Source organism: Clavelina lepadiformis, chromosome 1 (genome assembly GCF_947623445.1).
Source record: "Clavelina lepadiformis chromosome 1, kaClaLepa1.1, whole genome shotgun sequence".
NCBI lineage: Eukaryota > Metazoa > Chordata > Ascidiacea > Aplousobranchia > Clavelinidae > Clavelina > Clavelina lepadiformis.
Window position 1 is genome coordinate 17339163 of NC_135240.1, and position 55023 is coordinate 17394185.

At 35.1% G+C, this 55023-nt stretch overlaps 3 protein-coding genes across 9 annotated transcripts in view; 1 reads left to right on the forward strand and 2 right to left on the reverse strand.

The window, feature by feature from the left end:
* The window catches only part of LOC143452549 (alpha-tectorin-like), an 8393-nt gene extending 2975 nt beyond the window's left edge, over positions 1-5418 (reverse strand). The window contains exons 1-8 of the mRNA XM_076953570.1: positions 4849-5418; positions 3568-3637; positions 3308-3476; positions 2979-3139; positions 1300-1474; positions 902-972; positions 622-808; positions 277-420 (exon numbers count right to left, since the gene is read on the reverse strand). Of these exons, the coding sequence (XP_076809685.1) occupies positions 277-420; positions 622-808; positions 902-972; positions 1300-1474; positions 2979-3139; positions 3308-3476; positions 3568-3637; positions 4849-4900 (1029 nt within the window). The 5' untranslated portion in view covers positions 4901-5418. The remainder of the gene's footprint in view (positions 1-276; positions 421-621; positions 809-901; positions 973-1299; positions 1475-2978; positions 3140-3307; positions 3477-3567; positions 3638-4848) is intronic.
* A 14347-nt stretch (positions 5419-19765) lies between these two features.
* LOC143466871 (uncharacterized) lies at positions 19766-37067 on the reverse strand. Of its 3 annotated transcripts, none has more exons than XM_076965007.1 (21): positions 36606-37067; positions 34222-34562; positions 32685-32804; positions 32433-32509; positions 28314-28466; positions 27780-27875; positions 27208-27313; positions 27053-27123; positions 26836-26961; positions 26535-26761; positions 26313-26357; positions 25243-25310; positions 25022-25170; positions 22904-22979; positions 22640-22806; positions 22186-22486; positions 22014-22089; positions 21770-21870; positions 21514-21675; positions 21234-21371; positions 19766-21087 (listed from the first exon to the last, which is right to left on the reverse strand). In XM_076965007.1, the coding sequence occupies exons 1-21, from the start codon at positions 36805-36807 to the stop codon at positions 20980-20982; spliced, it is 2910 nt and encodes a 969-aa protein (XP_076821122.1). In that variant the 5' UTR covers positions 36808-37067; the 3' UTR covers positions 19766-20979. The 3 variants fall into 3 exon arrangements, with proteins under 3 accessions (XP_076821122.1, XP_076821113.1, XP_076821131.1); XM_076964998.1 differs by having other exon boundaries at positions 32415-32509; positions 36606-37066; XM_076965016.1 differs by lacking the exon at positions 26313-26357 and having other exon boundaries at positions 32415-32509; positions 36606-37066.
* Positions 37068-38071: 1004 nt separating this feature from the next.
* On the forward strand, positions 38072-50185 carry LOC143450656 (multifunctional protein ADE2-like). 5 transcript variants are annotated; one of them, XM_076951307.1, is made up of 7 exons: positions 38072-38626; positions 38810-38876; positions 39322-39929; positions 43599-43787; positions 47718-47837; positions 47940-48077; positions 48888-50185. In XM_076951307.1, the coding sequence occupies exons 3-7, from the start codon at positions 39552-39554 to the stop codon at positions 49485-49487; spliced, it is 1425 nt and encodes a 474-aa protein (XP_076807422.1). In that variant the 5' UTR covers positions 38072-38626; positions 38810-38876; positions 39322-39551; the 3' UTR covers positions 49488-50185. The 5 variants fall into 5 exon arrangements, with proteins under 5 accessions (XP_076807422.1, XP_076807439.1, XP_076807409.1 ...); XM_076951324.1 differs by having other exon boundaries at positions 38072-38287; XM_076951294.1 differs by having other exon boundaries at positions 38810-39929.
* Positions 50186-55023: the final 4838 nt, after the last annotated feature.

Below are 55023 nucleotides of genomic sequence, written 5' to 3' on the forward strand. Positions count from 1 at the left end.
AGTGTACTTTAACTTTATGTGTACATTTCAGTTAGCACACAGGTTAGACTTGACCGTCCTTTCACTAAGGCTGTTACTATCTTTGTTTCTAAATGGCGCACCAAGTTGTATCGAAATGCCTGATATGGAAAGCTCTACCCTAAATATTAGACAAAAATATGGACGCAAGTGAAAATGAGGACATTTCCTATAAATAATGGAGGTAAAGCAACTCTGGTTATAGTTATAGCACGATCAACTAACGCAGTTAACCATTAGTCAGTTCGTAAAGAATACCTTGCTGCACATTTCATTGTTAGTTTCATCTTTTTCTTTCAGATCATTATTTTCCAGAAATATAGGTCCCCAAGAAATAGTTTCCATCTGATCCCTTGAAGCACTTGATAGAATGTTGCGACGTTTGCGCTTGCCACAGGAGTACTGCAGTTTAGTCATATCAAACGCTTATTAGAGCAGTATAAATGTATGGATTAATTGTCAAAGATGTTAATTTATATACCTGTGCAGTATAGGTTATCACAATAACTTATTATTACAGACGTAAGACACACTTTTCTACTGCATTCTGTGAAAAGTTACATACTACTTTTTTAGTTTTTAATTTTCCAGTTTTTAACTTACATGATTGCAAACGTTCGCTGCCTCGCTTTGGTCGCACACATTAACTGTGCAGTGAATATACATCTGTTGATTTGCCAGGGGAAGGCCGGTCCAGTGAAACACAGTAAATGAAAACAATACCCAAGTATCATTAAAATTTTTGTATACTTCATTGGCGTTCTCTATGAAAGGATCGTTTTCTGCACAGCTAAAGACACAGTTGCATATATAACCTATAAAGGCACCATAAAAAACCTGATGTCATGTGCTTAACAATGTAATATCAATACAACATTCTTACCCGTTGCTTATAATGGAATAACGTATTGGGTTGTTTATATTAGAGTCCGGAGTTGCCCAACATTGTTGACCCTACATTTATTGTAAAAGAAGCTTTATGTACAGCGCCTGTAGTAAACAACCTCATGCCAGCATGCCAGACAAACGTAAACAAATTCATGAACAAAATCAAATGTTACATGGACGACTGAGTTTTGGTCAGTTTTCTGGAAGTTGCAATAGCATTTTTGAGTGGTGCAACTTTTGAAAAGTTTGAATGCTTTTTTGAATATAAGTAATCGCAAATATGGAATGCATTGCGTATGTGGCACTTAAGAGTAGGCCTACAGCTTGGCATACCTAATATATAACATTATCACCCATACTTGTAACAATGCTGTCCATACATTTAGCACATACTTGCAAAATCAGGTTAAAACGGTCGTCAGCATTCAGGGAAAGACCGATGTACACAAGATCGTTATCAAAAGCGTTCCAAACACTACTGCGACTCGAAAAAGACCCGTTTGTGTAACGAGCCATTTGCAACTGCACGTCACCACCCAATTCTGGTTGCACATGTAATCTTCTTTGCCTATACCAAATAAAGACAGCTTAGTATTTACTGCTGCAAGGCTTTCGATCTTTTTAGATTACTGTTCTTCTGAGGTAGTAGAAATCATAACTTGAATCGCAGACAATCGCAGAATCGCAGACAAGTTTCGACTTGTTGGCTTTCGTGCACCAAGTATTAATTTTTGGATACTGAATATTAAACGGTATTTACATAACGCCAGACCAATCGCATTTGACATTTTAACAAAATGTACTTATACGTCGTACAATCATCAAAAAATGCATAGCTTGGAAACAATGAAGAAATTTGGCGATGAACTTCGGAAAATCGGGAAAAATGCTGTTTTGGCCTTTAGATATATACTTTACATGTGCAATGTTAACTGCTGTAGGAGTTTTACACAATAGCAGATTAATCGCGTGTGATGTTTAATATGCGCTCCTATACCGCGTTAATGAGTGTCCTCATATCAACACAGAAATGTTTGCTGATTTTAGTTTGCCAGAAAGTTTCTGTTTACTTGATAATCATCAAGCTAGTAGACATTGTTTTCCAGAAAGTTAATGCTACCTTGAATCACGTGAAATTAAAATTTATTATAGGCCTAGGCTAATTATACTGATAGGGACTTGAACTATTTCATTATTTGGAAAGAAAATATTATTTTTGCAATAATGACATGTGGTTTTTTTATGCAAAAGTCAGTAACTGTACCACAAAGAAGCTTTCCGATAAAGAATATTTGTCAGAAATTACAGAATCGATAAAACGTAAAATGCTAAAAAATTTAACTATTAGCTAAAAGAAAAGTTTTGGAACGCAGGAAATTGGGCTGCATGTCATGTATAACAAGTGGTCTAACACTTTAATAATTGATGTTTAGTGTTCAATTAAAATACTTAGATGCCTTGACCAATTTCAAAAGATTATTGTGCTGCATCTATGCTTTTGCGTTATGCAATCAATGACAACCGAGCAACTTTTAAAAATACGATTTAATAATAAGTAAGCTATACAGAAGAAATAGAGTCAAACAAAGTTCAAGAAATATTTTTATGTTTCGGAAACTTTTATGGAGCCTAAACCTTACAACTATTTTACAACATCTAAAAACTTCCAGTTCATAGACTTTTTTGACCAAACAGTTCAAATTTCAAACTTTTCATCCAAAACTTTGATTTAAATCCAAATTTACAAAATGATATTAGTTTGTCCAAAGTCACTGGCAAAGGACAGTAGTTTCAAATGACATTATACCAGATAATATTTGGTCTCCAGATTTAGCATGTATCCGATAAAAAGAAACAAACTTTTAAAAAAAATTTAAATTTTACAAATTTATAAGTGCGTGCCAGGGAAATAAAGAAGCAAGTTCCTAGGTCTAAAAGTAATAAAAAAATAAGAATTTCTATATAGGTCCAAATGAGTACTTGTTTTAAAAACCATACGTTATCCATGTAATACTGATAAGCGATCTCTTTCATTTCTAAAAAATATAATTCCATAATTGTCTTCAACTTACGTAACTTGTGGGTTGACAACTTCATCAGCAGATGAATTTACTTGTCGGCGGAAATGACAAAATAGGTTAAAATATACTGAAGCATCCCTTGAAGTGGTTTGTCCAGAAAAATTTGGCATTACACGGACAGTATAGGAAGCATACAAATTATCATCATCCGTCTGATAAAAGCGGAACAAATGGTTTAGTTTTTCTAAACAATTAGAAATTACGCATAACATATAGTTTTTGATAAAGATCCGTTATAGCATATATTTTTAACATTTTCTGAATCATTGACAAGCAATAACATATTTTAGTAAACTAAAGTGGGTATAAGCGAAATTTACGGTAATACTAGAGGCGCATTGTAGCAAAAGCAAATCAAACTGATAGTATCCCCCTGAAAATGTGTTTTGTGTACACTGGGCATTGTCAAAGGAAGTTTTATTGGCATTCACCAGCATCAACGAATCCACCTCAGATACTGACAGATTTTTCAAATATGAAGTAGATACTCTAAATAAGACGTTCTTTAAGAGGTCAATTCTTCTGAATGCAGCTAACACTTTGTTACTAACATCATGTTTCATATTATATTGTGTTATACCTTATTGTGACTCTTTCGGTTGTGCAGTTCAGTGCCAGTTGACCTTCTTGCATTACGTTTTGTGCATAGACTATAAAAATAGAAAAATAAGACATTTTTAGTTGGTTGAATAATTTAAACGTCCAAACATTTCAATATTAAGCTGCATTTGAAACGAAGCTGTTCGGAGTAAGTCTAATAATATTCTAGTATAGATTTGGAAGCAGGATACCCCTGTTATTGGTGCATATGCATTACATATATACCTGTTGCCTATAAATGCCGGTTACGTTTATGCATTTATAATTAAAATTTTGCAATATAAATTAGAGAAAAGCGTCATACAAGCTGTTTCGATACATGATTATCAATTATGCTGTTTGTCTATTAATCGATTTCTTTAGTATGATCGAAAATTTAATTTGTTCAGTTTTGCGCACGATAGCGCCATATATAATTGCATGCATACTAGGCTATTGCGCCAACAAACAACTACGCCCCAGGGAGCTGCATATGCGGTCTGCCCTTGCTATCGAACCCGCAAACTCGTAATTTGTTGAGACTTCCTTTGCTGAAATGTAAATAAAAAATCACATGTTCTAGGATAAATTACAATTTTAAGTAAACACTTTCAGAAACCTATGTTCCGCTGCTTTTCATGTGAAAAAAACACTTTATTGAAATTGGCTCTATCATCCGAAATAGCAAATACATAACGATGAAATCAAGTTGCGACAGTTTGATAATAATTAATTTTAATAAAGGAAACTAATGCTGTTTCCATATCTCCAAGAACATTCCAATCACATAACATATTTTGTTAAACCGGATCGTTTATATAATATTAAAATGTTTGTGGTATTTACAAAATTGTTCTCAATTTCTATAATGTTATCACTTTAGCGTTTGCATTTGTGCTGGCGCAAATACGTAACCCGATAATGTTGGGGTCATCAGTGCATTTGGTATCAGTTCGATAGCGAAGCGGTTAGAGCGCAGAGCTTAGTGAAGCAAACCCGGGTTCCATACTCAGAACGCTACCATTGTAATTCTCTTGGGGAATGGATTAAAGATGTTCAGTGGTTTTGGTGAATAGTTCTGAATACGGGCAAGGTCAGGTCACGTCATAAAAACAAAAATGCACTCAGACAAGCTTAGTAACCGGCGGTGAGGAATCAATGACAAGTTCAAGTCGGGCAAAGACTTTTCTTAGTCCGCCGATGAAAATTTCATATCAATGTTTCTCCTTTTTTCTACGTGTTACGAAAGTAAAAGAATACTGTACACTAGGCCTATTCCTACCTTCCGATAAGCCCAGTAAAACAACTGTGAAGAAAACAACAAGAAACCCCATCCCAAATTCAGTAGGTTTTCAGGTTTGATTCTTTTCAGTAGTGGTAAATGTAGGTGAACAATGCTTGAAACAATTAAATGACACAAAAATGCTTGACATTTAAATGGTTTAAAGTAAACAAATAAATGACACGTTTACAGATTAAAAAACTTATTTCAAACATTGTGTAAGAGGAAATGGAAGGTTGCTTTAATTCATATAAAGTCCTTTTTGATAATGGTATACAATACACTCTTCTGAAATAAGCTTTTACAGTTCCGTAATGTCGTGCTTTCACGAGTGTAACAGACGTTGACCCGGGCTCACCGCTCATGGCAAACTTAGTAAATGAACAGAAGAAATACTTTTCTTCAATGTTGCTTATTTAAGTACTACATTAAATAAATAACGCTCTGATACATTTCCTTATACAGTTAAACTTATTCTACCACATGTAATACATGGAATGTAATAAACTCATAGTTTTCTTTGATCTAACGAAGGCTGTAAAGAGAATTGCGTTTTAGCGTGTACGCATACGCTTTAGCAAACAAAATCCTTATACAGCTCTAACCATTCTAAACCACACACAATAGAAGATGTTACCAAGATGTATAATGCGTTGTGCGAAGCGGAACTAACATATTGGTGATTTCATTGTATGCAATTTCCTTGCGTACAAAATACTCATTGTTTCCAAAGTTCCGGCAGTTCGATTAACAAAATGACTATTGAGAAAATGGTGTAGTGGCGTCGAAGAGATCCCAGTCATATTATAAAGAAACGTTTGCAAATGTTTCTAGCGGGCAATAAACAATCATCTCAATAACAAACAAATACACGTCTTTGCTAAAACATGCTTAACATCACTAGTTTTTTAAGTTGCCTTTTGATATGTGACACAGCATCTATCAGTAAATGTTTTTATAAGCGTCCCAATCATTGGTTGTCTTCAAACAAGGAGGCATGAAGGAACGCTTGAACCTGCGGGTTACAAATCGAAACAACAAAAGACCTTTCATCAGGCCGAGAGTGTAGTAAGAGGGGCATTTCATTTGATTTTCCCCACTTCGTATAGGCCTATAACAGGTACAATACAGTTTTGCCCGCTTTAGCCTATGCAGTGCATACATTTCGTTTACTAATATGGGTACATGTTTATATTTACAGTGACATATTAGCGTTTGAAAAGCGGGGACTTACATTAAATTGAACATCACAATGAACATTGAGTAAAGTATTAAACACTATAGTGGGCCAGGCAACCTATGGATAGCAAATCTTTAAATCTCTGCAAAAAACATTCTGGTCGTATTTCTAAATTACCTTATCTAAATTCGTGTAACTTTACCTACTTTCTTTGGTTCAGCCGTATATAATCCCTTCACATACAGTATTTTATATTTTCACTAGTTTTGATGCAAAACGTGTTTGGTACGTTTCGTTGATTATAGTATAATATCGTTATTACGTTGCTGTATAAAGACATTGTCTCCGTTAACAAAAAAACAAAACATTTTCTTGCATATAAAAAATGCTAACACTCCATTTTCATAAAGTTGTATGCTATTTGTTCATTTCTTTGTTTGTTCAAAAATAATTTTTTCATGCAAAACGGTGACCAATAATACACATTCTAACTCCAGTTATTACAATAAACTCTTTGGTAGGGCAATCATTCGTCTCCCTTTTCGAGAATTCGTCCTCCTTTTTCATAATGATTGAAATGTCTTCCGAAGACACGCTAAAATCAAAAAATGTCCTTCTTTTTGGCAATAATAGTTTTATACTGGTATTTTTAACTCGGTTTGGCAGCATCTGGCCAACAAATTTATGTCTACATGCATGTTGTGTTTTTTACTATTTAAGATATATTACAGTGTTCTTATGTCGAACTACAAAAGAATTCAGACAGTGGAAACCTCTATTGGTGCCAAGCCTTTACAGTGCTTTGTCCCAGATGGTATGATCGTAAACGCGGCATTGCGTTGTTTCAAATGACTGTTCGAAGGACTGACGATGTTTGCTTTTTATACACTAGTTTTGAAAGATAGAGCAGAACAAACGTCTTTATTTTTCAATTACCGCTGTGGTTATCAGAAACACAAGTTGATAAATAAAAAATTGAAGATTTTGCTGTGTTTGAAGTTATACCCATCGCGAGTCACCTAAATTGTTTTCAGAAATGTGAAAACGGTTGTTTATCTGTATGTGCTTTTCCAGGTTTTTCTTGTTTAGTTGAAGAATAAAAGAGTTGGCTCCGATACCTGGAAGGTAATCTGTTCCTAAATTTAATCAAAAGTTTCTTGTGCAGTGTTATTGTGGGGATATTCCAAATTTTATCAAAATATACTTTTTGTATATGAATATATACTTTGACTATATGATTTCATTGTAACACGCCATAGTAATTGTACATAAACCTAATTGAAACGTGTTATGATATGTAAGAAATGTGCTTGAGCTATTTCTTTGTATATACAGTACCTTGACGCAAATGACACACATTTTTTTAAACTTCCCAATACATTATTGTAAATATAGGCAGCTATGCGTTCACTATCAGCGTAACGCGGCTTAATTATGAACCCAAAGTGAATGATTAAACTCAACAATCGTTTCCTACCTTTTGTTACATTTGTTTTTGCCCTGCATTTATTGCGTTTCTCCCTTGCGGCCGATTGCGCTTTTTCGTGCATATTTAACTGTCCGACAAGTAGTTGCACTGACAGTTTTGTATTGGAGCTCCTGAAATGAGCTGGATCAATGGAACTTAACTAAACTGTTTTAAAATAAAGATATGCCTGTAAATCTAAGAGTGTGGACAACAAAACGTAACACTTTCATCGCCGAGATAGCGTGCACTGCTTCCTTGTCGTATGGAACGCTATAAATGTTCCATTTCTTGCCTTGTGGATATAAGCTATAAAACTATACGCAAGAAGCATACAGCAGTTTTCAAAATAAACTGTTTTCTGTGTTATAATTGTTTTAACCGATCGATTAAACCTTTCTTATGAAGTTGTAGAAAGTTAAACAACTTACGGACTACAGTACTTTATTGCTGCACACGCGTTTTCTTGTTCTGATAGGGTTGCCTTTACAGTACCTAATGTTTCTCCGTTATTGCAATAAGACATCCAGAGGTGGACAGCCGGTATTTTAAAAATATTGTCGGTAACGGTACCGCGAGGACCGGCCATTGGCCAATGTAGGCGATGTGACTACGTAGGGCCCCACGCTTTTATGGGCCCCGCATTTCTAAGCACCAAAACAAAAATAACAATTTAGCTTTCATTTTGCGCAAATCACAGTATTATTTCTCATCTTGTGAGATACTTGAAGCAAATAAAGTCCAGAAGGTAAAAAGGCCCAACCCTTGTATTCTTTTTTACTCTCATTGATTGGTATATAGATTTTAATTGCGGTTTATATTTGAAGCCACGGTAAATTTAAAGTGATCGGTGCGGTTTCAGCTGTTTTGGTTCAGTTATTTTGAAGAGAAAAAGCTAGAAAGTTTCATTACAATATAATGGCACCATTTTATTAATATTCAAATCGTTTGGTTTGAGAATTTTGTTAATTAGGGTTTTCAACTACTTTTTTAGGGTTTTCAACTCCTTTGTAACAACGTTTTAGAATTAGATGCAAATGATAATTTTGGGAAAATGTTTTATTATAATTTCATTAGAATTTTTCATGTAAGTAATGAAAGCGTGTAGCAATACGGGTTAGGAAAAATGCCACCTGGAATAAGCGCGAGCTCAAAAAGCCATTTAAGTGGTCATAAAAGTGGATTGTAGTACTGTACATGAGCGCTATCATGCGATAGAATGAAAAATGGTTGAGAGATTGTTTACGGCAAAGGTTAATTGAAGGAACAAAACTTACGCAATCTTCGTGTTAATTATTATGCAATCAGAGCGGTGAGTGTATATTTGGGCAGGCCGAAACTTGTCCAGTATGATTCTTTTTTTTATTTCGAAGAGTATATAACATGGGTGGGCAAACTTGTTCCATGAAAGAGTAACTTGCGGAAAACTACAAACACCAGCGAGCCGCAAAATCAGTAATGATTGTCAATTTGGTTATTATATTATTAGTAGTCATTTTGGGATATTACTTTTCAGCTAGAAGACCCATAAAAAAACATTTCGGCGAGGCACACTTTGACCACCTTTGCCATGGCATAGACTAACCATATAACCGGTCACAGTTGCGAGAAGGAATCATCATCTTTAAAATTTACCATTTAATGGTAATCTCCAGATTATAATCTGGAAAAAGACACCGGCTAGCAAACTGTCGATGTTATTTTCAGCAGAAGCAGCCTTGTATGAAAATTGAAGAAATTCGCTTTCTGAATTTTCTTCATAACGCAAGAAATTGGCCTATAAAGTTAATACGAGCTACGACGAAATTGCTGAAGTAGGGTGGTGTTGAATAGAGATCGTGTAACGTGTTGGTATACTGTAGCGGAGCGGTTACCAAACTTTTCTAAAAATTTTGCCTGGTGGACCCTTTGCAATTATTTTGATATTTCGCAGCCCTATAAAAATCAAAGAATGTTATAGGAAAAATGCAAAAACCACACCAATGAAAGAAAAAGAAAAAACTATCAAATACGGTAAACGTTTAATGGGATGGGTGCACTTGTTTTGCTGCAATTAACTCATCGATGTTTGGTTTGGTTTTGGATAGCGCAACTCTCATGTCGTTTACCCTCTGAAACAGCTTTAAAGACTAATTCTCATTGCGGACCCTCTGAAACTGCTTTACGGACCCCAGTTGGTCCGCGGACTCCAGTTTGGTAACTGCTACTGTAGCGGAACTTTGCAAGGCGTACACGAATTAAAACAAAAGATTCACACATATAATAATAACAAAGTAGTAATAACAAAATAATGCTATCACTACAGTTACTTATTCGAACTTCCATTAAAAATGTGATTTTGCTTAGTGTAACACCTCGTTGATAATTAACACAATGATGTGGCGAAACGTTGATGACCGCTGTTGCCACTAAATGCGAGTTTTGAATATTGGATTTCGCTTAACTGTAATAACTAATAAGGTAATACGTTTGTTCACTATTGCTGCTCTCCTAACACGTTAATGGCAGTTAGCGTAAATCAAAGTTATGGATGTAGTTGTAGACTTCTTTTGCTTAGCGGAATATTAGCTGTAAATGGAACTGTCAATCAAGCGCGTATATAATTTCCAGGATTGTTACGTTTAAATTAACAGGCTGTATTACAAATAGCAAAACAAACAAAACATGTTACATCAGAAAACTGGGTATAATATTATGCATTGAGCTGTCGCAACAGTATTTGGATTAGATATAGATTGTGTTGAGAAGCGAGAACGTTTATACCAGCGTGTAATTAAATAGGGCGCAGTTTTTTTTAATTATTATCGACAGAAAAACAAGAAAAGGTAGATAAACAGTGGTATAACATAAATGGCAAAACACAATTTAAAAAAACAATTGGAATCAAAAGCATGGCAGACAAGATCCCCGTTTACTATAATGAAATCTTAATTTGTTTTTTTTTTCTTTTTGCGGAACATCTCTCGGATTTTTCAGTATCTTTCACCAAATCTTCACAGAGCTCCATCGATAGTTTACAGTTGTTAAACTTGGCGTGATAAATAATAAAACACGCTACTAGCATAAATCAATTAACAAGTCCTAAAGATAATGTCAGTTCAGGAATACCGAACATTAAGTTGTTATACTGAAGGTTATGATATGGATTGCCATTATCGCAAAGAATCGCTCGTTCACTGTAATTTTTAAAACATCACTTGGTTTAAAGCGTTTTTATTGAATAACCCTTTAATTGAATCGTTATTCAAGTATTTAATTAAATATGAGAAAGGATTGGTGTTTTTAATTTTAGTTATAATGAATATTTCATCTGTCCGATTTGGTGTGTATCAAATGTTTTCTGCTTGTATTGTGAAATTCGAACTGTATCACCAACCTTAAATTTCATTCGCGCTTTATCTACTGCTTTGATATCACCATACAAATTAAAATAAACAATTTCCTCTTTCTGTTTTTTTTGCTGGCTTCTATAGGACACATTTTAATAGACCTGTTATAACTATTATTATAATCATTCACAATTTCAGATAATATTTTTAAATTTTGTGTTAAATTATTTTCTGTGAATCGCTTCCATATTTTAGTCTTAATTGTTCGATACCACAGTTCAACCACAGAACTTTTTTCTTTATTTTCAGCTGAATATAATTTAATATTACGATGTTTTAAAAGTTCATTCATGTTCTTGTTATAAAATTCCTTTTCCTTATATGTCCCTTATAATAACTAGGAATTCTTTCAACAAGTATTTCTTAAAAGCATTAGCAACTGTTTTACCATTTTTATTTTTTAAATTTTAATGGACTATCCAACCGTATTTACTAAACATATCAGTTACCTTGAGTAAAAATCTATAACCTTTAGTCCATTTGTTACTTTGTTGCATTTCTACCAAATAAGCCGCCCAAATTTCATCAATAAATTTAATAACAACTCAGCGCCGTGGAAAGTTCTTTTTAATTGGCTTATGTAACTCATTAGGTAGTTTCTCACGACGCCTTCTCACGTTTTTTGTCTCAAATCCTAATTTATCTTTAGTTCCAATTGCAGCTTGAACAAGCTTATTTGCAATCTTGCCTATTTTCATGGTCACGGTAGCAAATATCATATCATATTGCAATAGCATCAATTTGATTATAAGGTTCCTGTCCAGGTAAAGGATTACCATTCGCATCAGGTTGTTTATGAAGGGGATTAGAAGGTCCAGTACATAATTATGACTAGGTAGAGTGAATCCACCTTTTGGTCGAGATATTTTTCCGATTGGATCATGAACATCTATACAATGAAGCTCCTTGTTTCCTGGTAGAAAGAAAATTATGCTTTAGGCTATTATACCACAACTTTTGCATCTAAATTTTAATACCTGTCTATTTCCTTATAATTCCCTATTTCCTTATAATTAGTGAAAAATGTCATAAACATTTCATTAAAGATTGTAGGTTCTTTATGAAATTCTGATAAAACTTCATTTGCTTTCCTTCTTTTATTTTGTTCAAAAATATTATAAATACAGTAATATCCTCAAAGACGTTGATTAATATTTTAAATTTGTGAATAATTATAAATAATACTGTTGTTTGTGTTCCTCATATGGTTTATAATTTCATTAGGAGGAACAAGTTCAAAACTATCAAAATATTCATTTTTATAACAACAAGCCCAATGAATTCCATTTCCTTTAAAATAATCCTGTATATTGATAATAACTTATTTATTTTTATTCCTTCTTTCGGGGAACCAGTCTTTACTAAACGTTCCTCGGAAACGCGCAGCGCCCGGTAATTTAAACTTTTTTTCATAATTTCCTCAATATCTAAGTTTGATAGAAGTTTCATTTATTGTACGACTTTATTAACACTTCCTTAAATAGCACCAGAAGCTGCTGCTAATCCGAGAGTTAGTATAACGTTTTTAGCTAGTAACGGTAAAACCATTTTTCCTACATTAAGTAAAGCAATTAAGAAACCTCCTTGTTTTTGTAATTATGTTTTACTGAACTTTATTTCAACTCCATGTCCGGCTGCTTTTGTTTTTTTAATTTTATTAATTTGTTGATTTGTTAAATTCAGCACAGGAGTATCCTTAGGTAAGCACAGAATTTCCTTTGGATACCTGAAAGCAGTTTCGCGTTAGTCGAAGGCGCTGTGTGTCAATCTTATTAACAATCTTTTTTCTTTTGATTTTCTGTTAAATTAAGAGAGTATTCGTAATACATTTTATACTAAGCATTATAATTCTATAAAATTATACCTAAAATTGGATTGTTTTTAAAGAGTGAATTTTTACCAAGTAATTGACCTTTTAATTCCAATCATATATGGTTTAGTAAAGTATTGAATCTTTTTACTTCAACCTGGCAGAACTAATCCTTTCCCGGAGACGCTTGGCGGTCCCCTTGTCCCAGGTAATGTAAATCCTTTCTCAGTCAATCCATTTATTGAATTGGGTAAAATGCTACTTGCAAGACCAGCTAAAAGAGTTCCAAATACCTAATACCCACCTTGTTTTGAAATTTGTAATTTTGATAATTTTAGAGTTATCCCAGAACCTTCTTTTTCATTTCGGCAGCTTTTACTTGTTTAACTTGAGCGTTTGTTTAAACCAGGAAAATCTGGTTCATGCCCCAAAGGCGCTGCGCGTAATTGATTATAATCAAAGTGTTGAAAACATAAATCTCTGTTTACCGCAAGCTTTGACAATTCTTAACTTGTTTAGATTAGCGATGATTATTCTCGTTCAACCGAGTCAAGTATGCTATGGTTTAAAAATATTAGAATTGCAGGAATTAATATCAAACAAAATTTTGCTAATGTAGGAAATGCAGGTGCTGTTAGAACTAGTCTCAGAGCTCTTATTGAAATATACAACAACAATCAACAAGCAAATTTAGGTTTTTCAGCAAGACAAAACGTAACTACCGGAAATAAACAAATTTAATTGCTGTTTCCTCTTTCTCAAATTTTTCGATTTTGTCGTGATGTTGATAAGGTTTTTAGACGTGTAAAACATACATTAATTATTGGTAGGGAAAATCCTGAAAACTACGTCATGCTTGCTTATGGTGTTGCTGCTGGAAAGTTTAACATTAATCATATAGCTATGTGGATGCCGAAAGTAAAACCAAGTTTAAAAGTTGAATCTAAAATCGAATCTATGTTGGTGAAAAGTCATATAAAACAGCTATATTTCAAACAAATGTATACAAATACAGAACAATGTATCAATCAACAGAACTTAGTATGTAAACTATGTATTTATACTAGTATTCAATTCTTCATTTTGATGTTGTAGCAGACCCAATGATAGACTCAAAAATAGTTCAGCTGATATTGAAATAAGATTTAGTCTTGGTGGTAATTTTAGAAATATAGCAAACAATAGAAATCAAACATTTTATGTTTATGCTATTCTACTTTCTGACCCATATATTCAGTTAGAAGGACTCTCAGGAAAAATGAATATTATTATCTAACATATTAAAACGATGTACGAACAAATTTTGCCCAACGGGTATATCAAACCGAGTGTAACTTTATGTGATAATCACAAAGAAAAAATTAAAAATTCTTTTCAAAAGAAAACTGGACTAACACTTAAATTTAATAATACTTATTATTCAATTGATATTCAGCAGTTTGAAACAAAGGCCAACCATTCTTTATTAATGAAATTACATCACCAGGATTGTAATTAGCATTTGAATTCGTTTAAAGTTTTAATCTGATTTCTGAGTATGCTTTATGAGGTAAAATAAAACCATATTTAGTTTCAATTATATATTTTCCATCTTTGTTTATATTATTAGAATCTCTTGGTAAATACTCAACATACTTAAACTCTGTTAATGAATTATAAATTAAATTCCTTTTTTTACTTTTCAAATATTGACTTGATATTTCATCCATTTTTTGGTATTAGTAAATATAATTTTAAAAACCAAAATCAGATATAAAATTACTTGAGAATGCTCTTAACCTATCATTGATTGGACCGCGCCCGACCTCTCACGGTTACAAATACATTTTTACATACAGGCATACTGTATATTGACCGCTATACCCGTTTCTATCAAGCCATACCACTAGCTGATGCCGCTACAGAAACCGTTGCTGTATATTTTGTCAATCACTGGTGTTCCAGTCATTCTCACAAGTGATCGTGGACTGTGTTTCACAAATTATGCTTGAAGGGAAATCATGCGCTCTCTTGGAATTTAGCACCATGTCGCTACAGCTTTTCACCAAATTTCCAGTGAAATTACGGATCGCGTTAATGCAGAAATTAAGCGCGCCATGAAGTGTTCATATGAACCTGAGCGATGGTTTCACAAATTGGGTTGTATTATCTTGGCTTACGCACGCTGGCTGAGTGACTTTTTGGCCACACTTACCATCTCCCAGGGGGTTTCGTTTCTGACTCCAAGCTTGCTTTTGCTCTTCCTTCATCTAACTACCTCGGTGCCTACCGAGACTTCATCAAGAATCTTCAGTTTACTCCAACGAACACTCATACGAAATTCATTCAGTCCTACGTTCATCCAGATTTGAAACGTTGTGACAGTGTTTATGACCGATGTGATCATGTCAAACGAACGTTGGTCGAACGCCCTTATGTTGATCCATGTCCGGTCTTGGAACGATACGATAAGTATTTGGTTATATCCCGTGACGGGAAACCGGACCGCGTCTTCCTTGACCGTCTCAAACCTAGCTATACTATCGATATCGATGCTCTTTTACTGTCGTCCTCCTCGCATGAACGAGATTTTTCCTTGCAGGCTAAAAGTCTTTCTCCATAGTCATTGCCCTCTACTTCAACGCCACAAACAATTTCACCTGCATTAACCGTTTCAGATTCTAAAAGCTCTCCTGTGGTTATAAAACTTCTCGAACTTGTCGCAATCTCATTCCACCGAAACGGTTCTCTGATTAAAATCACCATTTTCTATTGTTTGCTGCTTATTTGTTTCTTTTTGTTTGCATCAGTCGCTCAGATAAATCGTCACCTGGACTTACAACAGTTTCTATTATGTCAACGTTCGCATTTACTTGGATAATATAGGCTACCTTTTATGACGACATCCACTGCCAAAAGCAAACACCCTTCTCCATACACAACTGCACTGCTACCATGTTTGCTCCAGATCTTCATCTCCAGAAGATTCCTGTAATAGTTGGTACTTGACAGATCACGTCCTGGAAAACTATTTACTTCTTTTTTGGGAGTTATCACAAATCGGCCAATACCTTGAACGCACACCCAACTTACAAACAAAAATGTTCATCTTGGAATGAAACCAAAGTTTCATCTGATGGCCCACACATGTCTAACCCTGCTGCGCACTCCTCTTGCAATGCTGTCAATTATAAGTTCGTCTGGCCGACTTCAGCTTCTAGGAAACTAACCAACGACTTTCTGTTTCACTCTACCATATACTATAATTACGCTACAGACACAATGACGTCTTCTCTTGGATCTCTTGAATCGTGCTCAATCAAGCGTGGATACTGCTTAACGGGCAATCATTTGATTATATGGCGAGGACCTTCGCATATCAACTGCCCTCCAACCTAACCTTTTGGGTTGCATACGATGCTACTCCATTACAACTCCACGTCTTTATATAGAGTTTCCTTTCCTGACTTCGGGATCTCGGTGCATAATTAAAGGAAACGCTCAACACGTATGAAAAACTGCTAAGGCAATGATATTTACTGCGACAACGGCAACTTTATTATTCGCTACCACCAATGTTCAGAGCTCGACAAACTTGTTTTTATTTTCGTTCCAACCGGCCAAAGCGTGTATCTTCTCAAATGCCACTATCTCAATTCTCGCGACTTCTTGCAACCTTTAACACACAACAGGACGATCTTATTTCCGAAGTTCTCACCACTTTATAAGAAGACAACAAGTTTTTAGATTGCCAGTTCACGAAGCTGATCGGCACACTCTAGAAAGCAGTTGGGAAGACCTTCCTTTTGATATACTTACCACCACTCTTGGACATCAAACCATGGGTTCCAGCCTTGGAGATTTTATGTCCAGAACTGCATGCCATTCTATCAACGGTACCGTCTTACCGTCACTTGCGTACAAAAACCCATTTAGCCAACGTCCTCTAATGAATTATCGTGATAAATAGCCACAATCAACAAGGACAACTAATTTCAGATAACATTGTCTGACCTGGAGTACATCTGCTGAAATCGTATCGACCAGCAAAAATTTTTTTTTCCAAGTTCTAGGATACACCGTCCTTTATCACAACTATACTTTATCGCACGAGCATGTGCAGGTGCATCAACTCAACTTACCTCTGTCGCCTATACACATCAACTACAATGCACATGACTACGAGAAAGTCCTCAACGAGCACACCGACTCTGTCTCTTTTACTAATCTTCAATCGATGCTCAGCTCTATGACTAAATCCACCTTGTACTAAATGATGCCGTATGCTTAGCTTTATTTGACGTAAAATCATTCATCTGAAATAATAGAATATTAGTAAAGCAATAATAATAAAAAAGCAACACAACCTCACAGCTCAAAAGATGTTCTTTTATCACAATACAAACTGTGAAGTAGTCGTAGTCTACGACTAAGAAATGCCCGAAGCAGAAGAAGTAATTAAGATAAAACGAGGAGAGTTAACAAAGGAATTTTCATTACACACCTTCTTAAGGAGCAAATGCAACATGTCTTCACAAGGCTTACTACGACCGATGAAACTATATGGTCAACGGCTCCTACGTCGCAGACACATTTGCGCACGTCGCGAAACAAACCTTGTTCCTGGTATTGTCGCAGACTACAAAACCATTTCTTTCAGCTCTTATATTCATCCTGCAACTCCCTGAAATGACGTGGGCTCTCTGTACACCATCGGGTATATCCGATCATCACCGCACCGTTTGCAGTATGCCAGATCATTTGTTTCCCGTATTCGCGCTTTGTGACACCAACATCGAGCACCAACTCCACAGCACAGCAAACTCCACCGTCGCATTTGTCTCGAAGTTCTCGTGATCAACCATCTTCTTCTGAACTTTACCATGACGTGCCAACCGCTTCCCCTTCTCGTGATGATTTCGCAAAAACCCACGCATTAACTTTCATTATTTTATCACCTTATTTTTATGTACCTTTAATTTCATGTGCCTATACCACTTCTTGCTGTTTTGCTCTGTAATTCGTCATCTCTGGTGAATTCTTTTTTCTCTCCTGCTTGTATAATTGCATGCTAATTTCCTTTCTCTTGCTGTATGGTTTCGTCTTTTAGCTTAATTGGTTTTTAATTATCCCACTTTATTACTTGCTCATTATATTACTGGGGAGCAATTTTTAAACAAACATTTGTTGACTTTGATTTTGCACTTGATTTAGGCTAATTCCGGTGAGCTGATTTCAAAAATGACGCAAGTTTTCTTCTATCACGTCAAGTTTTCGCTCTACAGCATACATCCAAAATATGCAACTTTTCACGACTTTTCCGTATTGCTTTACGAAACGTAATAGGAATGTACAAGCTAATTATTTAGTAAGTTATATACAAGAAGGGTCAACTGAATTATTAAGCAACAAAGGTACAGGCATCGATTTAGGTCGATGCTTTTTCTCCCATTTTTGGTTGGAGGATGCAATCATCCAACGAAACTAGATAAGAATGGTAAAATTGAAGTTAGTTGCTTTCCACTTTCAACCATGTATGTACTCGTACTTTCCAGGAAAAACAGACAAGCAATAAAATAATATCTGTTCCTATCCTTGCAGAGTGATGAGTGGTCGTTCCAGGTTCATGAAATTTCACACTATTGTGCAATTTTGCATCAGTAACTGTCAAATGCCTTGTAAAGATGACTACTCTGTTACACCACACGTTTAAAAAGCTTGTCAACTGCACTGACTCAAAACACGTGTTGCCTCGCTTTGATATTGTAGTTTCATAAAAGCGTGGAATTTAATTGCTTGATTCAAGAAATATGTCAATATGGAATCGACAACAGAAAGCAGAAAAACCTTAGCAAATATCAACAATAAAATCGAAGCCAATGAGCTAAATAACTTAGCTTTCCTTAACACTGATATTATGCACTTGTTCATTGTTTGTATTGTTACAGGCAAGTGTTATTAAGTTAACGTACTTATTTTGTGGCTGTATTAATTCTATTATAGAATGAGGACTACAAGTTTGTTTGTTATAATACTATCATGTCTGTGACTGCGTCAGCTGTTTCTCGTCGTCAGTGTCGAAATAACCCGGATTCCTTTTGCTATATTTGCGGCAGTTTTACTATTCCTAGCCAAAGAAAATATGTCAGTGCATTTGTCAAACAAGCCTAGTTTGCATATTTTAAAATAAAACTTGGTGATTAAGATAAGTCTTGGGCACCCCACAAGGTATGCAAGCAATGTATCAAGAATTTGCGGATGTAGACCAAGGGAACACGTGACAAATTAGCATTCGGTATACCCATGGTTTGGCGAAAGTCTAAAGATCATTACACAGACTGTTACTTTTGCTTGGTGCAAACTTGTCAAAAAAAACCTAGTCAAGGAATTTCTTGGGAATACACGGGTGGATAATTATATCGAAATTGTTCAGAAGCTATTGGAAAGCTACAAAGAACTCCGCTGCAACATGAGTATCAAGATTCATTTTTGCATAGCCATCTTGCTAAATTCCCGGAAAACCTTGTTGCGGTCAGCGATGAGAAAGATTCCACCAAGATCTGAAAGTGATGGAGGAAAGATATCTGGGAAGATGGGACTTACATATGCTGGCTGACTATTGCTAGAGTATCAAGCGAGATTGCCCACAGCTTGAACATGCCAGGAAAAGCTACAAGCGTAAATTTTTGCCCTAATACTCGCACTTTATTTGTCCTGTAGAAGCAATATCCGTTTTAAGGAACAGAATAGAGCTGTACAAATGTTTATTTGAAAACTATTCAGTTACTTTCGGTTGCTCGTAGTTCTTAAAACGTTTTATACACTAAAAATGTCTGATGTCTAAAATGTGATGTCTTAAATGTTGTACTTTTTTGGGTTATGAGACAAAGTGGTGGGTGCCTAGCTCAAAAACTTGACGTGATAGAGAAAAACTGATGTCCTTTTTGGATTCAGCGCCCGAAAGTTAGTCAAAAACAATTGTTAGATCGAAGTTAACAAAAATTGTGTTCCCTTGTGAATTATTAACACTTATTAAAACGTTTTTGCTAAGGTTAGATTTACTTTAGGCCGGTTGTGATTTGTGAACATGTATAAAACTGAAAGGAACAAACTTTATTTTTGTACAAATTTTTCGTTTAGCTAAGCCTACCAAAAAAATGAAACCATTTTGTAAGTATAACACACAAAAACTAAATAAGTGTTAAAACTATTTAGGAATTATAATTAATTTCTAATATAATAGTTTTCAGTAAAAAATATTTGAGGCTGCTAATAAAGTGTAGTAGCAATGAGAATGTTTTCAGAATAAAACGAACGTTTGTTACAACAATTTTCACGCATTTTTTGACGATTTTATCTCCAATTTACCGGTCAAATTTCTATGAAACTATTTCACTAATACGCAGTCGGGTCAAGAAATAGTACAATACTGAAAAAGTCACATGCAGTGTAACACATTATTTGCAGACATATAATTTTTAATATTAAACACAATGAAAAGGGCACACAGTGCATCACCGTTGCGAGGATTGACACGAAACAAGCAACCAACAACTAATATAAAAAACGTGCATAAAAACAACAAATGTCACAGATAGTTTTATTGAAGAAGCTTTAATGTATTTGAGCGAATTTGGCACCGAAAAGCTATCTAAAGTTTTTGTTGCTTCACGCATCTAAATTGGCAAGTACCAACGTACTGTAAACCTAAGATCTGAATAACACAAAGGAAACTAAAATCGGAGTACCTAAATTTTGTTCTATAAAAATGAGACAAAATATAGTGAGTTGGGAGTCGTGTAGTCAATGAAATGGGGTTGCGTAACATTTTGTAATAAAAGAGACAAAAAAGCAGCGTCACGGCATTTAATTTAGAAGTGAACACTTGTCAATCAAAAACAGATATTTTCTTTCGTATGAAGTCAGTTTGTATAAAGCGGCTGATAGAAAAAAAACGCACAAAGTAAAAAGTAGGAATGCACGGACAGCCTATCAATCTTGAAGAAATAATTTTAGCAAATAGAAAAGCAACAAATTTCAGTACAGCAAGAAAGTAAACTTGCCTCGGCGACAATCACGAGGGTGAAAAAAAAAACAAAAACGAGCAAATAATGGAGAAAACTGAAACAAGTAATAACAGTGCTGTTGTATAGTGAAAAGCATCAAATACTTCAGCTTAAACAATTGCACATTATAGCGTTAACGCAGCTAAGTCAAAATCCAACCTCAGCAGGGGCTAAACGATCAAAACGTGATGGATCAGTTTAACATTTTTTATACGATCTTTCCGGGTATTGCATCTTACATATCAGTCTACTTCTTCGTAAGTATTGCCCAAACGCCTGGGCGTTTCCGTGGGCGAATCCGCATCTGATAGTTCAGCTTCCGTGTCTTGCAATTGCTCCAGCACTGTACCCTACCAAAGAAGCAATACAAAATACGATGCAATTTTACAACGTTGCATCGAAAAGAAAAAGGAACTTGTAAATGTACATTAACAAAGTTCAACAGTGACACAACCACATATATTCAACAGTATTTATCAATAAATCGGAGGCTAACCCAGGTGTTTCCAGTATTTTGCACAAGTCGGGTAACAAACTGCGTAGAATACTGAAGAATATGGTCAACCGCTTGTCGAGTGGATTCAGAGCTCACGAGATCCACCATTATTCTTGTCATGTTAAACACCATAACCACCTAAATACACAGAGTTAATATAACATATTAACATAGGCTCATATTGTTAATATAACATATTGCATTTAAAAAGTACAGATTTTAAATTAATGAGCTTTTGGATTGGTTGCAATAATTAAATTTTTCCAGGAAAATTACTCACGGGGAATATGTCAGGGTGCCGAGGCGGGGACGTTTCCACAAGTTGCCTGACATTATTACAAAAACGAGTCGCAAAATGTTCAAAACGGTCGTAAGAAGCTCTGCTCATATATCTGACGACGTTCATTCTGAACGCTGGCTCAAGTGGTACACCATTGGGCATCTACAACGAAAAACGAATAAATTTTCTTCAACTACCCTTGGAATTGCTTCAAACGTAAATTCGTCGAGCGGTGAAAATATTAACTTTAACTCACATCTATTGATCGTGTGTACTCGTCACCTCTTTGACAAATCGCTTGCACCAGCAGGTCAACCAATTTATCCTCATCTATTTCGCTTGATGGGGACGTGTCATCTAAAAATCACGATTTCTGAACAACCACTTATAATGATTGAGTGCAAAAAAAAACTTTAATAAATTTATTTGACACTTTACTAGAAATTGGGGCTGACAAAAAATTAAAAAAAACACACAGGCTACAAATACCACCAAAATACCTTCAAATGACGACCTATTCGCAAAACTCGTACATGGCGTCCCTTCCATTAGTAATCCATCATTAGATGTGTTTTTCTGGTTGAATGAAACACCATAATATACAACCATGTACATAGCCTAAAGATGTATATTATATAATCGTTTTAAATTTTTAAAAACTCGGAAACTTACTGCTCTAATATTTTGTGGAAAATCCACATCGGATTGAAGCCCGTTTGGCGAGATGAGTAGTGGAAGAGTGTTAGTTTCAGCTCTCGCATCTCCCACACTACTGCTTTGTATACGCAAGTGTGCAATGCCTAGTGATTCTTTATCCGCATCTCCAGAAGGTAACCCATCTACTACATCACCCTTCCTAACTGCTTCAGGCGAAACTTCTGATTGATCTTCTGAAGTCGTTTGTGCATTTCTATACGGTGAGTCTAGCGAACCGGTTGGCGCATGGTGGGTATGCCTTCGGAAGGGAAAGCTTCTGTAATTGAACAAGGCTAACTTGAATACTTGATAGCAAGCTTGGATAAAGTACCGTGATGTTACGCTGATAACACAATATTGATTACCAGTATATATCCAAAACTAATCGTGCAAATAATTGCAACACGATCATCGTAATTAGTTTGGTCACCTTGGCATTTTTGATGCCATTTTATGTGTATTATTAGATCGCAAATCTCTTTGATTTGCAATATTCATATAGGCAGTAAGGGCTGGTTGGCTCTCGTCTCTATATTTGCGAAACGATTTCCCGGACTGATGAACTGTTTGTCGGCCTGGAGGTCCTGATCTGGAACCCTGCAATTTGCAGTGTACTTGATTATAAGTAATCTAAACCTTGCCAAGTAGCATAGCCTAGGAGTTTAAGCCAATCACTTCTGCAAACGCTTTTTACTTTTGCATATTGTCTGTATTCTTGAGTGGAAAACGACGACTCGGGCGTGGTCAATCTGCTTCCTGGAGTTGATGACCTAAACAAAATACGTTTTCTTTCACATTGAACTCAACATTTCAATTACCTCTAGGCTACCACAGATTACTGTACACACTTATTACACTTAGTACAAAGTTTCAATTCAAGGCTAAAAATTGAAAACATCACCGAAGGCAGCGTAATACATACCATAACTTCAAAGTAACTCTTAACTTGCGTACGCATTTACGCAGTCCCATATTAACTTTTAACTTTGCTTGTATTGTCGTTTCAAAAACTCGCTCCGTTTTGATTCAGATTTCACAGTGACACTGAAAGCAGAGTAAGCTGCAGCCATGTATATATAAGCAAAACAATCTTCTGCGTTCGACAGAACAGACATTGTTTGTCAACAAGCACAACGCATCTATTTACAGCAAGTGTGTGCTTTTTTGTATATGACGTAGTGTTATAAACGCAAAAATCAATAGCTTTCCCTATAGACGTAAAAACAAGGAAACAAACAACTACTCTAATATTGGATTCGTTGCAAGATTATGCTGCTGATTTAGTTTTACACAGATTATCTGCTTAGCATAACAGTTCATGGGAACATCACGTGTTCTGCTGCAAACAACGTCTCAACAAACACTACACTTGGAAAACTGGTTCCTGGTTCCAAAACTGAACCAGAACATGGTATAATAATAAAAATAACAATAACCTAAACAATAAAAACATGCAGTTGTGTGTCCGTAGAAGTAGATGAAAAATTTAAACAAAAAACTTGCCTGGTGAAACTTCTAAGCAGTTAAATCAGGTTGATTTTAGTTATTTAAGGTTTTATTAGAGTTATATTTAGGTTGCTATGTTATAAGGTTTAAGTTAAACAAGAAATTGTGAAAAATAGCTTGGAACGCAGGATTTTTTCCGGTGAAATAGTGGCAGCCTTTTAACATACGACAAGAGAAGTTTGATGCAGGCCGAAACCTCAACAATAACACATTCATGCACAAACAAGCAACTCGCGATTAACCTATTACAATCGTGTTTACCTCATGACAACGTATACAAGAAACACTGAACACAACATTGAGTTTCTTTTTACCTTGATTTCCAGTGCACGGTCAAGTTTTGATTCCTAGTAGGATTACACAAAGATTACTCTCACGATTACAAGAAAATCTGAAAGCTTACGAAGAGCAAGACCATTCACCCAAACTATAATTGCATACATGGTTTAACATGGGTTGAAGTAATAATCACAACATATGACATATACGTAAGTGATGTTTCTACTTGAAAACGTTCGAAACCGTTCTCATCAAGCGGCCTTTTCAAGCTACTGTTATACACTGGTCTTCGACTTTATTATTTGTACCACAGATTAATTGTAGTGCCATTTTCCATGTATTCACACCATTATTTAACACCTTTTCGACAATATAATTTTTCCACAATGTCGCAGAGTAAACATTTTACTTTTTTCAAGTTTACATAAAATACACTTGGAACTACTTCAAAAACCATAAATAGCCTTAGCGCATCAAAAGATCATTACACTGCATTAAAACTGCATATCAAAAGATCATTACTTTCTACTACGGATGGGCCGATACGAATTCAAACCTGAATAGATTCGCCGAATATCGCCTTTATGGAAGATTCGGGCGAACACGAATACCAACAATGGCAAACCCGAATACAATATTACTTATAAATTTACTGACTTTCGTAAAAAATTATAATCTAGTTTCCCGACAAAGCTAAACTAGAGTCAGCAGTACTTACAACGAAGGTTGTTTTCCTAAAGATTTTGCTTTTTCGACCGTTTTTTAAACGCTATTTTTCGAAAGGAAGCGACTTGTTTATCGATTGCGTCACGACTTGACTACTTTTGAATTAAATTCTATTGTTTGGTTCTAATACGAATAGATTCGGGATTCGTTCGGGTCGACCTTTATGATATTCGGGTTTGCACAAACCCGAATAATCTTCCTCGCGGCACATCCCTACTTTCTACTGTCTCGATATCCAAAACAACACAGTGGAACAAAATTCTATATATATTAATAACATTAGGGTGAAGAAAAAACTCACCGGCTTTGTATATGACGATTGAATTTAACCGAGATTCTGCTCAACGTTTCAGCAATCTCGTCATATATTTTCTGCTTTTCATGAATGCTAATCCCGTCCAAATCTCCGGATGAAAAAGAAAGAGATCCACGGTGGTGGTAAGGTTTATGCTGCATAGTTATAAAGGCGATAAACGACTGACAAAAAGTCTTAAAAAGACTTTATACGTGTAAGCTACGTACTTTTGTATCTGATGATTGCAAAACATTTCCGTCCATATAGTCTCTCCCACGCAATTCGTCATCATCAACTGTTTTAAACAAGCCTGTATTAAAGAGAAAAGCAAGCACAAAAACGAGCTGGCTCTATATCAATGAATAGTTGCCATAACTTATACTGGAGTTAAGCAGTTACTACCAAAAATGTAATGCAACATTGGCCACAAATTATGAAATCTCAATCTGAAAACAATATGCGTGAGGTCTGGGTTTGTATTAAGTTCAGTATGTGGTAGGCTAGCTAATCGATGGTATACGTATCCGTTGGTAAGTGATTAGTAGCAGGTAGTATTCATTTTCAGCACAGATGACAGTATTATGAAATGGTAAAGCATTTTTGGTTTTACGGCAGTCGGTAGTCACCGATACCGTACTAGGCTAGCGCCAGCATGCAAGGTTGATTTTATATCGTGATGTAATAATGACCGCCATCTCCGTGACAATTAATTGATGATTTTATGTTTATGCCACTTATAAGTGGCAAAAAATATTATATTATATTTATTTATATGTAAGTATAAATGCCATAAATGGCAGTAACTGCTAAACTACAACATATTAGTAAAAATTCTTTTTCCGCTTTACTTACTAAAAAATACTCTGATTTAAGACCGACTTGTTTTTGTCTTGCCGATCATTACAAGCCAGTGGTCCTTAAAAATATTTTCACTTAATACCCCTCATCCCACACCGCTTGACTATTTATTGGTGAAACTGAACTGAAAACTACGTTTCATTTATAGCTATTGTTATTAAGTAATGATCAAACGCTGCAAGGCTAATTCCTGATTGCCAATAACTGTTAAATACTATTAATCAAAACTGATATCATATGTAAAATGATCTAAAAATGAAAGCTTTCTGCGAACCATCAAGAAGCACTTCTGGGTTGAAAACTACAGCTAGAATGTGCAGCTCAAATTTGAGCATCAGTTACGCTACTAAGCTACTTCAGGTCGATTGCTATTTACGTTACGCATTACAGTTACTGTGTAACGTAAATACACCTTTTTTGAAAGGAAAATATTCAATACCTTTTCTGAAATGTATTCCTAATGTATTTTGAAAATAGTCCTTTTCTGAAAAGAAAATATTCAATACCTCCATAATCTCATTTCGGTATTACCAGAGGATATTGAGGCGAACTTTTAAAACTCAAGCTTTAAGCAGTGTTAGAATCAAGTACGTACAGTACTTGTAATTGTTTAGTGTTTATTGTCTGTTTTTATGCAAACGTCAATTTGTTCAAACAATACCGTTAAATTCGCTTTCTTGACCAATGGGTGCCTGCAAGGAGGGCAAGGATTGTGATAAAGACGACGTGGAAGAAGATTCTGATGAATGACGTTTCTTCCAGAAGCGAAAGAGACGTCTAAAACGACCACTCTTTCCTTTTTTGTGACTTAAATCAAGATGATGGGGTCGAGCAGGCGAGTGATCAGAAGCTGTGTGATGCTTCGATAGTGAATTTTTCGAACAAACCCTGTTGAAATAAAAAGAAATTAAAGAGTCTGTATCGTTACGAACTAACTGAAGAAATACGCCGATCTTGCTTACTTGTATGGCGCAGCGCAATCTTCTGAGTATCGCCTGGATTTAGGTGCATTAAAGGAATAGTCCGGAGAAACACCAATACGCAATGACAATGGCAGACTGCCCGATTTATTACGTTCAAGTTGACCTCTTCAAAAACGTTGTTTAATAAGTATTTTATCATAAAATGAGCTTCAGTTACCTACCTACATACCAGTTTGTCTAATTCTACAGTACTTACGCAATTTGGTTGGTGGTGGTGTAGGTTAAGCTACTTGAGGAGCTTGAATGATGAATATGGCGAACTGGAATCTGAAAACATTCAAAAAAGTTGAGTAGAAAACATTCAAAACACTTGGGTTATCGCAATCTTCTAAAAGCAAATGAAATAATTACTTGGGGCGAGATATTTCTTGACTGTGGTGGGGATACTTGCATTTTCACTGGCGAAGCACTCCTGTCATGTTCACTTTGTCCAGACTTTTGTGGAAACGAAGCAGCTCTATACAAACAAAATTGGCAGAGAATAAATTATCTGGAAGTGAAGCTGCAAAATGCAGTATATGTGACTAAAATAGTTCAGTGATTTCCTCGGCATCCTTGTATTGTCTACCAAAAAGCTATAATGACGAAGAAACTGGACCTAGCTCCATTATGCTCACCAAATATGATTTACAAAGAATAAATATCAACTAGGGCTCAAAAATGAGCCTAGTTGAACGTCTAAGGCAGCGGTTCTTAAACTTTTTTGAGCGCGACCCAAATCTGAGTTTCATGATCACCTCACGACCCAAACCTATTTCGCGACCCATTTTAATGTCCTATAGACCTATATTATATTATATTAACCTATGTCGCGACCCACCTATGTCACTATGTCGCGACCCATTTTCTGACCCTCCGCGACCCATGTTTGGGTCGCGACCCATACTTTAAGAACCCCTGGTCTAAGGTAAACACGGACTTACTTCGACGTAGACCAAAACGATTCGGTAGAAACTTCCCGATGTTCTTCCTCAGATACTCTTTGTTGATCACACCTCTTTCTTTGCTTCGATTTTTTTCTGTTAAAATTAAGAAGTGACAGAAAAATAATTTGTAAGTTAAACTGCTGAAATTTTTTGTACAAAACCAGTCAACGTTTTCGACAGTTGTTATTCATCCAGAAAATAATCAGATTTATTCCGAACTGGGTATTCCCCAAGCACTGAAAATCGCAACAACAGCACTGCTATCGAACGCTTGCAAACAATCAAAATTACGTCACAAGTTACGATGCATTGGATCATTATTTTAAATACAGTTTGCAACAGCAAAGAGACGCAACAATAGCAGAAGGGGCGCTGGATACCTAAATAACTATTTAGGTTGACAACAATGGAATGTCATCCAAATTTTATATTGTGATTAATGCCAGATTGCCAGGGCAGAAATCGGAAAATATTTAATGTTCTGTAAAAAATGTCGAATAAAGAGCGAATTCTCTATCTGCAAAATCTTACCTGCTTAACGCGCCAGGCATTATTTTTTTCCATTTCTCTCGCATGCTTGACTTCTTCTCCAGGGTATGTTGATTCGCAGTATCGTCTTTTGTTTCTGATTGCGAGTGCACAGCTGTTATTGCTTCAGCCACAGCAGATTTTGTTCGATGAACGCTACAAGATATTTTCGTGGTATGACATAATATTTAATCCAAAATAATTCAAAAACGCTTGAATTCGTGTGAACTGTAAATAGACAATAAACAAAACTAAACTTTCCTAAACTTACTAAAGACGCTATTTTTGGCAACAATCTGACCTAAACCATATTTGATGTGCTAAAGTCACATGTGTCGCATGAGCAGTAAACAATCGCATTTCAAGCAAATGCAGCATCACAAACAAACAGAAACAGGTATAATCGATTAGTTGGCAGAAAGTCAAGCACACTAATTAACTTGCCCGCGCAATGCAACCAACTCAGCTACTTTTGCGCATTGCGTTAGCAACTCTGATAGCAATTGCAGCACACGTGCCACACGTCAGCTAATAAAAATACCCGTCTAAGTCTCTCAGAACCCCGAGTACGATACGTTATTGCTTTAACATTCGTAGATGTGCACATAATAATTCGCCTCTTTCTCTCTAGGCAAATACAATAACAATCGTTCAGCAACGCGGCCTTCCTATCGTTTTGCACTGCAAAACGTATATAAGTATGTTTCTGCCTTTTTGTTGGAAATGTATACCATGCGCTAAAACACATCAGGTATTGTATTGTTTACTTTTATTTATCGGCATTTTACAATTTCATCGGATGGTTTGTTTTCAGGCTTTGAGGTTTTACAGAACTACCAGACACAAGATGCAACTACCGTAAGTCTAAGCAGCTGAAAGAAGAATATCGTACGCAAAATTACAATTAAATGTACTATCATAAAATCTACACGATGTAAAAGAAATGTATGTTGTTTAATGTGTATAGACCTACTACCTTTTCGTTGATATTAGAATGTAATGATTTCAGCTTCATGTAGGCTACATTACGTTTTACAATAACTTGTGGTTAAAACACTTTTATGTCATCAAGTAATACATCCCATAATATGTACAATGATCGTCGCGCAAGTGTTCCGTTTCCAAAACAATAGAATTACGACAAGCAGAACCTGAGGCAAGTCCAAACTCGTACAAATAGCTATTTTTAGCTGCGTTAGGATTGCGTCATCGTCGCAGCTCGACCCCAACTCCTATTGCGCCACAATGATATCATCAAAGAAATCACATTGAAAATAAACTGTGTTACAGAGGCGGAGATTGCCATAAAGACCTTAAGTCTGTGCATATGACGTTCACTCTAAATTTGCTTCCATTAAAAATGTATAGTAGCTGTTCTGACCAGATAAATGCTTAGACATGGAGTCGCCAATTTTTACATTGCCTGGCTTTGTACGAAGTACTTAATATGTCTCTGGGAACTTGATACCTCAAAAAAATAGAAAACATATGAAACTTCAAACCGAATTGTTAGTTATTTAAAATCTTGGTTGATACTCAATTATGAGCCTATAACTGTAACCACAAAAGTAGGTTATCCAACAAGCGTGCTTCAGGAGTAAACAGTGAACAGCTTAGTGAACTCACGCACTAAATAACTACAAAAGCAAAACAACCAAATTGCTTAAAAAATAATATTCAGAAAAGCATAATTGTAGTAAACACAACTAATGTCAGTGTTCAATCGGCATTAACGAAACACTGTGACACCATCTGCAAATAATAAAGGAGCGTGACTATTTCACCAAAACGTTGTTAAACGTAGGCGGTTCAAAGGTTAGGGGAAACGGTAAGCAAAAAGTTGATTTTAGCTATACAGTATAAAGATTTAGACTAGAAAGTAGATTTAGGTTGCTATGTTATAACAATTGCGTTCTAAGGTTTAAAACAAGGAACTGTGAAAAACAACATTTTGCAGATGTTTTTTTCGGGGAGAACTAAATACCGTTAGAGAACTAAGCAAGCAGTATTTAGCAACCATACACATCTTAAGTTTCCTTAATTCTCTTAGTTTTATTAATTACCTTAGCTTTCTTAGTCCTCTAGCGGTATTTACAGATTTTCGTAAAATAGTAGCAACCATAATAAAGTTGTCGGTGGAAAACGCAATAACATCGTGCCGAAGTGATTGCATAGTAAAACTGGACTAATTGCAACATGCTGCATTGGTCTTTGCAAGTTGCAGCGGCAAAACGGGCAGGCGACAGCTATTCAAAAGACAAAAAACAACCAAGCGTAACATAACGTGCATACGAAAATAACAAAATCAAGCTACGAATAGGATTTGAGAAAGTGTCGCAATCTTGAATATTCACATTTTGGTGTGACGTAAATGATGCCCTTTCTCACCATACATCTATTAGTTACGATAAAAAATAGGACGTCAAATCATCTTTGTGGCGATTCACAAATTAGAACAGACAATTACCACGACCATCATTTAAGTGTTTTATTGCTAACCACTTTTATCTATGTACTCTATGAAACACATATCCTCTTCACAAATATATCGGACTTCCCCTTTGTTACGTACTAAATATTAAAATAACTGGCAACTTCAACAATGTACACCGATTCCTTTGAGTTAATAAAGAGTCTTTGCTTTCCTTAACGAGTTCATAAGTGCAAAGAATCGCATATTAAAACACCAACCATATAAACAAGTTAGTGAACATTGTAGAATGTCTTTTTTATCCATTTTCTATAAACGGTAGGTCGCAACTGCCCAGTAGACAAGTATGATTAAACATTAAGCAACGGGCATAGGAACTGGTGAAGTAAAGATATCAACAACAAATACAAGTCAACCATTACCGATTCGTTTGAGACACCTATATTAATTCCATGAAACAAACAAAGCCTTTACTGAAATAAAATAACATTTACTGAAAACAATACATCACAGAATAAAACAAAATCAAGGTCTTAGGTTAACGACAGAAAAGGCAGGTAAAATTCTTCCCTTGATGGAATTGTTTAGGCCAGTTTGAATTTATTCAATTTGATTAAAAAACGAATCCAAATAAGTAACCATAAAACAGTTAAAGTACTTTTGTAATGAAAATAGCTAAATTACTTTCTTACAGTATAGCTGAATTAGCAAACTGTATGAGACTAGGGAATGAAACGTCAGCAGACAATAAAGTTCTGTTTTTCACCAGTTGTGCCTTATATTTGATGATTATTATGCCTGGTGGCAACCATAGTATATCTAGGGGACTAGGTTAAGAATGGAGCAAAAAGTTGTGTTCATTCCCAGTGTACATAAGTTCTAAAATAAACATAAAATTTTAAAATGATTCTAACCATACATACAGACGTCAACATATAGTCACATAGCTCACAATAATTGTAAATAAAATTTTTAAACTTCGCTTAAACTATGCTATACAGCAGACTCCGCTTACTCTGACCACCCTGGTACAAGATCATTTTCATCATTACAGTATATTCAAATGGTCACAATAACCTATCGTTTGGCCACACCAGGGTCGGTACAGTTGAGTTGAGAGATACCCATTGAAAATAAATGTGGTAAAATTATCACTGTCATGTTGCACACAAAAAAAATGAGAGAAAAATTTGAAATAAAATGGAAAAAGTGGTCATAATGTCGGAAGACTGGTCATAGTAAATAGAGAATTTCATAGGGAAAAATTCAGGAGAGCACCAAACTGGTCATATGTAGCAGGTTCTACTCCAATACCAATACAATATATACACTACAGCCTACCAGTATGTTACTATCATCTCATTTATATGTTGCTGCGTGGAATATTGTCACATAGAGTTCAGCAGTTCAAACAAGTTGACAATCTTTTTCATTAAACATCTATGCTATCACATATCACTATCAGTTTATATATTTTTACCTTGTGCTTTCATTTCAGATAGTATCATAACTCACATTCAAACATTTAAATCATATTGTTGTATACAATACATTTATGTATGTACTATGTAGGTAAGTAGTGGTAATTCTGCCATGGCAAAGCATTGTCCAATCATACTAGCTCATCAAAAAAATAATATAGCATCAATCAAACAAAAAATATTGTTACTAACTCATTGTTCTTTGCATACATAATTTCTGAGGTCCTAACAGATCCATGGCCTTTTCTGTTGCGTTCTTTGTATATTTCATTATCAGCACCATAGAGCTAGATTGTAACCAAAATAAAACAAAGTAAATATGACATGATCTAAATTTAAACACATGCAAATGATAAGGTACTATTTATTTTTAATTAAGAATTTCATTACCACACGAAGCATTTCAAGCAAAAATGTTAGGTGAGCTTGTCAGTATTGTAACTACACATTCTAGAAAACAACCTCATCTTGCTTTTCTTTGCTTTCAAGGTAACTGATAACAGACCTTCTACTGATGGCTTTAGTAAAACTGCTACTACGAAGATGTTTTGTACCTTCGTCACCAGTGCTAGGGAGAGAATCCTGTGCAAACAAGGTTTCCATTAGCTTTTATGTTATATTGTGCCGGATGATTGACAGATGACACAGTTAGTGAGTATTCGCAGGACTTTTTAAGAGGATAATTTAAAAAGCACGAGTGTTTAAATGTAAACAAAATACATCATAATAAACAACATTTTTTAAGTTTCACTGAGGATTAAGTACATTGTAAGACAGAGAAGTGGTAGGTGTTTGGCTATTTTTTGGTCCAAATAAGTCATTTTTTTCTGAACTGAAGGTATGAATAAAAGTTCATAAAACTTTCGCTCAATGCAAAAAACAGCACATGCTTAATAATCCCTTTGTGTATGATTATGCTATGACTGGTGCACTGCTGTTTCAAATTAGTAAACTTCAGGATATTTTTAAAGAGAACGTCTGGATCAGCTCATTACTGAAATGCCACTTAAATTTTACTTAGTTTAAATCTTAAGCATGTGGGAAGGTGGAAAACAAAAAGTTTATTTATAATCAGAGCTGAGTTGTTGGTACGTCAAAAGTACCGTCGCTAACGATACCAGTGTTTGGCAAGATAGTACTGACCGTACCGATATTCTATATTGCTCGGAACTTTGACAGTACTCTATACTGGTAAAACAGCAATCATCAAAGTTGGCATGAAGGTTGAATTAAAATAAATTTTTGATACACATGCTTCCTCAAAAACTTAACATAAATGCTTGAGAATTACCAAGCACAAAGGAACGACTGGAATTTCTTAAAAAAAATTATTCGATGCAGGGATTCAGTACTTTTCTTCATAAGTAACATCGGTACCAGTATCAGTACTGAAAAAGTACCACGCTAGTGAAGACACTGCCACTTCCGTGTATAATGATCGTGTAGCACACTACATATAAAATATATATAGTGTTCTCATTACTACAAAACCTCTTCTAGTTAAGTACGTTGTTGTTCTTTTTCAACTCATTTTTTGAGGTTTTAATGCAGTTTTGTGAAATGAAAAAATACAGCCAATACGTTTAGGGCATGATTTAGGGCATGACAACCTATGGCTGGTGACGTTTGCTGGGCGTTTTCCGCTAGGTCACTGAAAATTTTTTGTGGACGATTTCTGGGTCAACAAGGTGTGAAAAATAGCGTTCAACGTATGACTTTTTCTAGTAAAATAGCGAAAGTGTAACATTTATGCCTATTGGATTGCAGATAGATGCAACTTCTCCAAGACAAATTTGTAACAAACGAATGCGAAAGATTTTTAAAAATCTGCCAGAGTGAAAATATATGTTTGATTTGTTTTTAAAGAGCGAGATTGGGTGCAAAACGAGCGTTTTTTTATAGAAGAGCGAAAGTATGAGCAACGCACTTATTTTCAGCGAGGAGCGTCCACTCTCTTAATTGCCCAGATTTGATCTTAGAGGTAGGATAGCATACTTACAGATGAATGAAAACACAAGTCTTCTGAATTGCTATCTATGAGCTTATAAATCATAGTATTGTCAGAAATATCCACAGGATCTGAGCATCTTCTTGGATTTGATAAGTCATTATCTGAATAAAACTTTGCATGTTCTTTCCGTAAGTCAGAATTTGCACTGGTGACAATAGTTGTTTCGTTTAGTGACAAGTGAGACGGTAAAGTGGGAGTTAGTTTGAATTCCTTAATTTTATTGGAAGGACTAGCATCAGCAGGAGTTCTTGTTAATTTTCCTCGCTCCGGTTTGCTTTGTTGGCGTTGGTAGAACAGTAACTTTCCTTCTTGCTTCAATTTGTGATACCCTGTTGGAAATACACAACTTGTATTAGCATTTTAGTAAAGGTTTATAAAATAACAACAATAAAAATGTCACATTAAAATACAAGTAGTGATTAATTGTTAAAATAACTGATTCTTAAATACCATGCGTTTTCAACATTTATAAATATGCCCAAACTGCAACTTTTCAAGTTTGTTAATTGGTTAGAGACCATGAAGACATGTATCTTTTAGTCTTGGTCTTTTACCACTGTATTTGTCAACTGGTATGGTATGGTTTTTAGGGTGCAAATAAGGGTTACGTTGATCGGCATTCAACGTCATTTCAGGATCTGCCACCATAAGTAGAAGCATGGGTCTAGTGTTGAAAGTTATTTGAAATTTAATTACGTACGTCAGTAATTCCGTATTTTTTCTATACTGCTTTGTGCGTTGTTTTTTAGTAATATTGTGGTATCAATCATTTTGGCAAAATTTGCCTTTCTTTTCAATAATTTCAACAATTCCATAAAATCCTTGAAGTATTTTTCCTTTTACAGTTTTCAAAGGAAGGTTATTAATGTATGTCATATTACAAAAGTTGTTTTGTGCTATTGCCCATTTTCTGAAAACGGTGTGAGCCAAAAGCGGAGGGCAGATATTGCACAAGGTACAGTTTCCTTTATCTAATGAGTAAAAATGCTAATTGGCAATGCTTCGCGTGCATAAAATACACCCAGAAAAGAAACTAAATATTTATATCAAACATTCGTAACTGCAGCTCCGTTATGTATTCACGTAACTTTTGCACTTATTGTTGTGCATGCGTCATATACTTATGTATGTAAGTCACAGCATCAGTCTAAACATCATAAAATCAAACTACAGTCAGATAATTCTTGCCCTCTTCTTCACCTGTCATCTGTTCCCAAGGACAAAACACAATTTTTTAAACAAATTTGATGTAAGACTATGTACACCATTCTGCCCATACACAGAACATTCACGAATATCTTTTAATTATCTCAACCTATTTTTACTCGAGAAGGTAAAAATTTGGGTTTTTGGTGAGGAATTCGTTGCAATAATTTTCAAGGCGAAAAGAATGTAAAGTATATATTGACAAAAAATCCAAAATTCTATTTTCGGAAGTTAATTTCTCAAAAGGAATTTTTGCTGTTTTAATCTAATGATCTAGAATTTAGAGTGATGGTATGACGATATCATGATCTTTATCTTTGCATTTGGTGGCCGTGCTGATGCTAATATCTTTTTTACATTCTCTGATTTGTCCGTAATGCACGTTTTTGTTCTGTTTTTTGTTTTTGTTCTCATGCAATGCATATGTGCAAGATCAGTTTGGTATCCATCATGAGTACACCTAAGATGTGCTATGCCAACTTCAATCTGTAAAATTTTTTTTGGAAGAACATAAAGTTGTTTTAAGTTGTAGTTGTTGCAAGTAAATTTGCACTTGCATACACTGTAACCTCAGTTCTTTGCTTGTTTATTATAAAATGGCATTTAAACAACCGGTTTTCTTTCACGTTGAGGGCATACCAAATTTACCTCACTTATCTGTAAATCGGACGTAATATATGTAGCATAAATCACTAGGAATGGAATCTGGCTCGATCAAAGGAAAGTATTTGCACGAATTAAACTCAGATACCGACTGTTATCGCAGTTATCAACAAGCAAAGCTTCAAATGTTTGTTTATTCCTTATAAATTGGCACTGAAACAAAGATTTTCCTTGGCTTATTTATCTTAAAGACAAAGGATGAGTAAAATATTCGAAGTGCATGTTAAATAATCTCATGCATGCAGCTGCTACACTTTCCACTATGGTTCAAGAGATGATTACTCATCACTCGAGCCCCTGCTATTGATCTATTAGGCAATGTACAGGTAGGCTATCTGAGCCCTTTACTGACCGGTGACCATCTGTTTGCTACAGACATTAGAGTATGGTACAAGTTTCTTATTGCTAACTTGGTTTAATTACTGCTAACCATAATGTTTCAAAAAGTTTCATCAAACATTAATACAGCTGACAGTACAGAATTGAAATAATAATCTGTTTACCTTCTGGTTTCATGTATCCCATAGAACTCTTGGCATTCTGACTTAAACTTCGTTCCAAAAACAGCTTTACAACTTGTCTTGTTTCCTCCCAGACCTTTTCATTCATCTCATTTTCTGGAAATTCATCCTTGTTTGAAGAATTTTCAGCTGATGCAGCACTAGCAGAGTTATGGTTATTGTTGAAATTTTTGTTGCTTGGCATGGCTCCATTAAGCAGGGTGATTTTTATTGAAATATATAATTATCACCAAAAGTGAAATGAATTTATTAAAAGTCCGTTTCGCAAAAGGCAATTTTGCAAATTGACTGTTTATATCTTAATGTTTAGTAGCCAACCACGAACAGACAAATGCTACAATTTTAATATAAACACTACAAATGCATAGAAAAAGTTCTTAAAAAATATAAAATAGTTTAGGCTAGGCCTAGTAACTAGCCTATACCAACTGGAAAGTAGTCTAACTTGGAAGTGTACAAAACTTCAGAGTTACAAAATTATGACATCAAAAAGAAGCAAGTATTTGTTAGATTTCTATTGTTGTTCCATCTTGCTATAGCTATCGATATCTTAAAATCCAAGCTTTAATTTTATGGCATGTCACAATTCTAGCCTCACGTAGCACAATAGCATTGTGAAAAAGTAGAATTATTTGAGTTTTTAAATTACTTTAAAAAACCTCAAAGCATAAAGGAGTTATTAGATGCCGAAAAGAGATTATTTTCAAAAGTTTTTGGCAATTTCTCGTTGAAATAGTTGTGACGATAAGAAGATATTATACTGTGTTGTTTACGGAAACCGCTTTCATGAAACGTGACATAACAATTGTGCATGCCTATATTACGTGAGTCATTCAATCAATTCGTGTGTTAAGTTAATAACTGCAACATATTTACAGCTACAGCAGCCTTGTGCTGTAGCTGCTGTGTCAATGTTTTATTTAAATGTAATCGTTCAAAGAAGCTTCAATATAATCAGAATATACAGTTGTCAAGGTGAATAATTAATTCTAAGATTAAGAAAAGCATACAACGACCTTCGAAGACTCATTTATTATCGAGGATAATAAACAATTCAACTTACAAATATTGTAGTGAAATAGTCAACCTTACAGGTTAAGGTAGAATAAACAACCATTTCATTACATAGTCATGTGATTGATATGAAAATAACTGGATATATTATTTACCCTCAGACTAATGAACTTATGCAATAGAATTCTTACAAACGGTCTTAAAATTACTGTGGTACTTCTTTTCGAAACAACTCAACTAACTTCCGTTTAAAAATTTTGAATCAAAAATAACCTGATTTGTCCCTAAACATGCAACAAACCCATGAAGTTTCAAAAAAAATGACGCGAAACCGCTAAAATATTAAGGTTTAAAAGAAAATAGAAACGGGGAATCCCCTTTGAAAACCACCTGAAATAAAAAAATTATGAGCTTCAAATTTTATACCTTAAAAGGATGTGCATCTACTAGAAAGTCTAGAAGTAGGTTTGCTAAAAATTACAAAATGAGTAAAAAAAATTACATTTAAGATCTTAAATTTTCAGTTTAAGTCAGATTTCGGGCTGTTTTTCTCTGTCCATGTGACTTAATCTAGGTAATCATCCTTGTTTGATTTGGGAAGAAACTTGGGATGGGACAAAACCGAAATTACTTGGATTCTTCGAGTTCAAGTAATCAGATATATTACTCGATTGAGTCTGGGTACTTGATGTTGACATCATAAGTAAATTACATATGTAAAAAATTGCTTAAGACAACCAAGTTATTATATTTCGTTCCAAAATTTAAGCATAAAATAACCCACTAAGATTGTCGCATTTTTTATTCTTTTGCTAAGACATCAACAAACCATAAAAGTGAGAGATTATAACTGATAGGCAAGCTACACACGTGTTTCGTTCCCCGTATTGAAATTCACCCATGTACTTTTTACTGTCTCAACGCTTTACAAATGTGGTATATTGACAAAATATATAGGCTAGGCTGCCGTTATTTCTCCAGAAAAAATTGTGAGTTTGAAACTAGTTTTCACGGTTTGTTGTTGAGCTAACTTAAATTTTATAACTTATTAACCAAAACCTAACTTATTTTTACGTTCTAATCTAAATGTAACTCAAATAAAGCCTTAATTAGGTAAGGTCAACTTTTTGCCTAACCATTTTCCTAATCTAATGGCCTTTTTTTGACAACAGGGTGCGTGATCTACATACGTTGAAATAGTCACTTCAAAACATTTAAGTTAATATTTTCTAAACGAAGGTAAGGTACTTCTTAAATTAAAGCCAAAAATATTGTTAACGCTATTTACTGTTTAATTCTAGCTTTATAAAGTTGAAAATCTATTAAGAGAGAACAGCCAGTGTTCTTCGCTGCCACTATTTCACCGAAAAACTTGTGCGATTGAAGCTATTTCTCACAATTTCTTGCTAATCCAACTTAAGTGTTACAACATAGTAATCTAAATCTGACTCAAAATATAAACTTAAATGTAACTAAAATCAACTTTTTGCATAGCGTTTCACCTAATTGCCTAACTTTAATAACAGGAAAAAAACTTGTAGCGCATGTCTCAAGTTAGCTGGTATATTGTTACATAATAAATAAAAGTCGTAGCATACTGATATTTATCGCTAAACCGTTCGGATTTTAAAGAGAAAAAAGCAAGTCTTTTTAGTTGTGCAATTAACTAAAATTGCTTTTGTAGAAACACTGCGTTTGCAGGAATAGGAATACTCCATTCTGAGTCCAGCATTTGATAACTTGGTGATGTGTGCCGCATATTGATCTTACTGCTGCTTGGTAATTTCGACTATCATCTAATCAGTAAATACGTGTTGCTGATCCTACCTTGCAAGCCTTACTGTCCTGTGCTTAACAGAGTATCTATGCAGTACCTTACTTTCTTGTAGAGTCAGAGATTATAGTTTGCTGAAAATGACTACCACACATAAGTGCGTAAGTAAAGGGGACTGGGAACCTCAAAAAAAACTGTCAAAACAGTCTGAGAAAAAAATGACTGAACATTCAAATGCTGGCCCACAAACACATTTTGAGATAAGTGCTTCTGTAAATACTTGTGACGTTGCATTTACACTTGGGGATAAACTTACTGAAGGAAAAACCAAAATTGTGTACGATGTCAATTCAGCTGTTGATGGCCAGTGCTTGATTGTATCCAAAGATATAATAACAGCTGGCGATTTTGCGAAAAGAAATGTTATGGAAGGCAAAGCAGAAATGTCAACTAAGACTTCTACTGATATTATGAAACTCCTTAACCATTTTGGGATCAAGACATCGTTGATAAAATGGGTAAAGCGGTTTATGCAACTGGTCTAGTGACGTTAAATAATTAATCTATATAATATTGTTGGTAGTTTAAATAGGTATTCTGTACAGTACATCACAAACCTCGTTAATCCGGACCACTAAAGTTTGAGAAAAAATGTTGGTTATAGTGATGTATCCGGATACAGTCAAATCCGGTTAATTGCTTTCTGGATAATTGCATAATTCGTTTTATCGCATAAAGGGCGCAAGTCCCTAACCATAGCCTACCATTTGTAAAGATCGGTTTATCGCATAACTGTTTATTGCATAATCCGCTTAATTGAATAAAAATGAAGTTGATTTATTCGATTATTCAAAAGTTTTTAAAAGATAAAATTGAAAACAACGCGCACTGGGAGCGCATATGCAATGCGCAAGCTTTGTGACTTGTACTGCGCTTTGTTACGAAACAATGAAACCAATAGTGCTCAATTTAAGCATTAACACGTGGCTGTCAATACGCAGACATAAACATTCGCACTGTTTTAGTTTCATTTAAGCGCTGCGTAAAGAAAGCGTTGAGTTAAAATGATGCCATAATATGTGAAGAATTTTTACGAAACAAACAAGTTGAAAAAGACGACAACAATAAAAAAAGCTCTGCTGACGCAATCGCTGTGACAACACCAAAAAATAAAGAAATTCTGCATGTAGGCCTACTTCATACAATTCGCCAACTACTACAGTTTGAAGGGGCGGACATGGCCACATTTGTTCGTTCAAAAACACAAATGTAAGTAAGCATGTTTTCATCTTTTGCTTGCTTGAATGAATGGATGATCGCAATACACCATAAACGTTAGTGTTTTGCGTGTTAACGTCTTTACACGTCAAGTAAGAAAATAAGTGGAATTTGCACTTTCGCATAAACGCATAATTCGTTTAATCGCTTAAAATAGCTTGGCAAATTGACTATGCAATTAACCGGATTCGACTGTAATTGCAATTGGAAGAATTTTACTGTGAAATTGTATACCGATCATTAAGATTTAATCTGAGTTAAGTAGAAATCACCTTGGTTAAACAGATAAAATTGCTGGCTCACTCAGTGAAACACTTGCAGCGAGTATTTTTTAATGATAGGATAACGGTGTATAGTCTCATCTTCAGAGATAGTCACATGATCACTGATTTTTGCTCAATAACAAGTTTTGAGTCATCTGGCTTAACTTTGGGGTCATATATCCAACGCTAGCCTTAAATTAAAAAATTACCAAAATTCCTGCATAGTGCAAAGCAGCAGTCCGCGCCTTCGATGCACTCGTGACTAGAGGTCAAGTGGGTAACTTTACGCAGGATTGTGTGGAATAGTCTGGCGTGTGATGTTGTGCGCGTGTTAAGCAGGATTGGCAATTATTAAAGCTAATAAGTTACAAAATTGTTCTTTAATATTTAAACTTTTGTTTACGCTTGTTCACTGTGCATTACAAGCGTTTATTTGCTTGTTTGTTTTTTATTATTTTCGATTAATAAAGTGGACTTAAACTGGTAATTCTAATAGCATTGAACGCACGAACCAACAGATTAGAATACAGTAGATAATATTTTTTCCATCTCAGTAAAGTTAGGTGTTCGTTAGCCAGTATCAGTAAGTATGAACTCTAAATAATCTTGAACTACTTTGTGTAATATTATAGTAAACCACATATCTAAAGAATTGGATATAATTTTAATCTGGTGTGTGATAAATTCTGCCGATGGTGTGAAAATCGTTTGCACATAAACGGTTTTGTTTTTAAAATATTTTTGCTTAGTCTTGATTTGTTCTAAACATATTCGTGCACATTCTGGCCCTAGTCAACATTACTGGTCATTTTTGCTTAATTATGTTCGTCATTTTTTGATTGTGATTAGTTACTTTTGATTTTGTGTAATTTCTGCTCTGTAAATAGAATATATGTGATAATTCCTAATTTCCTAATAACTAACATGAAAGTTCTGTCATTCATCAGTGTTGATCTATGGTACTATGTTCCATCTTTATTAACTCAAGTAGTACATGCTTAGCGAAGCGTGTCGGCTAAGCCGTCATCAGAAAGAGCTATTCGCACTGCGCCAACTCTTCCCTCAGTTTCATCTTCGTTGATAGTTTTCATAAGAAAAATCGGCTCACGACATTTTTTAAATTACAGAGTAGTTAGTAGTGGCTTTTCAAAAACCTTACCATAGATAAAAAAATTTGGGCATTAAGGTATCATACAAATATAAGTATAACTAATGGCCAGTAGGTACAAAGGCAAGTTTTCAAAAATAGTTTGTAATTGGAAAGTTTCCAAAAATATCTTACGCCTAATATACCTGACTTGACTACCGTATTTTACAGACCATAAGGCGCAATTTAAATCATTTTTTTCTCATAAATTGATCGTGCGCCTTATAAGCCGGTGCGCCTAATGTATGGATCAAGTAGTGCTTTATTGCCTACACTCAAAACCAGTACCGATACTGTTATTATATAAATAAACCACCGTCTTACACAATAAACTACGGTAAAAGCAACTAGCAACTGTGATATTCACTAGGCTCATTTTTTCTTTTGCTCATTGTACTATTGTGACTTGCTTACATTTATTACGTAACAATAAATACGTTGCATTCTATAGCCCGGTGGGCCTTATGTATGAACAAAACACTAATCAAAGCAATTTATTGACAGTGCGCCTTATAATCGGGTGCGCTTTATGGTCCGTAAAATACGGTATATGTAAGGTAACGTTCATTAGAACAGAAAGTGTTAATATATGTTTATTTGTCATACATCCGTTTCTAAATTTTTGTGTTAGAGTCGAACAATGATAATATAATAATTGATAATTCTCATAATAACATTGATAATTTTAATTAAATTCAATTCATTTTTTCAAACCTTTGACTTTCCCTTTACAGTCCCAACAGTTTGTTACCTTGTATTTAAGCGTTCGGGTGTTTACGATGTATGCGCAGTAATTAAAAACTTTAATGTTTTGTAATAATATATTTATACTGTCATAATAATCTTTTCTATAACATACTAGAAAAAATACAACTAAAATTTTGTATGAAACTTCTGTCATTCAGGAGGCAATGACCACAAAACTGAAAAGAAAGTCAAAGTGAAGTTAAACATGACTTTATATGGAACAAATGTAAAAACTGGCAAAGAAATGTCTAGTTTTGTGACACTATTCCAAAAAGGGATGTTATCAATATCATCTTTGAGCTTCAAACAATTGAAAAAGTTCATGCTTTGAAATATTTTGATTGACAGCATTCAGTGATGATGTCAAATATCAAGCACTCTCAAAATCTCAAACACAATTTTCGAGATTTTTAACGATATAAAATAAACGAAAACTTGTTTGGAATATTGTTTGGTCATTTTGTGTAAGTAAATTTTCCACAATGAATTGATGTAAAAATAATTAATTTGCGCTTTGAAAATATATGCTGATGCAGGGAGGAACCTGATTGGAACCTACCGTTAAAGGGTAGGGTTGAAACGTATGGTAAGAAATCTGTTTCTAACAATTTCATATCGGATAGCAAGGATCCTGTTTTTTTAAGGTTTGGATAAACGAGGCTTGATGTTTTTTACGTGAAAGTTATGCTGCATAGTTATGGTACTTGCTTCATGCCACCTTCAAATATCCCTTTTATTCTCTTGTATGTCAGGTAAACAGAACATCTTTTTTGGCATGGACGTGTGATATGATACCAATTGAATGGGTTGTTCGTAGAATTGCAACTGGATCATTTTTAAGGCACAATAAAGGTGTTAATGAAGGTTATCGCTTCAGTCCACCTAAGCTGGAAACATTTTACAAGGATGATGAAAACCATGACACTCAATGGAGCAGAGAAGTATGCCTATATGAAATAGTATTTGCATGTAATTTAACTTTTATGAATACTTTTAAACAGCATTTGAAAGATGCATTGAACAGGAACACATTGGTGGTTTTCTGTATTGTGCAACTTGTAGAATATATGGTGGCTTATTTTCTGAACGAGCCCCTCTACGTAACACTCAAACGCATTCCTTGTTAACTTGTGCTATGAACGATAAGGTATGACTGACATTCTTGTGCGTATTCTTGATTGTTGTTTTGGACCATTTTTAGTCTGACCTTTTACCTTCGACCTGTTATGGGTGGCCTGTTGAAAACAAAGGTTTCTCGAGTGTAGCTCTAAGGTTCATCAAGGTACTCAAGCTCCTCTGTCATGACAAGGCCGTAGTCCATGTAGGAGTCAATGACATCTTTAGATGTAGAGTTAGAAATCTATATCACCTAAAAAACCGAGGGTGCTTGAACGCTGAACAGGTAATGCTGATGAGTGGTATATTCCATAGGTGTCACTATGTGAAGGCTTTACAGACTCAGCCCGATTAGTGGTTCTTTAGCTGGGTTTGACTGGCATGGACCGATTTTCAGGGGGGACATTTCTCCCCCAACTTTCAAATAAGGTAGGCCAGTCCCCTCAGCTATTGAACAAGAGGGGGCCTAAAAGCAGGAGAACTAGTAAGAGAAATGGACATGGTCATTAAGTAGTTTATAAAACGGTGACCACTGTAGGACAAATATCTAATAGGGACATATGACACTAGTTCAACTAAAATTTTACAAAGTTTTAGTTCACTCTCTCAGATTTTGATAATATTTTATAATTGGTGGAGAACGAGTTAACTAGGTATGTTTTGGACGTTTTTGCTCTACATTGAGTGAATTTTGTGATATGGGTCTCTGAACACGAGGAAGTGGATTTTAGTGGATATTTATCATATTTCTCCGTCATGTTTGACGAACAATATATTTGAAGTTCTTCATTTTATGACCTTGCTTCCGTAGACTTAAACTAAACAGTTAATGTACATTAAAAAATTAAACTTAAAATTTGTAATTGTGATTTATAAGATTTTTTGGATCGCTTAAATTCCAATTTTGGATTGTTTTTGTCATATTTAAAGCCTTGTATCACCTATGATGATGATTTGAACATTCTTAAAATTTGTTTTTCTGATAGTCCAATCACGTCTCTTTACATAGCAAAACAGTTTGACAATTTTCGGCTTCTAGGTGGCGCTCAGGAAGTCCTTAAAGTTGCAAGAAATTTTCGGATGCATACATTCAAGCTCAAAAAAGCCATGTTGTTCATCGTGGATTTTTAAATTTTTGTTGTCTATTAAAACATGCATACAAGTACTAATGAATGCCACATAACCAGATAATTGGCTCAAACCAATACTGATTAAAAAAAAGCTCATTTTCATTATTTTTGAACACAATAAGCTTTCAGCGTATCATTATGCTTTTAACACATGGTTGAGTGTTATGTTACAAGTTTTCAAAAAACTAATTTAATAAATATCTGTAATATAATCTGTTGGAATGTTTAAAAATGTATATTATGTATGATCCATAAGTTGCCTAGGTGACGCCAGCGAGTAAGCCGTAACTACTATACATAACAGCCTTCAACGAACTTGATTTATTTGCATTTCTATGTGTTTTGTTTCTTATGTCTGTTCCTATAGTGGGCCTATATATAATCCAAGCTCTCACCAATTGACAGATTCCTAAATTCTAACTTTGAGTCCTAAATAATACATTTGATATGATACAGTACATTAAATTGCATAAATTATTTGAAATTTTGAGAGACAATAGACACGTTAAAAGATCAAAATTTTTTTAAGGTTATAATCAAAGTTACCTTTCAGATGCTTTAAAACCCTACCAACAAAACAGCTAACTTTTACCAAATTTGTTGCAAATGGTCATTAGTCATGACTCATGAGCTTATACCTGTACTGGTCAAATCCATTTGTAGATGATATAACTGTTAAAGTTTTGCGTGAAGTGTGTGATGTTGCCCCTTCACAGCACCGCTGCTCTTAATAAGATGTAAAGATACTTTTCATTGTCGGTACAATTTTTGCAGCAATTTAGCATGCATTTCTTTTAAAGATAAGTTGCTCATCAACTTTTCTATACATTTTCAAACATTTTAGGAGCAAACCAGAGATGGGACAAGTCGAATGCAAGTCGTCACGCATTTCAGTTGTTGCTACGGATTTGTTTCTTTATTAATCAAGTTTTAAAAACAAACTTAGGCTATCTATACCATGTCTTTTCAAAGTTTTTTGTTCTGCAACCCCATTTAAGAAATAAAGAAATTTCTGTAGCTATGCGCCCCTGGGTAGCCTACATGTCAATGATATTAAGACGATAAATGCTTCATCACAAATCTCAAGTGTTTTTTTGTCTATGGTAAAATCATGCAAATTTACATAATCCACGAAAGTAACTGTACAGTAACAAAAGAACTGCATAATGGAACAGTAAAGTGAATAAAAAAAATAAAAAAAAACAATTAAATTTGTAAAATTTGAATTTATTTCACGATCCTTCAGTGTGATTTATGGTGGTAACACTGAATAATGAAAAAATTGGAATTTGAAATTTGAAATTGGAATGAAATTGGAATAGTAATTGGAAACTACAAACAAACTGAAAACATTTAAAAAAGAAAAAAATGGACTCTTAATGTAGCAAACTAACTATAATTATGAGAAAAAATTGTGCAAAGTAGAATATCTTTTTTATCGTTAAAAAAATAGTTATTATGCTTGTCAATATGAAAAGAATTCATGTTTTCAACAATCTCGCTCAAAATCCAAAGTATGTGCATCTTTCCAGTTGATGATGTACTGATTTTCCAAGGCGTGTTTACTTAAAGATGTATTTTCGGTTGATGATTTTTGCGTTATGTTCTTTCATCTGAGTCAAGACTAAACGGTTTTGAATGTAGAGCAATCTGTATACAATGTTGGTGTGGGATTTTATAAATAGCCAAGTGTCTTCTGGAGAGTAAATTATACTCTTTTAAAACAGGATTGAATATGTCTTAATCTTTAGACTACTAAAGATCTGTCTCTGTTTAACAGTCAAATGTTTTTATTCGATTTGAAAGTACCTCTCTTTAAAATCCAATTTGATTAGCCATTTGACCGCAACAAATCCTTAGTTTTTACTTATTGGTGGTGGGAGTGAAAGGAGTTATAGAAAGACCCAACACAATATCATACAAGATTTATTTTCAGAAAACTTGGCTGATCTTAAAAACATGAAAGGGGCATATTATATGGCATCACAAAATCATTATACAGTATATGGCATTTCAAGTTTTACTGAAGTGTTTGTTGAACTCGTATATGAAATTTGCGGCACTTAATACTTCTAAGAACCACCTATCTACACCTTATTGCAGACTTAAATCCGCCTACAAGTGGTTGAAAATGACTGTACTATACTGCAGTGCTCCTCAAACTTTTCAATACAGCGTACCAGCAGCGCACTTTCCGTTATCCATCGTACCAGTAACATAGGTAAAAAAGCAGGCGGTAGCAAGTCCTATTTGTGTTTAATTAGTTAATCTACGTCTGATGTATGGTTTCCCAACTGCTGAGATATCTACTTGCGCAAATTACCCTCAACGAAATTTTTGCAATTCAATGAGAATTATTTCAATTCTCAGTTTTGGGTGATTCTAAATTTTTAAAATGCTACATATTTGGTCATATTTCATGCTGTATTAACTTGGATCATGTTGGCAAACACCAAAAAACAGTAATTAATTTCATTCCACAATTTATGTTTAAAATCCTAATGAAAACGGACCAATAGTAGTTAGTTGTAGAAGTGTTGTAAAGCTGATAATTATATACATTAGGTATGATGTAAGTAACTACTTATTCCAAATTATTTCTATGATAAGACTTCTACTTTCCAGGTCTTGGAAGAAGCAAAACTTGTATGTGGCGGAGTGACAATTACAAATGATTTAATTGATAAAATAGAAAAGATGTCCAATGCTATATTTGAAATTCTAGAACAAATGTGGAGAGCAGAGGTGATTTACCATAAAGAAACTTAAGATCATTTAATACTAGAGTTTGCCTAATTCATGTTTGTTATAGTTATTTGATTTATTGGTCCTAGCATTTGCATGTAGGACATAACTTTGATTGACATGAAGATAGAATTTGGGATTCGCAGTGATACCAAAGAAATCATTCTTGCTGATGTCATTGACAATGATTCCTGGAGCATTTGGCCCAGTGGAGACAAAAGATTAATGAAGGACACGCAGGTATAGCTGGCATGGTAATTTTTTTTACCTTACTCCGGTGATTTATTGTTGGTGACCTGGTTACCAACATCGGTTGTGATCTAGAGATCTGCTCAAACCTAGCCCACAAAATTCCTTAGCCCAGCTCATTTCGGTTACAAATGAAAAAAGCATGATAACTCTTCTGTTTTGTCGGTCTCACACTTCTCCTACTCTTTATTTAACATAAAGAAAATAGTTGAATAAAAATGTGAAATTTTAAATACTATAGTAGAGATCACAGTATTATTCCATTTGACACACTTGGTTATATGTGGAAGTGGGCTTGCCATTAACAATGAAATTAGCTGGAATCAAAATTTATATTGGCTTGGCTCAACAATCAAATGGCTAGGCTCAAACCCATTTTTAAGTCACAACTACCTTTCCTGATTACCGAGCTAGCCTTTGTGCAGATTCTGATTGTGACACATTTTTTCTTAGGTTTTAGATTTTTTATATCATATTGCTCTACAGTAATTTAGAACTATTTACCAGGTCCACTACACAGAAGTTAGTGTCATTAATGCTTTGTCCAAGGGCATTACAGCGGTAGTGCCACTGAGTATCGAACGCGGAACACTAGCCACATACTTGCGAGGCCAGCGCTTTAACCACTCGGCTACTGAGCCGACGAAGTTGTAGCAAGTGCAATTAACTTATATATATTTTTATTTATTCATTTATTTTTCGTCAAAAGCGCGGTAGGGACGAAAAATCAAGCCAGTTGTTATTAATACCCAAGACGTAGGTACTATATATATTACTACAGGAGTAAATACATCTTTGCAGGTTTACCAAAATCTCACTGAAGTTACATGGAGTGACATGAAAAATTTGAAAGAAAATTTTCGGTGGGTTTCTGAAAAAGTGAATAAAGCTGTAGAGTTTGCAACCACCAAATCTGGCCAGGGGAAAGTTGCCATAGTGATGGAATCTGCTTCAGACATGACTCATTGCAACAAAATCAAAACTAAGTGTGCGGATTTGGGAATATTTTGTCAGCTTTATGTTTCATCAGCACACAAATTTACTGATGGAACTTTGAAGTTACTGGCTAAAGTTGAAGCCGATGCTGTTTATAACCCAATAGTCATAGTTGCAGTTGCAGGACGAAGTAATAGTCTGGGTCCGTTACTTAGTGGTAATACAGTTCTTCCTGTTATTAACTGCCCTCCTGTGTCTGAAAAATGGGAAAATGCTGATATTTGGTCATCTCTTAGACTTCCTTCAGGTCTAGGTTGTGTCACATCTATGAGCCCTGATACAGCAGCTACAGCAGCTGCTCAAATTCTGGCCCAGCGCAACTTTAGTGTATGGGCCAAGTTGCGTGTACAACTTCTCCAAAATTGGCTCAACGTCAAGGATGCCAACCTCAACATCAACGAGTAACAACACAACCAAAATTTGCCAGTTTATATACCAGCACACTGCCATTTGAAAACAATGTTTTTTAAAGGATGTACCTGTGTAACATGGAGTATGAGCAGGGTTGCCATCGGTCTGGACTCAAAAATAAGGACGATTAGCAAACCAAAAAAAAACGAGACACTATTTGCTTGTTCTTAATTTTGGTGCTAAAGGTGTCTAAATGCCCAAAATATGAACTTCTGCCCTAAAATTAAGACAAAAATAAAGACGCAAGAGAAAATAAGGGTGTTTATAAGAAAAAAAGGACAAAAATATATTTTAAAACGACACAGACGGTATCTCAGTCCTGAGTAAGGCTGCTGTATCATTGTGAGGAGTGCCTTTTCTCTTACAGTGACGTTTTTACCTACGAATACTCTCCAATTGATATGTAGGTTTGGCTTGATTTCGTTGTGATCTCACACTGATTACATTTTTGCATAAATCCCCTGCTGCTTGCCGCTACTACTTAAAAAGGCACGGCCGGCCTTACCTAGCGCAGCCCAGTGCAAGAATTGATTGCTGGGCCCTTAATGTAATAACGTAAACCAGATATCAACTCTGCAAATAAGCTGCCATTAAAGCTTGGTTTTGTGACATATTTTTGATAAAACATTTTTCTTCGCAAACAAATTGTGAAATAACTCTGTGATCTGCGCGAAATAAAAGCAAAGTTGTTATTTTTGTATTGGATGGCAAGTAGCGCAGCTGCATCGCTCTCATTGGACTAAGGCGCAAAATGTCTAAGGTACCACAAACATTAAGCTTATGCACCTTAGAACGGTATTAGTACGTTGACTGTCGAAGTGTGAGCTGGCCACATCCCTATTGAATATTGTCTACAACTCGTCAGACGAGCTCAATCGCTACAGATGGTGACCTCGAATGAACTAAACACGTGTTTCGTTCTATTGTTCTCGCTCACACAGCTTATCTCAGTAGCTCCAATCTAGAAAATGCCCGTGTCGGACACAGGACGAAAAAAAAAGATACACATCAAGCAATAATACTAATCAGCCACAAGGGAAACCTTGCGCAGCACAAACACGTGTAACACTCTCTCACGAAAACTGCAGACATTCAATAAATGTAAAAAATTTTAACATCGGGTTCTCTCACTGGAATCATCCTATATTGACCAGGGGCCGATATACACATAGGCATATACATAAACCGCTTGTTTACAACCGGTTTGCGGAGGTCATTAAAATTCCAAGAACCGACTGAATCCCACCACAGCATACATGTAAAGTGAATCCTAACTTGCTGAAAACAATTTTATAAAGAGTTGGAGAAACATTAAAAATTAATAGAAAAATAATACAAAAATTACATTGTGCAGAAAACGATGACCAAGCAACATTTTTAGTCGTTAGTGACTCATAAACTATAAAATCTTAGTACAAATAAAGACCAAAACGAAAGAACGCAACAATTGGCTGTTAATAAATATACATATAGACTACGAGCGAGAATAAAAAGTGAAAAAATGCGTTTATTATCGTACTCGATCCTTCCAACATCTGGGTAAAAACAAGGTCTACGATTAATGCGCTGTGGACGGTTTGGAGGATGTAAAGCACCATCGCTTACGAAATTATTATTCTGCACTGGGTTTTGAATACTTTCCGGCACTATGTACATCCCCGGTCGCAGCTGGTAAGTGGAGGTGATTTCCGGTTTCGAACTGCAGCATTCACCAAACTGATGGTGGTTGGTTGTCGGATCCGTTGATGGAGAAATTTTATCCTCATTCACACCTGCAATAAGATTGCCTATCAATCTTTTGCTTTTGGGATTCCGACAAACGTCTTGGGTGCTATAAGGAGCGAGTCTCCGGTTTCGATTGAATGTTCGACCTGTTCTGTTTGTCCAATATCGTACGGGTGCAGCGAAAATACATCACGATAGAACGAGATTATGGAAAACAGCTTTTGGCATTCAAATTCTGACAGTTCCAATTTCTCCAAACATAACTCATCATGTAGTGCACACAACTCAACGTTGTTCTCTATGCAAGTCCTGATCCACAATTTGAACCTGGTAGATTTCCCGAGGTTGATTAGGCTACTGTGAGTTCCATGTACATCAGAAGCAAGTCGAAGGTCTCTTGAACGTTGTCTGTAACTGCGTCCAGAAATGTGATCATGTTCCCCACAGTTAAAACGCCGAAGTCTTCTCTCTTCTCAACGTTTTCTTGCTTTTATTTCGCTTCGCAGCTGGAAAATTTCGTATTGAAGTTTTTCGACAGTTCTTTTTAATTGGAATACATTCTGATGATATTGGAAGACGCCGTTTCCATTGTCTTCCAAGTTGTGATGTTATAAATGTATCTGCTATTTACCGCGCTGTTTCTGCAAAACATCATACTTTGCCATAAGTACTTCTCCTCTCACGACATAATTAATCGAAGAATATTTGTTTGAAAATCTGTTCCGCAAACGTGTTATCTATCTTAGCCTACACCTTAGAACTCATTGTACTCAGATAACCCCATTAACTGTTAAAAAGCTTGATCTGCATTGCATTATGAACTCGCCAAATTCGAAATAACCCCTGTTTCATTAACAACTTATTCGCCCGGCAAGTTTTCTACACGTTCAATAATTGCACTGGCATCACAAAATATACAGCGTTTACTGAACGCATTTCCTTCACCAATTAATTGTCGTTTGAATTTACACCTAAACTAAAAATCTTCAACTCCAAATCATTTCCAGTTTTGATAAGCGCAATAAGTTGTAAGTCTATTTCTTTAATGTTCTGACTCAGTGTATAACTGTATATATGTACGGTTGCATGCTATGCTTTTAGAGACTTCCACACAGATACAAATACGCAGAGTTGGGTAATGAGAGAGAGTACGAATGTTCGAGAATGAAATAGATCGATCTCCTTAAGTGTTTGTGTATTGTAAAGAGATTTGCTGTTGGCAATTGGGTTGTTAAAATCCTTTCTATTTGAATAAGTAATATTGTAGTAATTTTTGTTTTTGTCTGAAGTGATAATGAAGAGCATTAAAAATGAAATTAATCTGATTCTCAGTATTTAATATTAACTTATAATGTAGGCTATTCGACTAAAGTCTAGGAAATCTCTAGACAAGACTCGCAACATTCTCATAGTTCTTAGGAGTCTAATTTGCAATATAATAAATTAATAACATATCTATGGTAGCCTACATCTTAACCAGTGTAATACCAATATCCCGTCACAGCTGTTACTTCTCACGAGATTAGACGTGGTTTATTATGCGTTCGTTCCGCGTTTTCAATAATCTTCTTTACGGTGGCGTAAAAATCCGGTTGTGAATTTTTAGAATTATCCTCGGACGACGAGAGAATTATCCTCGGACGAGTAGGTTATACAGCACACTACTGCGCATTTCATGCTAGTTATCGTTTGGATAAGCCAAGTTTTCCCAACTGGGTTATAGCCTCAAGAAAGCTTCTTGTGGATTCGTCAAAACCTTGAGTGCGCTGGAAGAGCTTTTGCATGGCAAGCTTTTGTGAAGATGGTCCTGAAGTTGTCTTTTTTTGCTTGTTGAATGAGATCATCATAACTAAACTCGAAGAGTTCTTTACGACCATCGGTCATAGAGAGTCTCATTTCTTCCGGCAAGTTTTGTAGAAATAAATGTTTCTTTGCCGCATCCGATGCTTTAAATCTGTCGCAGAAGAATTCAAACTCTTTGAGAAAAGACGGAAAACTATTGCCACGCTGGTAACGAGGCGGAGAATAAAAAAACTCACGCTTCAGTAAAACTTAATAAAATGTTCTGTGTATCTAAGAGATCCTGCCGTGCCCGCCAGTGTTTCGTTCTAAGTTATTGTTCTCACTCTTAGATTAACAGATTTACAAGCACATCTTTTATTTGAAAACAGTTCAGTTCTGGTTTCGATCACACACAGCTCATCTCAGGAGCTCCAATCCGAAAAATAACCGTGTGGCTACCTGTCAAATAATATTAAATTTAAGTGTTAACACAGTTTTTATTTTGAAAAGACTTTTTTCTTTTTGATTTTCACATAATGTTACACAATATTTTAGTATCGGTACATTTTATAATCTGTTAGATATTAGCATTCATTCTTCCTGAAAGTCTCTCTAGCTGCATATATCTATCAGAAAGTACAACAGCATAAACATAAAAAGGTTGATTTGCATTAGCCCTATCTGCTATATTCCTAAAATTACCATCAAGGTTAATTCTTATTTCAATATCAGCTGAACTATTCTTCAATCTAACATTATGCTTACTTACATGAAAATGGTAAACTGTATAAATATTTGCCCAATGTTCAACTGAAACCTGACAACCAATAGCTGTATCTTGATACTTATTCACAGCTTCTAAAAAAGTCATATGAACGTGAAAAACGTCTATTCGGCTGTGTGAAATTACATTCAAATTCCTTTTCAGGATATTGTGTACTATTAATCCTCCTACTAATTGTTCTCAAATCTTCATTATCAAAAATCGTATCATCAATTCTTGATTAGAATGTCTTTGACTTGATTGAAAAGCTGTGAAAATATGTCTAGGAAGTTCATTCCCCGATTGAGTTGTTATTCTCCAAGTCATGCTAGTTTCTGTGGGGGGATATATTGTTCTATATACAGTTAAATCTCGTTACTATGCCACCTGTTGGGACCGGGAGAAAGGTAAAAACAGCTTTGCTACGTGACAATGTAATGCAGCATCTAACTTTTTGAATTATAAATTTTATTGCACATTCCGAAATTAGCCCACAATGTCAACTCAACAGCGCAAGCGAACCGACTTTTCTTTACGAGCAACAGAGAAGCTGGAAGCTCGGTGTGATTCCAGCATGCGATCGACTAGAAGACGAGATCCGCCGAAAGAACATGCGCCAGCTGACGATTCTTCAGGGTTTCAGGCTGAGTTAGATAACTTGAGAGAATACATTACATGAATATGTAGCGTTTTTTGTTTCAGTAATACAGTTACAGTACTCTCATGTGTGGCATAGTAAATATATTTTCCATTGTTGGAGATAGTTTCAGATGATCAAATTGGTATTGTATCGAGATTGGCATAGTAGCGAGGTGACATAGTAACGAGATTTGACTGTACTCTAATTTGTTCGAAATGTAGCTGTTTTGTATTACCTTTCACCAGCATAAATTCGATTTTATTTTGAACTTGGTTTAATTTTGACATCCACAACGAAAGATAATTAAAATTAAATTTTCCTGCAGCAACACCATAATATATTTATCAGGAATTCCCTCATCAATAATTAAAGTATGTTTTACACCTCTAAAAACCTTATCAATAGCATGACAAATACCAAAAAGTTGAGAAAGAGGAAGTAGCAATGAAATTTGTTTATTTTCAGCAGTTATATTTGATATTGCTGATACTCCTCGGTTTGCTAACAAATTTGAAACCAAAGCAATAACTCCATTTCTAATTGCAATTGAATTTGCATCATTAGCATCCACTGGTGCTTGCATAAAACCAGAACCACCATTTCCAGTATCTTTAAACCAT

Bases quoted from the DNA above. Each gene is read 5' to 3' on its own strand.
- LOC143466871 (XM_076964998.1), bottom strand. From the start codon at position 36,807: ATGCCAAGCAACAAAAATTTCAACAATAACCATAACTCTGCTAGTGCT. The intron at 32,510-32,684 runs GTTGTTTTCTAG...GTTACAATCTAG, and splicing joins GCAAAGAAAAGCAAGATGAG to CTCTATGGTGCTGATAATGA. The intron at 26,962-27,052 runs GTAAGTACTGTA...ACGTTTTTGAAG, and splicing joins ACCACCACCAACCAAATTGC to AGGTCAACTTGAACGTAATA.
- LOC143450656 (XM_076951294.1), top strand. From the start codon at position 39,552: ATGACTACCACACATAAGTGCGTAAGTAAAGGGGACTGGGAACCTCAA. The intron at 43,788-47,717 runs GTATGCCTATAT...TCTACTTTCCAG, and splicing joins ACACTCAATGGAGCAGAGAA to GTCTTGGAAGAAGCAAAACT. The intron at 47,838-47,939 runs GTGATTTACCAT...ATTTGCATGTAG, and splicing joins AACAAATGTGGAGAGCAGAG to GACATAACTTTGATTGACAT.